Source organism: Petromyzon marinus, chromosome 37, assembly GCF_048934315.1.
Source record: "Petromyzon marinus isolate PM22_M1 ecotype Great Lakes invasive population chromosome 37, UKy_Petmar_22M1.pri1.0, whole genome shotgun sequence".
Taxonomy (NCBI): domain Eukaryota; kingdom Metazoa; phylum Chordata; class Hyperoartia; order Petromyzontiformes; family Petromyzontidae; genus Petromyzon; species Petromyzon marinus.
Window position 1 is genome coordinate 714,614 of NC_133703.1, and position 72,089 is coordinate 786,702.

At 45.0% G+C, this 72,089-nt stretch overlaps 1 protein-coding gene across 1 annotated transcript; it reads right to left on the reverse strand.

Annotated features, from left to right (window-relative positions):
* Positions 1 to 19,745: 19,745 nt before the first annotated feature.
* LOC142930105 (uncharacterized) lies at positions 19,746 to 57,783 on the reverse strand. Its single transcript, XM_076072168.1, has 3 exons — positions 57,778 to 57,783; positions 29,059 to 29,209; positions 19,746 to 22,207 (listed from the first exon to the last, which is right to left on the reverse strand). Exons 1-3 carry the CDS (start codon positions 57,781 to 57,783, stop codon positions 20,949 to 20,951), a joined length of 1,416 nt encoding a protein of 471 aa, XP_075928283.1. The 3' UTR covers positions 19,746 to 20,948.
* Positions 57,784 to 72,089: the final 14,306 nt, after the last annotated feature.

The window sequence follows — 72,089 nt, forward strand, 5'->3', positions numbered from 1 at the left end:
AAGGTGTCTGGAGACAAGCTGGTGGTGGCCGGACGGCGCGAGGTGAAGAGCGGAGAAGTCAGCAGCGGCAGCTACAGCCACAGCTGCCAGGAGTTCCACAGGGAGACGCAGCTGCCCAGGGACGTGGACCCGCAGAGCGTGAGCTGCTGCTTGACTGAAGACGGGAAGCTGAAGTTCAAGGCTCAGCGCCGCGCCCTCCCTGCAGCGGCCGAGGGGGTGGTGGTCATTGAGCAGCCAGCGACAGCGACTCCTGGCACGGCCTCTCAGTCCACTGGCACCACTCACTAGTAGAGTGGCGCCTGGAGCATCCATTCCAGCAGCCTACTTTATTGATGTTTCAATTGTATGGATATTTAGTTAAATCAGTTTCTTCTATCCACGCTATGTTCAGTAATATTTACGTGTTTCAGCGTTTACATTCAACTTCATTGGATTAAGTGTATCGCTGTAAAGGATTGTCAAATTGTATCGCATCGTTTTAATTTGCCATTACACGTTCATATATTGCAATAAGATAATGATAAATGTTATCTTCAAGTATTTTTCATCATTACACAGAACTATTTTCCACAGTCTAATTTTCGAACTACTATAATACTATACTGTTTGTGTGAATGGTAAACGATGTTTGTTTTTTGTAATAAAATACCTTTCAATTTCCTGCAACAGTTGCAACTGTTCTTTTTTCTACATTGTGTTTGTTTCATCGTTACTGTGGATCAGAGTTCTGGACACAGAATTCCCCAAAACTAAGACAACCGGTAACGCGGCCTCATTGCTCCCTGTCCGTGACAACTCCCAAGGTGCCAGGCTCACGCCGTCGGCCCTGCCGAGTCACTCCGCACTCAGAATCTGGGATTGGCTTGCAATGATCTAAGATCAATCTTACCACTTCACATTTCACTTGTATCATCCTTAAATTGGTAGTAAATCCTTCGCTAAGGAATTGGTACTCAAATCGTGGGGACAAGGGTACCACAGAAAAATTATTTGCCATTTAATGTTTGCGACACAGAGAATGTAAATAGTTACATGACAACATCGCTGCTGTAGCAGTGTAAGTCACGCTGCTATTAATATATTCTATGTCTCGAGTTTCCTGGCTGTCTGCTGGCTGTGCTTCTAACCACCCCAACAATAACTCCGTTGTTAGTGGGTGCAGGAGACAATAAGGACACCAACAAGGTGGGAATAACCAGAACAGTATTTGAAGACTGACACGGATCACTTTTAATGTATGCGCCAATTAACGTCATTGTTTTTGAAAAACAACTTGTATTATCCTAGAGAATTAGAAACTTAACCTTAAGACATTAAGCTAGTACAATTAAAATGTACGATTAGTTGTACAGTTAGCAAAATAAATAAATGATCCAATCCATATACTGTTGATTTATTCACTCCATCTCCGCAGTTGACACTGCCGGTTGTGTTCCCTCCTTAGCTCCCATTCCCACGTTAGTCTCGACCACCGGCCGTCATCACTTCAAGTTGTGTGTCCTGCCTCACCCCACCTTTCTAAACTTAAATTACGTCCTTAATTTGCATATGATGTCCAATTGACGTGTCCGTCTTCCAGTATCAGTGTAATTCTTAGGATGTGCATCATCTCTACGCTTCCTTGTGCATTTCTAAACATTGGTTCTATTTTCCGTTTGTGATGCATCTGTTTGAAAAAAAACATTCTGCTTAAGGCATATGGCTCAGTTATGTTTCATTATTAAGTCAAGATAACAATAAGCACTTTGCTCTGCCCTGATACGCCTCTCTTAATCATTTTCATTCCTCTTCCCTTCAACAACCGCCCTACGTGTAGATGCACTTCTGTGTTTTCAAGGCTGTGTCCCTGTTCTTTTTGCGTTCAGTTTGTTAGTCCCCCGCACCTCCAGTAAAGCATGGTTGGCTGCGTACGGTGCGAAAGAAGTTCACCATGCAAACATACGCTGCGTTGAAAAATGATTCTACTGACTGCAGACCAAACCTGGACAGATTTCTCAATACGAGTTCAATATCGAGGGTACAGATCAATACCACCTGAACACAGATGCTAATTCCCGGACGGATGGCAACTCTAGCCATGCCCATGCAAACATACACAACATCTTGACCATGAATCGCCTATGCGGCAGATTAAATGTCAAGCATTTAACATTGAATTCCGATCTACTTTTGTTCGTTTTGATTTATTTTGGTGCAGTTTCAAGTAAGTATTTTTGATATAATTATTGTATTGTCATTTACTGTATAATTATGATAATAGACCAAGCACTGAGACATTGCCCAGGGTTGGTCTACAATCGAAAAGGTGGCAACCCCATAGCACACCCTCATGTGTTCCAGTGTTAACACATCGTATGTTTGTAACTTGAACTTCTTTCGCACCGCACGTAGCCCACCGTGCTAATCGGAGGTATGAGATAAGGACAAGGAACTAAACACAATAAGCAATTACTTAAGAAGAGTTTTCAATTGAATATGGGATGGTTGCGAGTGCTGTCAATGTGGCGGTGTTGACAACAAGCATCCACTTGAAACGAACGCGCTTCCTTCAAATCCGCGATTTTATCATTTCATGCCGATACGTGGAGATGAGCGGGTTCACCGCGTGTCTTAAACAGCCCTTCCCCAGCCAACATGCACTGGGGGAAATTCCATCAATATTCTCATTAATCATCTGCTTTGGAAGACGAAGAAGAAAAAAACTAATCCTGCAGACATCGGGGTCCGATATTTGTGACGATGTGTGACGGGGGGTGGGGCTGAGAAATGCGACGTCACGTCAAAATACGCAACTATAAACAAATATAGACAACACGTTCTACTTAATAAATATACTTTTTAATAAATGTTTTCTCCTACAACATCAGAGTGCAGCGCCACATTAAATACGCACTACAATGACAATAGTTTAAAGCGATTTGAAGCATGTTTTATTTGGGGGGGGGGGCAGAGCTTTGTGACGTCATATTTGAGGGGGGGGTCTGACTTTTTGTGACGCCGTGTGACAATGGGGGGGGGGGTCAAAAATCGTCCAAAATCGCGTGACGTCATTTATGGACAGCCCCTGTGGCACCGTGCGTCGCCGAATCATTGCTCATCGGAGTGTCAGCTGTATGACAAAGCGACGTGGCACGCAGTGCCAACGCACACCTGTCACCCCCTAACCATTGCCTCTCTTATTACAGACCAATTCAGACCTTATTGGTCACCCCGTGCCCCTTACAAATCTCAACGTTCATCCTACAAAGTCCCATCAAACAAAACATTGGTTTGCCCGTTTTGAAACGGCTCTAGTAAGCCGTATGGACCTGAGAACTCAATCTCCCTGTACACGAATACGGGGTAACCCCGTACGGGTTGACACGGCATGCCAACGTGATACTGGATCGCGCCTTCGGCTCTAAGAGATTCGTTTGTGACTTAACTGGAGATTAATGAATGATAAACCAGGCAGGGCTTCCCTCGCTGTACGCGGGTTCGGTTTGTTGCGCTATTTCACGCTGTGGGGGCCGTCCATAAATGACGTCACGCGATTTTTGACCCCCCTCCCCCATCGTCACGCGGCGTCACAAAAAGTCAGACCCCCCCCAAATATGACGTCACAAAGCTCTGCCCCCCCCCAAATATAAAACATGCTTCAAATCGCTTTAAACTATCGTCATTGTAGTGCGTATTTAATGTGGCGCTGCACTCTGATGTTGTAGGAGAAAATATTTATTAAAAAGTCTATTTAATTAAGTAGAACGTGTTGTCTATATTTATTTAAAGTTGCACATTTTGAGGTGACGTCACTATTTATCAACCCCCCCCCCCCCATCGTCACACATCGTCACAAATGTCTGATCGCCCCCCGCCCCCCCAGGTGAGTGACGTCATTTATGGACGGCCCCAGTGCAATGCGGCTATCTCTGACCCAAAAGTCGCTCTCTGGAGTTGCTGTGCGCGTGTGTGGTGGGGGGAGCGGTGGCGCAGTGGTTAGCGCACTGCGCTACGAACTCCGACTACACGAGTTCGAATCCCGCTCACCTCATTCCTCCGATTAGCACGGTGGGCTACGTACGGTGCGAAAGAAGTTCAAGATACAAACATACGATGTGTTCATCTTCATTGTTTTTTTCGGTAAAGTCACGTCGAATGAGAAAAAATAATAAATTGATAAAATTAAATAACACAATAAAATTATCACAATGTTTCGGCCACAACACAAGCGGCCTTCATCAGGTGAACGGACGAGACTGTCTGGAGGACAGCGCTGGAGCGAATAAGCCACGCTCAGATCGCGACCTTTAAGCTGTGTGAGAAGAAAGAAAGCGCCTTGACAAAGGAATTAGCATAGAATTTAGCATTGAAATAGCTGAGTGAATAGCTTGTGACTGTTCACAGAAATAGCTATGTTAAAGTCAGAGCATACACATTCACAGAGGCACCTAGTACAAATCAAACAGGAGAATTTAGCATTGAAATAACTGAGTGATTAGCTTGTGACTGTTCACAGTAATGGCTATGTAGAAGTCAAAGCCTACATATCTGAGCTATTCATAGTAACTGGGTATACAGTACAATATATAATGAATACTACATAGTGAACCAATAAAAAACTAAAATATAAATTACCTCAATGTTATCAGTAAACTCTGTATATTCTCCAATCAGCTAAGCTACCAACAATACGTCGTTATATATCACAATGCTATATGGCGAAAAAATGGGTGGATTCTTACCCTCAACTTTAGCAACACGGATATCTACGGGCCCCGTTAAGACGGACGAGTTCATTCATGGTCGGAACAGAGGAGGGGGAGAGAGACAGCTGCGAGGCGCTGTGGCCGAAACGTCGTGAGAATTTTATTGTGTTATTTTATTTTATCAATTTATTTTTTTATTCTCATTCTACGTGACTTCACCGAAAGAACCAAAGAAGATGAATCCTTGCAGTCACGAAAGCTTTAAATCGAAATACGATGTGTTAACACTGGAACACATGAGGGTGTGCTATGGGGTTGCCACCTTTTTGATTGTAGACCAACCCTGGGCAATGTCTCAGTGCTTGGTCTATTATCATAATTATACAGTAAATGACAATACAATAATTATATTAAAAATACTTACTTGAAACTGCGCCAAAATAAATCAATGTTAAAAGCTTGATATTTAATCTGCCGCATAGGCGATTCATGGTCAAGATGTTGTGTATGTTTGCATGGGCATGGCTAGAGTTGCCACCCGTCCGGGAATTAGCATCTGTGTTCAGGTGGTATTGATCTGTACCCTCGATATTGCACTCGTATTGAGAAATCTGTCCAGGTTTGGTCTGCAGTCAATAGAATAATTTTTCAACGCAGCGTATGTTTGCATGGTGAACTTCTTTCGCACCGTACGCAGCCAACCATGCTTTAATGGAGGTGTGGGGTAATAACAAACTGAACGCAAAAAGAACAGGGACACAACTTGAAAACACAGAAGTGCATCTACACGTAGGGCGGTTGTTGAAGGGGAAGAGGGATGAAAATGATTAAGAGAAGCGTATCAGGGCAGAGCAAAGTGCTTATTATTATTATCTTAACTTAATAATGAAACGTAACTGAGCCATATGCCTTAAGCAGAACGTTTTTTTCAAACAGATGCATCACAAACGGAAAATAGAACCAATGTTTAGAAATGCACAAGGAAGCGTAGAGATGATGCACATCCTAAGAAAAACACTGATACTGGAAGACGGACACGTCAATTGCACATCATATGCAAATTAAGGACGTAATTTTAGTTTATAAAGGTGGGGTGAGGCAGGACACACAACTTGAAGTGATGACGGCCGGTGGTCGAGACTAACGTGGGAATGGGAGCTAAGGAGGGAACACAACCGGCAGTGTCAACTGCGGAGATGGAGTGAATAAATCAACAGTATCTGAATTTTGATTTGTGAGAATTTTATTGTTTTATATCTTTATTATTTTATTTTCTTTGGTTCTTTCGGTAAAGTCCCGTAGAATGAGAATAAAATAATAAAATAACACGATGAAATTCTCACGACGTTTTGGCCACAACGCAAGCGGCCGTCTTCAGGTGAAAGGTACAGAACTGTCGGGACGACAGAGCTTAAATGAACAATGTTAAGATTCGTAGCTACTTTTAAGCTGGTTGGGAGAAGTGAGGCACCTTGACAAAGGGGTTTACATATCAATAGCTGAGGGATTAGCTTGTGACTGGTCACGGAAATGGCTATGTTAAAGTCAAAACCTACACATCCACAGATGCAACTAGTAATTTAGCATTGAAATAGCTAAGGGATTAACTTGTCACTGGTCACAGGAATGGCTATGTTAAAGTCAAAACCTACACATCCACAGAGGCAACTAGTAATTTAGCATTGAAATAGCTAAGGGATTAGCTTGTGACTAGTCACAGAAATAGATGTTAAAGTAAAGGCCTACACATCCAAAGAGCTTCAATGAACGCTGTTAAGATTCGTAGCGACTTTTAAGCTGGTTGGGAGAAGTGAGGTAACTTGACAAAGGGGTTTACATATCAAATAGCTGAGGGATTATCTTGTGGCTGGTCACGGAAATGGCTATGTTAAAGTCAAAACCTACACTTCCACAGAGGCAACTAGTAATTTAGCATTGAAATAGCTAAGGGATAAGCTTGTGACTGGTCACAGAAATAGATGTTAAAGTCAAAGCCTACACATCCACAGAGGCACTTCGTACATGGACGCCAAAGGGGGCTGCAACAACTCAACTGTCATACAGTTAAGCGAAGTGCAAACCAACCGGCTACCATGAGAGATTCGTTCATGAGGCCATCCACATATACAAATAGAGACAATTTCAACCGAGAAGATGGATTCTGGCTTAGTAACCATTGGGAAGATGTTTAAACCATTTCGGTTCTTAATTAATCGTATTTTACGAGGACCTTCAGACCGTAGCTCTTTCGCTGGCACTGACTTTTAATACCTCTCACACCACGGTTAATGGTATGGTTTATAACATGGAGTATAACAGCGCCTCGCAGCTGTTTCTCCCCTCCTTCCTCCTCCGCTCCAACCATGGATGGACTCGTCCGTCTGAACGTAGCTGTCCGTGGTGAGGAAGGTAAGAATCCACCCGTTTTTTCACCATATAACATTGTGAAATAACATTGAGGTAGTTTATATTTTAGTTTGTATTGGTTTACTATATGATATTCATTATATAGTGTAGTGTATACCCAGTTAATGTTAATAGCTCAGCTTATTGAAGAATATATTGAGTACATTTATTATATTGATGTAATTTAGAATGAGGTTTTTCACATCGCTTTACTGTATGACAGTTGAGTTGTTGCAGCCCCCTTTGGCGTCCATGTACGAGGTCCCTCTGTGGATGTGTAGGCTTTGCCTTTAACATAGGTATTTCTATGACCAGTCACAAGCTTATCCCTTAGCTATTTCAATGCTAAATTCTCCTGTTTGATTTGTACTAGGTGCCTCTGTGGATGTGTAGGTTTTGACTTTAACATAGCCATTTCCGTGATCAGTCACAAGCTAACCCCTCAGCTATTTGATATGTAAACCCCTTTGTCAAGGTGCCTCACTTCTCCCAACCAGCTTAAAAGTCGCTACGAATCTTAACAGCGTTCATTGAAGCTCTGTGGATGTGTAGGCCTTTACTTTAACATCTATTTATGTGACCAGTCACAAGCTAATCCCTTAGCTATTTCAATGCTAACTTACTAGTTGCCTCTGTGGATGTGTAGGTTTTGACTTTAACATAGCCATTTCCGTGGCCAGTCACAAGCTAATCCCTCAGCTATTTGCACTAGCTAATCCCTTAGATATTTCAATGCTAAATTACTAGTTGCCTCTGTGGATGTGTAGGTTTTGACTTTAACATAGCCATTCCTGTGACCAGTCACAAGCTAATCCCTTAGCTATCTCAATGCTAAATTACTAGTTGCCTCTGTGAATGTGTAGGTTTTGACTTTAACATAGCTATTTCCGTGACCAATCACAAGCTAATCCCTCAGCTATTTGATATGTAAATCCCTTTGTCAAGGTGCCTCACTTCTCCCAACCAGCTTAATAGTCGCTACGAATTTTAACAGCGTTCATTGAAGCTCTGTGGATGTGTAGGCCTTTACTTTAACATCTATTTCTGTGACCAGTCACAAGCTAATCCCTTAGCTATTTCAATGCTAAATTACTAGTTGCCTCTGTTGATGTGTAGGTCTTTACTTTAACATAGCCATTTCTGTGACCAGTCACAAGCTAATCCCTCAGCTATTTGCACAAGCTAATCCCTTAGCTATTTCAATGCTAAATTACTAGTTGCCTCTGTGGATGTGTAGGTTTTGACTTTAACATAGCCATTCCTGTGACCAGTCCCAAGCTAATCCCTTAGCTATTTCAATGCTAAATTACTAGTTGCCTCTGTGGATGTGTAGGTTTTGACTTTAACATAGCCGTTTCCGTGACCATTCACAAGCTAATCCCTCAGCTATTTGCACAAGCTGATCCCTTAGCTATTTCAATGCTAAATTACTAGTTGCCTCTGTGGATGTGTAGATTTTGACTTTAACATAGCCATTTCCGTGACCAGTCACATGCTAATCCTTCAGCTATTGATATGTAAAACCCTTTGTCAAGGTGCCTCACTTCTCCCAACCAGCATAAAAGTCGCTACGAATCTTAACATCGTTCATTGAAGCTCTGTCGTCCCGACAGTTCTGTACCTTTCACCTGAAGACGGCCGCTTGCGTTGTGGCCGAAACGTCGTGATAATTTTATTGTGTTTTTTTATTATTTTATTCTCATTCTACGTGACTTTACCGAAAGAACCAAAGAAGATGAATCCTTGCAGTCACGAAAGCTTCAAATCGAAAAATATGATTTTATTGTTTCCCTTCTACGTGACTTCACCGAAAGAACCAAGAATATAGTATATGAATTAGATCATTTATTTATTTTGCTAACTTTACAATGAATCGTACATTTTAATTGTACTAGTTTAATGTCTTAAGGTTTAGTTTCTAATTGTCTAGGATACAACAAGTTATTTTGTCAAAATGAATGACGTTAATTGGCGCATACATTCAAAGTGCAATTTTAAATTAACCGTGTCAGTCTTCAAATACTGTTCCGGTTATTCCCACCTTGTTGGTGTCCCTATTGTCTCCTGCACCCACTAACAACGGAGTTATTGTTGGGGTGGAGAGAAGCACAGCCAGCAGCCAGCCAGGAAACTCGAGACATAGAATATGTTAATAGCAGCGTGACTTACACTGCTACAGCAGCGATTTTGTCATGTAACTATTTACATTCTCTGTGTCGCAAACATTAAATGGCAACTAATTTTTCTGTGGTACGCTTGTCCCCACGATTTGAGGACCAATTCCTTAGCGAAGGATTTACTACCAATTGAAGGATGATACAAGTGAAATGTGAAGTGGTAAGATTGATCTTTGATCATTGCAAGCCAATCCCAGATTCTGAGTGCCGAGTGACTCGGCAGGGCCGACGGCGTGAGCCTGGCACCTTGGGATTTGTCACGGACAGGGAGCAATGAGGCCGCGTTACCGGTTGTCTTAGTTTTGGGGAATTCTGTGTCCAGAACTCTGATCCACAGTAACGATGAAACAAACACAATGTAGAAAAAATAACAGTTGCAACTGTTGCAGGAAATTGAAAGGCATTTTATTACAAAAAACAAGCATCATTACCATTCACACAAACAGTATAGTATTATAGTAGTTCGAAAATTAGACTGTGGAAAATAGTCACGTGTAATGATGAAAAATACTTGAAGATAACATTTATCATTATCTTTTTGCAATATATGAACGTTTAATGGCAAATTAAAAGATGCGATACAATTTGACAATCCTTTACAGCGATACACTTAATCCAATGAAGTTGAATGTGAACGCTGAAACACGTAAATATTACTGAACATAGCGTGGATAGAAGAAACCGCTCTTTGGTTTTGTCGGTAAAGTCACGTAGAAATAAGAAATAATAAAATACAATTACAGAATAGCATACGACGTTTCGATTGCAACGCAAGCAATCATCATCAGGTATAGAATAGCTAAATTTAAGAGAGAGAGGAAACACAGAGGGATGAAGAAGCACGTCAAATTGAACAAGATTTAGTAAAGTTTGGAAACAATATAATGCAGCACAGAGGGTCGGTCAAACAAAATATCCACACAATTGAAACGTCAATAAAGCAGGTTGCTGGAACGGATGCTCCAGGCGCCACTCTACGCGTGAGTGGTGCCAGTGGACTGAGAGGCCGTGCCAGGAGTCGCTGTCGCTGGCTGCTCAATGACCACCACCCTCTCGGCTGCTGCAGGGAGGGCGCGGCGTTGAGCCTTGAACTTCAGCTTCCCGTCTTCAGTCAAGCAGCAGCTCACGCTCTGCGGGTCCACGTCCCTGGGCAGCTGCGTCTCCCTGTGGAACTCCTGGCAGCTGTGGCTGTAGCTGCCGCTGCTGACTTCTCCGCTCTTCACCTCGCGCCGTCCGGCCACCACCAGCTTGTCTCCAGACACCTTCACGGCCAGGTCCTGTGGGGAGAAGTCCTGCACGTCCAGGGACGCGACAAACCCGCCTCCCTGCTCCTGTGGATCTTCAATCTGGAACCCACTGCTCACGGCCGGCTGCTGCAGCAGTGCGTCTCCGAGGCTGCCCGGAGCCCGCGTGTGGCTGCTGAGCTGATCGACTCCACGGAAGATTCTCTCCATCCTCTCGATCTCGCTCCTCATGTCTCGCTGCAGCTGCTGGAAGAGACTTTCACCGCGGGGGTTCCAGACCGGCCAGCCTGGCCAGACGCTCCTCTCCATCACGTGCATCGCAGGGAAGTAAACACTCAGGGCCATGCTTGTTGATGTGCTTCACAGTGAGGCTCGCTTCAGCTGTGAGCGCTGCTCCCTCCTCCGCCGATGTTCTGCCAGTGCAGCTACAGGAGCTGCTTTTATAGCCCTGGCAGTAGCTACGAGCAGATGCCAGGGGCAGCCAGAAGCGTCCAGAATGATGCAGCTGCTCCCAGGGCTTCCTCCATCCGCACAGAATCAAGAGCGTGACTCGTGTCTCAGGCTGCAGTTTGTGAGCAGTTTACTGCCATGGAATTCACTCAGCACTGATAATGAATGTAAAACAGTGATGTGCTCTTCTATATTTAATTGAAATTACTACACTTTGAAGGGTGATACAAACCGAAACTTAAATTCTCGCTTACACAGCACAATGACATCATCAGCCTTATCAGGAAAGACTGAGTCACACAAAGACTACAAATGTCCCTTACATTTGACTTAATAAAAAACTATCAATTCTGTACCATGGTTATTTTTAAAATATACGTAATGCTATAATTTGATACTTACACATTGACAGGGTGAACTAAATGCTATTGTAGTGAACTTGTCACAAACTGCAGCCTGAGACACGAGTCACGCTCTTGATTCTGTGCGGATGATGTAAGCCGCTGGGAGCAGCTGCGTCATTCTGGAAGCTTCTGGCTCCCCCTGGCATCTGCTCGTAGCCACTGCCAGGGCTATAAAAGCAGCTCCTGTAGCTGCACTGGCAGAACATCGGCAGAGGAGGGAACAGCGCTCACAGCTGAAGCGAGCCTCACTGTGAAGCACATCAACAAGCATGGCCCTGAGTGTTTACTTCCCTGCGATGCACGTGATGGAGAGGAGCGTCTGGCCAGGCTGGCCGGTCTGGAACCCCCACGGTGAAAGTCTCTTCCAGCAGCTGCAGCGAGACATGAGGAGCGAGATCGAGAGGATGGAGAGAATCTTCCGTGGAGTCGATCAGCTCATCAGCCACACGCGGGCTCCGGGCAGCCTCGGAGACGCACTGCTGCAGCAGCCGGCCGTGAGCAGTGGGTTCCAGATTGAAGATCCACAGGAGCAGGGAGGCGGGTTTGTCGCGTCTCTTGACGTGCAGGACTTCTCCCCACAGGACCTGGCCGTGAAGGTGTCTGGAGACAAGCTGGTGGTGGCCGGACGGCGCGAGGTGAAGAGCGGAGAAGTCAGCAGCGGCAGCTACAGCCACAGCTGCCAGGAGTTCCACAGGGAGACGCAGCTGCCCAGGGACGTGGACCCGCAGAGCGTGAGCTGCTGCTTGACTGAAGACGGGAAGCTGAAGTTCAAGGCTCAGCGCCGCGCCCTCCCTGCAGCGGCCGAGAGGGTGGTGGTCATTGAGCAGCCAGCGAAAGCGACACCTGGCACGGCCTCTCAGTCCACTGGCACCACTCACGCGTAGAGTGGCGCCTGGAGCATCCATTCCAGCAACCTGCTTCATTGATGTTTTAATTGTGTGGATACTTTGTTAAATCAGTTTCTTCTATTCACGATATGTTCACTAATATGTACGTGTTTCAGCGTTTCCAGTTAACTTAATTTGATTATGTGTATCGCTGTACAGGATTGTTAAATTGTTTCACATCGTTTTAATTTGCCATGACACTTTCATATATTGCAATAAGATAATGGTAAATGTTATCTTCAAGATTTTTCATCAAATCTGCTATAGCAATGTAAGTCATACTGCTATTACAATAATGTATGCCTCGAGTTTCCTTACTGGCTGGGTTTCTCACCACCACAAAATTAACTCTGTTAGTGGGTTCCAGCTGTTTCCACCGAAACTAACTGGGTAACTGGCTACACGGATTTTTCCGTTTACAGTCACAAATAAACATTTCACATACATGCAGGCATCGACTTACGAACCACTCGACTTACGAATTTCCGCACTTAGGAACCAGCTTCCATGAAATGTGTTTTAACATTGAGAATTACAACGCGAACTCGCACTTGCAAACTGAACCGAGGATCTATTTTTTTTCAGCGGAGCGATCCTCCACGAGTTGTGTCATCCTCGCGCTTCCAGTGTTTGTGCTCGTGTGTGCGTGCACGCACGTGTGTACATTATTGTGTTCCCACTTACAAACCGTTTGACTCACGAACGGGTCCCAGGAACTAATTGAGTTCATAAGTCGAGGACTGTCGGGATCGTGTATGAAACATAAAATACATACAAATTTATAAAAACATTTTATGTTCAAATACCTTGCGTCCTGATGTTGGCTTGCTTGTCGTAAGGGGCGAAATGAGTCACTACAATTGCACACACACAGACAACAACCGCCACTAAGTGGCTGTGACGTTGCTACGGCACTTGTGCCAGGCTAAGTGCACTTTATGGCCACGTGATCACGGGTCAGATTCAGCTGCCATGGTTTGACAGAGATGAGTGGCAGATGTGTCAGCTGTGCCTCCCCTACTGTGCCAACTTGATGTGTTTTATCCGCCTAAGGCTCTGCTCCTTGTTGTGAGCGTCTCTCTGCTGCCCTCTGTTGTTGCTGGAGGGCGACTACCTCCAACTGCCCAGTATCGTACATCATGAGTCTCCTCCACATAGGCCGCGCTTTACACTGCTGGTACCAGTCATTCGCAAGTCAATTCAGTTCCACATCCTCTTGTACCACATCATTTAATCTCTTCTCTAGCCCGTGCCGCGCCTGTTTAGCCCCCTTTAATGCAGTGGTTAGGGAGTCGTGGTACATGACCCAGCCAATGTAGCATTACCTGCTGGAGGCGCTTACCGATGGGACTTTGTCCAGATCTGTCAAGGATTGTGAGCTCACACAATCCAGCCTGGTTAAACCCAGGATGGATCGTAGGAAGGCCATCCTGAATGTTTATAACCGGCGAAGATGTTCCATTAGGGGGGTCCACGTTTGGCAAGCATCGAGAAGGAAGGGCATGACCGTGGCCGAGAAGATCCGAAGACTGCTGTGGAGCGACAGATATCAGGTAGCTTCCACACAGCGTTATGCAACCGATGAAAAGATAATGCCGCTCGACTGATTCGGAGTGAGACCTCTTCTGTCAAACCGGAGTTGGTCATAAGCACACTATCCAGTTGTGGAAAACTATCCAATTTACAACTGCCCCATCACCAATGGGGAGTTAAGGGGTGGAGGGTTTAATGCAGACATGGGCTGGGCTTTTTAATCCGGCCCCCCGAACGTGTCCAAATATTATTAAATTAAATTTTACCTTTCACCTGTAATGCCCTCATTTCCCCATTAGATGGAGCACTTTGTCCGGGAATGTGGTAATTGGTTTGGGCGCAGGCCTCAGATGTTTTCATGATGTTTGATCAGTCACGTTACGACATGTTTTTGTATTGTTCATGTTCGTGCAATTTGTTAAATTGCCTTGCAAATAAATGCTTTGCTACCTGTTAAAGGCCAAATCCTTTCATGTAATGATTATTACATGTCATTTATATTAGTTCACACAAACACTCCATCCATCTGTTCCTTGCCCGGCCCCTCTGTCAAATTTTAGAACCCATTGTGGCCCGCGAGTAAAAAAAATTGCCCACGCCTTGTTTAATGGCACAACATAGCGAGGCAGGTGCTTAGTTTTGGTGGGGCTGATGGTTAAGGCCCCACCTCTTAGTGCAGGGGTGGGGAACCTTTTTTGTGCCAAGGGCCATTTGGATATTTATAACATCATTCGGGGGCCATACAAAATCATCAACTTAAAAATTAGCCTATTATATTTGGTCAAACATTTAATTAACTCACCCCTAATGCGATGGCTGGAACTGCTTCTCTTTGGTGAGGCGTGTGGAGATATTAGCTGGCATTGATGATGTTAGCTGGTATTGATGATGTTAGCTGGTATTGATGATGTTGCTACTCGCAACTGCTTTTCCAGGTTTGCTCCAAGATTGATTGAATTTCTAGTCCCGCCTGCGGTTGCCTTGACAGGGCCAGACCAAATGATTTCGCAGGCCTCATGGCCGGCCGGCCGGACGTTCCCCACCCCTGTCTAGTGGCACGCTCCAGGTCTAGATCATTCGCATACGTAACATGGATGACAAATCGGGAGCAAGCTCTCAAGCGCACCCGGGCATCAATCCGCCTCCCATTGTATCTATATCAGATATAGATTGCTCTGGTACGGACATGGAAGGTTTCTCGAACGACGTGGACCAAAAATATTTTAAACAGTGTACGGAGCCAGAGGACATTACTGTCGAACCCCAAGGTTAACGGGGAATAGCTTCGTCTTCCGGCAAAGTAGCTTTACTCGGCCCTGCTCAATATCATGGAAGTCATATTCTTAGTTTTTTCGGTAAAGTCACGTTGAAGAGAAACAACAAAATAACAAAATATATATAAAACAATAAAAAAATTCTCACGACGTTTCGACCATAACTCAAACGGTCATCATCAGGTGTTGAGTTATGGTCGAAACGTCGTGAGAATTTTTTATTGTTTTATATATATTTTGTTGTTTCTCTTCAACGTGACTTTACCGAAAAAACTAAGAATATGAATTACTGCAGTCACGAAAGCTTTAAATCAAAATTAAAAAATCATGGAAGTCCTTAATTATTGTGAGCAGAGAGTCAGAGACTCCGAAAGCATGAAGAACAACCCAGAGTCCAGACCTATTGATGGTATCATAGGCATTGACCAGGTCAATAAAGCAGAGATGTAAGTCCTGTCGGAATTCAACACTCCTCTGCTGTAGCAAACGGAAGGAAGATGTGGCATCTGTGGCTGCCCTGGCCTGAAACCACAATGGGGCTCCCCAATCCTCTTCTCAGCATGCCTGGCAAGGTGATGTTGAATAATCCTTGCCAGGACTTTTTCCGGCACTCTAACACAGGCACAGACTCTAACCAAAACTATCGAGTAATTACACGGTTAATTTAAAATTGCACTTTCAATTAATGTGCCTATTAATGTCATTATTTCGGCAAAAAATGTTTTTATCTTAAACTAGTGCAATGAAAAAAATACCCTTTATTGTAAAATTTGCAAAATAAAGACGATATAATTCCTGTACTGTTTTAGTTTATCTTTCTGAATACACATTTAATGAAAATGTGTTTTAGTGAATGGTTGTTTTTGAAGGTGATATCGTGTAAATGTTTTCCAAAGCTGCTTATGCAGCCGTCACCATCTCCAGCCGTGATTTCTCCACTTCTGTCCGAAGCCATCACCATCTCTTGCGGATTTGCAATGCAAAAATCTGTCTGGCTACTGCCCACCGGATGATGTATTCGATCCATCTTCGCAGTGGACGCTCTATTGGTTGTGTTCCCTCCTTTAGCTCCCATTCCCACGTTAGTCACGACCACCGGCCGTCATCTCTTCAAGTTGTGTGTCCTGCCTCACCCCACCTTTCTAAACTAAAATTATGCCTTTAATTTGCATATGATGCCCAATTGACGTGTCCGTCTTCCATTCTCAGTTTAATTCCTAGCATGTGCATCTCTATGCTTCCTTGTGCACTTCTCAACATTGGTTCCATTGTCTTCGTCAATGGCCATGTTTGTGATGCATCTGTTGTTGCAGGTCATATCCACTGATTAAAAAACGTTCTGCTTTAGGAAAATGGCTTTGTTACGTTTCATGATTTAAGTTCAGATTCCAATCAGCACTGTGCTCTGCCCTGATACGCCTCTCTTAATAATTTTCATCCCTCTCCCCCTTCAACAACCGCCCCACGTATAAATGCACTTCTATGTTTTCAAGTTGTGTCCCTGTTCTTTTTGTTCAATTTGTTATTCCCCCGCACCTCCAATAAGCATGGTTGCCTGCGTACGGTGCGAAAGAAGTTCAGCATGCAAACATACGCTGCGTTGAAAACTTACTCTACAGCATATTCACACTGGAGACGCAGGAGGGTGCTGCTATGAGATTGCCACATTTTTGACTGTAGACAAAGCCTGGACAGATTTCTCAGTCAGCACTCAGTCTAGAATTATCAGAACTACACAGTAAACGACACAATGCGGGTGCTATATCTCGTAAGAATGAATACCCACCACCTAAACACAAATGGTAATTCCTGGACAGGTGACAACTCTAGCCATGCCCATGAAAAAATATATAGTGACTAACTTGGAGACGTAACTTCTTCGAGGCAATTCTTTAATTACACACCGAGCATACTGTTACACACTCTCTGCTGTAATACAACGCTCTGTCCCTCGCTTAAACGCAACTCTGCACTGGTGGCTAGCCTACAACACAACGCTCGCCATCTGACACTGACGGCGCTGAACTAAGACAGGCAACTACTGCTAGCAGCACAATTATCAAGTGGATGACAACAGCGGCGAAGGCGACGATCTTCAACAGCAACGACGACGACGACGGCGATCCCACTCCAAACGATGGCCCTCATCCCCTGCTCGGGGTCCCCTTTAATCCTGTTAGCGTGGCCTCGCTCCACTCCGGCCACGCTCCCCTTCTAGAATCTACTAGCAGGCTCTCGACGTGTCCTACCCGAGATCCTTCTCAGGTCTATTACGTGGTCTGCTGTCAATCAGGGCTGCTTCACTCTGCAGATCCCCTTCCCTGCCAGCAGCCAGCGCTATGCTACGTAGTGACCAATTCTATGTGACTACACATACACAACATCCTGACCATCACTCGCCTATGCGGATGATAAAATATCAAGCATTGGAGATTTAATTCTGATCTACTGTTGTTCGTTTTGATTGATTTTGGCACAGTTTAAAATATATATTTTCATATCAGTACCAGCGGGAAGTACCCAGCGTTTCCCGGGGGAAAAATATATTTACAAACTTGTCTTCTCTTAAAAACATAACATATACATACACAAACACTAAGCTATTGTGCCCTTTGTCCATTTGTCCGTCAACAAAATTATAGGAGCGACACTGGAAAAACGGCGTATTCTATTATTTAATTTATTTTCTGTCAACGTGACTTTACCGAAAGAATCAAAGAGTAATTCCTGCAGTCACGAAAACTTTGAATCTAGTTTTAGCGTGTTAATGTTAAATAAACGTGTTGTCTCCTATAGAAGCCTGAGTCTCCATTTGAGCCCACTACAACTGGTGTTGGAAGTGGCCAAACGTTAGTTAATTAACTATAGATTATGGAGACTAGGCGAACAATACGTACCAGGTCTCCAAATGAAGAGGACGACGACCCACCGGCCCCGGGGATGTCGGCGCAATCCCCCAGCCCCCACTGGGGGCCTGGGGTGTCCACCTCCGGTTCCAAACCGCCCTCCAAATTGCCTTACCTACGAGTCCTACTTGGTACAGGCCGGACCCGCTATTGCCCCCTGTTGGGCCCTGACTGCAGCTACATATTTTCCAGTAGTGGTGGCGGCGTATTACGCCTGACAATTACCCACCACATTAAGAAGCACGATGGTAGCTTGCAGTTGTGTGTCGACTTTAGGAAGCTTCATAAGATATCGGTGGCTGACGCGTATCCTCTCCCTCGGATGGACGATTCCCTGGACGCTCTGGCGGGAGTACAGAACTTCTCCACCCTTGATCTCCTGTCCGGATTTTGGCATTTGCCACTAAATGAGGCCTCTAAACCCAAACGGCTTTTCGAACACCTCAAGGCCTGTTTGAATTAAATCAGCTTCCCATGGGACTCCACGCAGCACCGGCTACGTTCCAATGACTGATGGAGCTGGTGCTGGCTGCACTTCAATGGGACTCATGCTTACAATACCTCGACGATGTCATCGTCTTCAGCCGTACGTTCAAAGAACATCTTGATTGGTTACGCGCTGTCTTTCTTAAAATGCGAGCGGCCCATCTCAAATTCAAGCCGCAGAAGTGTTACCCCCTTCAGAAATCCGTGCGGTATCTCGGTCATATTGTCAGTAAATCGGGCATGGCGATAGATCCCGACAAAACCACGTGTGTTCGGACGTGGCCGACCCCCACGTTGATGATGCAGGTGCAGAGTTTTATTGGTTTTGCGTCTTATTATCGCCGGTTTGTCACTGGGTTCGCTACCTTCGCAAAACCTCTCCACGCCTTGACGGTTATGGGTCAGAGGTTTCATTGGGGGGAGGAGGAAGCCGCATTTGTTGCGCTTCGCAATTCCCCTCCGCTACTCTGACTTTGCCATGCCGTGTGTCCTTGATACTGACGCAACCAACACCAGCATTGGCGCGGTTCTGTCCCAGGTTGTCAACGGGGTGGAGTGTGTTGTTGCATACGGCAGCAGAGTGCTGTCGCCAGCCGAACAGCGTTACTGTGTCACGCGCCGGGAACTATTCAGGTCTCCCGCATTAACGAGTTGATTGCTCTGGACATCCCTGGTTCGGTTCCCGTCACCCCTCGTGGGAATAAATATTTGTTGGTTGGCGTCGAATATTTATCGCGCTGGCCGATGGCCTGGCAGCTATGGATGGGAGCCATCCGGTAGTGCCACCTAGGCACATGCCATGGTACAATGGTGAGCACACAGGACTTGTAATCAATACAGAGGTACTATGTACAGGGGCGGCAAGCAGCTAAAAAATGGTGCACGTTTATTATAAATACGACATTCTCAAATGGTTTCGAAATTAAGTGTCTTATCAGCAGAATCGTGCAGAGTTTCTGCCGAACATACACAGCATTAGTTCCTAACACACTTTGGCAGAGTTGGTGTCACTGCCTGGGAAAGGAACATTAATGGTGATTTTGTGGAAAGTCAGGTGAAATGGGTGGTTGGTCAGACTGACCAGCACCCTGTGCTGTGTGGATCGCTCGTGGTTCTGGCCACCAATCGCCAAGCAAATTGGTTGCAGAGACTTCCACGTGTAGAGTGACTTCAGTTGTGTGCAACCGAGTTGCGCAACTGCTTGCACCGGCTGTGGCCGTGTGCGGAAAGCTAACTCGGGTCAAACCTGGGTTTCGAAGCGCGGTGTAGCGTTAACCATGACACTACCGCTCCACACAATCACACACACGCGAAGATCGACACCAAATACGTGCTCTGTTGCACCGCACAGCAACTCACACGCACACTGCAGTGTCCAATAACAACACAAATGTATTAATCATGACAACCACCTGCTCTGCCACTCAAAGCAATGTCCATCACATGGCCATCAACGCGACACATATAGTTCATCACGGTCACCCGACCAGCAGGAGTCACGTGTGTGAGCAGTCCGTGAATGTCGCCGGGCTATGGTGATGCAGTGGTGTGGGTTGGACAAGGGGCGGATGATGATGTCTGTCGTGGAAATCTGTGGAGCGGCACGGAACAAAAGTGGGACGGGTGGCCCAGTGTGGAGCAGGAGCCGCTCGGCTGGGACGAAGGTGGGGAGGAATCCACTGATCCGGTGGAGGCGTGGGGAGGAGGGCGGGACGCCGCGTGAAGCGCGACTCGTGGGAGTGGTGCCAGGCAGAAGGGGCACCTGGGACTCCGTACGCGGGACCCCGGCCATTGCACCTGGGCTGGGGGGGGATCCGCTGCCCTGCAGGTGGAGCGAGGCCGGGGGGAAGGTGCTCTCGGTCCGGGTGGATGGGACGAATCAATGCGGATGGAGTTGAGGATTCGAGAGGAGGTTTGCGGAGGCGGGGAGGAAGGCGGCTGTTGCGGGACTTGCGGTAACGCTGCCGTGAAGAATAGGGAGCAAAAGACTCGTGTGCCGGGCCCGGTCTGGTATCACGGTGGCGTGGAGGAACCCAGGGCTCTGGTGGAGGTGGAGGCAGGTGGAAAGCAGGGAGCTCCCAATCCTGGGGTTTAGCTTGATTACTCATGGGTGGAGGTGATGGTGCGAGTGGCGGTGGTGGCGATAGTGGCAGTGGAAGCGATGGCAGAAGTGGAGGTTGAGGCAATGGCAGGAGTGAAGGTGGAGTCGATGTCAGCAGTGGGGGTAGAGTTGATATCAGTGGTGGAGGCAATGGCCTGAGTAGAGATGGAGGCGATGGCAGCAGTGGAGTTGAGGATTCGAGAGGAGGTTTGCGGAGGCGGGGAGGAAGGCGGCTGTTGCGGGACTTGCGGTAACGCTGCCGTGAAGAACAGGGAGCAAAAGACTCGTGTGCCGGGCCCGGTCTGGTATCACGGTGGGGTGGAGGAGCCCAGGGCTCTGGTGGAGGTGGAGGCAGGTGGAAAGCAGGGAGCTCCCAATCCTGGGGGTTAGCTTGATTACTCATGGGTGGAGGTGATGGTGCGAGTGGCGGTGGTGGCGATAGTGGCAGTGGAGGCGATGGCAGAAGTGAAGGTTGAGGCAGTGGCAGGAGTGAAGGTGGAGTCGATGTCTGCAGTGGGGGTAGAGTTGATATCAGTGGTGGAGGCAATGGCCTGAGTAGAGATGGAGGCGATGGCAGCAGTGGAGCCGATGGCCCGATTGGAGGTGTAGGCGATGGCAGCAGTGGGGGCGATGTCCTGAGTAGAGATGGAGGCGATGGCCTGAGTAGAGGTAGAGGCGATGGCCTGAGTTGAGGTGGAGACGATGGCATGAGTAGAGGTGGAGGCGATGGCCTGAGTAGAGATGGAGGCGATGGCCTGAGTAGAGGTGGAGGCGATGGCCTGAGTGGAGGTGGAGGCGATGGCCTGAGTTGAGGTGGAGACGATGGCATGAGTGGAGGTAGAGGCGATTGCCTGAGTGGAGGTGGAGGCGATGGCCTGAGTAGAGGTGGAGGCGATGGCCTGAGTGGAGGTGGAGGCGATGGCCTGAGTAGAGGTGGAGGCGATGGCCCGAGTGGAGGTGGAGAAGATGGCCCGAGTGGAGGTGGAGGCGATGGCCTGAGTGGAGGTGGAGGCGATGGAAGCAGTGGAGGTGGAGTTGATATCAGTGGGGGAGGCGATGGCCTGAGTAGAGATGGAGACGATGGCCTGAGTGGAGGTGGGGGCGATGGCCTGAGTAGAGGTGGAGGCGATGGCCTGAGTAGAGGTGGAGGCGATGGCCCGAGTGGAGGTGGAGGCGATGGCCCGAGTGGAGGTGGAGGCGATGGCCCGAGTGGAGGTGGAGGCGATGGCCCGAGTGGAGGTGGAGGCGATGGAAGCATTGGAGGTGGAGTTGATATCAGTGGGGGAGGCGATGGCCTGAGTAGAGATGGAGGCGATGGCCTGAGTGGAGGTGGAGGCGATGGCAGCGGGGGAGGCGATGGCAGCGGTGGAGGCGATGGCCCGAGTAGAGATGGAGGCAATGGCCCGAGTGGAGGTGGAGGCGATGGCCCCAGTGGGAGCGATGGCCTGAGTGGAGCTGGATTCTTCAGGTGAGGAGCACAGCTCTGCTTGGTGCCGGGGCTGTTTCCCCTCCCCTGCGCCCGCCGCTTTCGTCTCCGCGCCGCGGCCATACGAGCCCAGGGACTCGGTGCTCGGCCGAGACCTCCACCTTTCTTTCTCTGCAGCGCCCGGGAAATCTTCCTCCTTCCGGTCCTCATCCTCATTCTCATCGCTCTCTGCAAAAGTTACGAAAAACATCAACGGCGTCATTAGCTGAATCTCCCTGCTCCGTGTCTGTGAGTGCGTTGTGACCCTGGGGACAGACTTGCGAGTTTGTTTTTTACGTTTTTGAGCCAGGAGGCCAGGATTGGGAAAAACTTGGGCCACTTTTCATCCAGGCAACTGGAGAGCAGCACAGACTAAGTCTTACTTACCAAACATTTAAACTAACAACAGCATACTCTTTGGTATCTTTCGGTAAACTCACGTAGATAGAAAAATAACTAATAAAGTGAAACCTTGGATTGCGAGCATAATTCCTTCTGGAAACGTGCTCTTAATCCAAAGCACTCGTATATCAAAGCGAATTTCCCCCATAAGAAATAATGGAAACTCAGATGATTCGTTCCACAAACCAAAAATACCGTATTCATATAAAAAATATTAATACAAAATACCTTTTTATATTTTTATTATTTAATATAAAGTAATCAAATTTATTAATTACATTTAATCGTGGCTGGTGTGAGGGAGACGAGATAGAGGATGGTTATTGTGTAGGACGACTTTCACTTGCAGTACAGTTACTAAAGAACAGTCACTACACATGGACACAAAATAAAAAAATGCTTTACGCACACACACGTATTCACAACACTACAGTACTGTAGTAAACAGTATACACGTAGTCACAACACTATAGTACTGTAGTAAACAGTATACACGTAGTCACAACACTATAGTACTATAGTAAACAAGATAGGTTCGCACGGATGTTGACTATACGAGTGAGGCACACCGACTGAGACCGAGCATGGGAGACGATTACCCACAATCCCGCAGTATACACGTGGTCACAACACTATAGTACTATAGTAAACAGTATACACGTGGTCACAACACTATAGTACTGTAGTAAACAGTACACACGTGGTCACAACACTATAGTACTGTAGTAAACAGTATACACGTGGTCACAACACTATAGTACTATAGCAAATACAGTATACACGTGGTCACAACACTACAGTACTATAGTAAACAGTATACACGTGGTCACAACACTATAGTACTGTAGTAAACAGTACACACTTGGTCACAACACTATAGTACTGTAGTAAAGAGTATACACGTGGTCACAACACTATAGTACTGTAGTAAACAGTATACACGTGGTCACACTATAGTACTATAGTAAACAGTACACACGTGGTCACAACACTATAGTACTGTAGTAAACAGTATACACGTGGTCACAACACTATAGTACTGTAGTAAACATTACACACGTGATCACAACACTATAGTACTGTAGTAAACATTACACACGTGGTCACAACACTATAGTACTGTAGCAAACAGTGTACACGTGGTCACAACACTATAGTACTATAGTAAACAGTACACACGTGGTCACACCACTATAGTACTGTAGTAAACAGTATACACGTGGTCACAACATTATAGTACTATAGTAAACAGTATACACGTGGTCACAACACTATAGTACTATAGTAAACAGTATAGACGTGGTCACAACACTATAGTACTATAGTAAACAGTATACACGTGGTCACAACACTATAGTACTGTAGTAAAGAGTATACACGTGGTCCCAACACTATAGTACTATAGTAAACAGTATACACGTGGTCCCAACACTATAGTACTATAGTAAACAGTATACACGTGGTCACAACACTATAGTACTGTAGTAAACAGTATACACGTGGTCCCAACACTATAGTACTATAGTAAACAGTATACACGTGGTCACAACACTATAGTACTATAGTAAACAGTATACACGTGGTCACAACACTATAGTACTATAGTAAACAGTATACACGTGGTCACAACACTATAGTACTGTAGTAAACAGTATACACGTGGTCCCAACACTATACTACTATAGTAAACAGTATACACGTGGTCACAAGACTATAGTACTGTAGTATACAGTATACACGTGGTCACAACACTACAGTACTATAGTAAACAGTATGCACGTGGTCACAACACTATAGTACTGTAGTAAACAGTATAGACGTGGTCACAACACTATAGTACTATAGTAAACAGTATACACATGGTCACAACACTATAGTACTATAGGAAACAGTATACACGTGGTCACAACACTATAGTACTGTAGTAAACAGTATACACGTGGTCCCAACACTATAGTACTATAGTAAACAGTATACACGTGGTCACAACACTATAGTACTGTAGTATACAGTATACACGTGGTCACAACACTACAGTACTATAGTAAACAGTATGCACGTGGTCACAACACTATAGTACTGTAGTAAACAGTATAGACGTGGTCACAACACTATAGTACTATAGTAAACAGTATACACATGGTCACAACACTATAGTACTATAGTAAACAGTATACACGTGGTCACAACACTATAGTACTGTAGTAAACAGTATACACGTGGTCCCAACACTATAGTACTATAGTAAACAGTATACACGTGGTCACAACACTATAGTACTGTAGTATACAGTATACACGTGGTCACAACACTACAGTACTATAGTAAACAGTATGCACGTGGTCACAACACTATAGTACTGTAGTAAACAGTATAGACGTGGTCACAACACTATAGTACTATAGTAAACAGTATACACATGGTCACAACACTATAGTACTATAGTAAACAGTATACACGTGGTCACAACACTATAGTACTGTAGTAAACAGTATACACGTGGTCACAACACTATAGTACTATAGTAAACAGTATACACATGGTCACAACACTATAGTACTATAGGAAACAGTATACACGTGGTCACAACACTATAGTACTGTAGTAAACAGTATACACGTGGTCCCAACACTATAGTAATGTAGTAAACATTACACACGTGGTCACAACACTATAGTACTGTAGTAGACAGTGTACACGTGGTCACAACACTATAGTACTATAGTAAACAGTAAACACGTGGTCACAACACTATAGTACTATAGTAAACAGTATACACGTGGTCACAACACTATAGTACTGTAGTAAACAATATACACGTGGTCACAACACTATAGTACTATAGTAAACAGTATACACGTGGTCACAACACTATAGTACTGTAGTAAACAGTATAGACGTGGTCACAACACTATAGTACTGTAGTAAACAGTATACACGTGGTCACAACACTATAGTACTGTAGTAAACAGTATACACGTGGTCACAACACTATAGTACTGTAGTAAACAGTATACACGTGGTCACAACACTATAGTACTGTAGTAAACAGTATACACGTGGTCACAACACTATAGTACTGTAGTAAACAGTATACACGTGGTCACAACACTATAGTACTGTAGTAAACAGTATACACGTGGTCACAACACTATAGTACTGTAGTAAACATTACACACGTGATCACAACACTATAGTACTGTGGTAAACATTACACACGTGGTCACAACACTATAGTACTGTAGCAAACAGTGTACACGTGGTCACAACACTATAGTACTATAGTAAACAGTACACACGTGGTCACACCACTATAGAACTGTAGTAAACAGTATACACGTGGTCACAACATTATAGTACTATAGTAAACAGTATACACGTGGTCACAACACTATAGTACTATAGTAAACAGTATAGACGTGGTCACAAAACTATAGTACTATAGTAAACAGTATACACGTGGTCACAACACTATAGTACTGTAGTAAACAGTATACACGTGGTCCCAACACTATAGTACTATAGTAAACAGTATACACGTGGTCACAACACTATAGTACTGTAGTAAACAGTATACACGTGGTCCCAACACTATAGTACTATAGTAAACAGTATACACGTGGTCACAACTCTACAGTACTATAGTAAACAGTATACACTTGGTCTCAACACTATAGTACTGTAGTAAACAGTATACACGTGGTCACAACACTATAGTACCATAGTAAACAGTATACACATGGTCACAACACTATAGTACTATAGGAAACAGTATACACGTGGTCACAACACTATAGTACTGTAGTAAACAGTATACACGTGGTCCCAACACTATAGTACTATAGTAAACAGTATACACGTGGTCACAACACTATAGTACTATAGTAAACAGTATACACGTGGTCACAACACTATAGTACTATAGTAAACAGTATACACGTGGTCACAACACTATAGTACTGTAGTAAACAGTATACACGTGGTCCCAACACTATAGTACTATAGTAAACAGTATACACGTGGTCACAACACTATAGTACTGTAGTATACAGTATACACGTGGTCACAACACTACAGTACTATAGTAAACAGTATGCACGTGGTCACAACACTATAGTACTGTAGTAAACAGTATAGACGTGGTCACAACACTATAGTACTATAGTAAACAGTATACACATGGTCACAACACTATAGTACTATAGGAAACAGTATACACGTGGTCACAACACTATAGTACTGTAGTAAACAGTATACACGTGGTCCCAACACTATAGTACTATAGTAAACAGTATACACGTGGTCACAACACTATAGTACTGTAGTATACAGTATACACGTGGTCACAACACTACAGTACTATAGTAAACAGTATGCACGCGGTCACAACACTATAGTACTGTAGTAAACAGTATAGACGTGGTCACAACACTATAGTACTATAGTAAACAGTATACACATGGTCACAACACTATAGTACTATAGTAAACAGTATACACGTGGTCACAACACTATAGTACTGTAGTAAACAGTATACACGTGGTTCCAACACTATAGTACTATAGTAAACAGTATACACGTGGTCACAACACTATAGTACTGTAGTATACAGTATACACGTGGTCACACCACTACAGTACTATAGTAAACAGTATGCACGTGGTCACAACACTATAGTACTGTAGTAAACAGTATAGACGTGGTCACAACACTATAGTACTATAGTAAACAGTATACACATGGTCACAACACTATAGTACTATAGTAAACAGTATACACGTGGTCACAACACTATAGTACTGTAGTAAACAGTATATACGTGGTCCCAACACTATAGTACTATAGTAAACAGTATACACGTGGTCACAACACTATAGTACTGTAGTAAACAGTATACACGTGGTCCCAACACTATAGTACTATAGTAAACAGTATACACGTGGTCACAACACTATAGTACTGTAGTAAACAGTATACACGTGGTCCCAACACTATAGTACTATAGTAAACAGTATACACGTGGTCAAACACTATAGTACTATAGTAAACAGTATACACGTGGTCACAACACTATAGTACTATATTAAACAGTATACACGTGGTCACAACACCATAGTACTGTAGTAAACAGTATACACGTGGTCACAACACAAGCAATCGTCTTCAGGTGAAATAATACAGCAGGCGGACTGCTGAGACAGGAAGAAATGTAGCGAGAGAGCTACTGCAACCAAAGGTTACACTATATACGTTTGTGGTGGGATTTGCAAGTAAATGTAAGATCGCAGAGCAAGCATACCCCGGCTAATCCCTCGGCTACTCCGAGGGGGAGTGGGAGCGGAGGGGCTGCCGTAACGGGCGAGATAGTGGGGGTGAAATTTACAGAGGGTACAAGCTGATAGAAAGAGGATCAAACTCAGCAAACTTAGAAATGTAATGCAACTCATTGAGTCGGCCAACACAACAAATAATACTTTGCCTGGTTGATCACCGTCCTTCTCTGCTTGTGTGTCTCCCTGTGTGTGGGGAGCGGTGGTGCAGCTGTTAGCGCTACGCTGCGCTATGAACCTGGCGACCCGGGTTCGATTCCCGCTCACGGCCAACACCAGTGACGATTATCTGAACCGGTCCCGGGCCTCCCCTAGGTCGACTCAGCCTCAAATGAGTACCTGGTGCGGTGTGTAAACATCACCACTAGGGAGACAAAGGCGGTCGGGCGTGGTGCTGGCCACCCACCCCCTCGTGTACTGTCTCGGCCTTCACAGGTGCTCGCTAACAGCACTTGCCCCTACAGTCTGTTCAGGCTATACGGGGGATCTTTGTGTCTCCCTGTCTGTGTTTGGTCTCTCTCTCTCAAATTTAGTTTCACCTGATGACGACTGCTTGAGTTGCAATCGAAACGTCGTATTCTATTATTTTGTTTATTTTTTCTACGTGACTTTACCGAAAGACCATTGAGTAACAACAGTGTTTTTACGAATCACAGCTAAGAGACAAACAACATTATATTTTCTATTAAACATAACATTTTAATAACATGTTAAAAAATACTTTAAATCTCATCACTGCTCCTCATACTCAATCCGTGATCAGTGCCGGATTATCCTCGGAACAAAATAATCATTAGCTGTGGGCCCCGCACTTTCAAGCGCCCCGCGCTAAATTATCTCACCCTATAAATCCCCGTTCAGTGATTCTGTACTTGCTCTATTACTATAGTAAAATTACAATTACTTTACTATGCAAGTTAAAAACTTCGTGCTTTATAATTGTGTTTTTTTCATTTATTCTGGGCACCTTTATAATATAAGCTACAGGACCCGCACGAGCTTAATCCGGCACTGTCCGGGATACTGTTCCAGTGCCCAACCAGGCTGTTGAAGACACCGTGAGTGGAGTTGAGGGGGATCGGTGGAGGTGTGAAGGCGGCGAGTGATGCCGACGGGCTGCGAGGGGGTCATCCGAGAGGGTGCCCAGTGGGGAGATGAAGCAATGAAATCGCTCCACGTGCAGGTGCTGGGTGGATTACTGCACAGCGGCATCGTGGGAGGTGGCGACGGCTCGTGGAGGTCTCTACCCACTAGTGGATTGACCATGGCTGATGGTGGTGGTGATGATGATGGATGTTGCTCACTCACTTGGCGATGTATGAAACGCCAGAGATGCACGGCGATGTGCAGGGTGTTCAGCAGCACGGTGGAGCTGATGGCCTCCTTGCAGCCGCTGTACAGTTGACCCACAGCGTGGAGCAGAGAAGGGAGCGCGCTGTCCACTATGGCCTGGCAGCTGCTGCTCAGCTCACCCATAGCCTGCAGGAGGGCAGGGAGCACGCTGTCCACAATGTCCTCACTGTGGCTACTGAACATCGGTCCCCAGGTGGCGACCCCTGCTGATGCAGAGACGTTCTTCACGAGTCCCGAGTAGTTGATCGTGGTGGTGGTGGTGTTGGAGGCGTTAATGTCCGAACCCCCACGCCGAGATCCTCCGAGGAGCTCCACCATCGGCTGCGTGAGCAGCAGAACCACAGTGAGGACAGCCGTGAAGATCGCCATGGTGGTGGTGGTGGCGAAGGTCTCTGAAGAACTCGAAGTGGAGGAGCAGCGTGGGGTGAGGTGGTTTCCTCTCCAGGAGCCGACTCCACTCTGACCTCTGCCGTGACGTCACCGGGCCATGACGTCACCGTGACGTCAGAGGTTTCCACGGCTCTTACGTCATTATAGCATTTGGAACGTGGCTGTGCAATGGAACATCAACACGTGATGCACTACAACACTGTATTGTTTATAGAATTGTAATACAATACTAATTATTCACATCTGAGACAGAACATCGGCAGAGGAGGGAGCCTCACTCCTCACTTCTCCCAACCAGCTTAAAAGTCGCTACGAATCTTAACAGCGTTCATTGAAGCTCTGTGGATGTGTAGGCCTTACTTTAACATATATTTCTGTGACCAGTCACAAGCTAATCCCTTAGCTATTTCAATGCTAAATTCGTCTAGTTATTTCAATGCTAAATTCTCCTGTTTTGATTTGTACTAAGTGCCTCGGTGAATGTGTATGCTCTGACTTCAACGTAACTATTTCTGTAGCAGTTACAAGCGAGTCACTCAGCCATTTCAATGCTAAATTCTATGCTAATCCCATTGTCAAGGGGTGCCTCTGCGGATGTGTATGCCTTAACTTAGCTATTTCAATGCTAAATTCTATGCTAATTCCTTTTAACAATGGGGGCCTCTGCGGATGTGTATGCTTTAACTTTTAACATAGCTATTTCTGTGACCAGTCACAAGCTAATCATTCAGCCATTTCAATGCTAAATTTTATGCTTATTCCTTCGTCAAGGCTCTTTGTTCCTCTCACACAGCTTAAAAGCCGTGATCTGAACGTGGCTCTCTCACTCCAGCGCTGTCCTACCAGACAGTCTCGCCCCCTTCACCTGATGAAGGCCGCTTGTGTTGTGGCCGAAACGTCGTGAGAATATTATTGTGTTATTTTATTTTATAAATTTATTATTTTATTCTCATTCTACGTGACTTTACCGAAAGAACCAAAGAAGATGTAGGTTTTTACTTTAACATAGCCATTTCCGTGACCAGTCACAAGCTAATCCCTCAGCTATTTGCACAAGCTAATCCCTTAGCTATTTCAATGCTAAATTACTAGTTGCCTCTGTGGATGTGTAGGTTTTGACTTTAACATAGCCATTCCTGTGACCAGTCACAAGCTAATCCCTTAGCTATTTCAATGCTAAATTACTAGTTGCCTCTGTGGATGTGTCGGTTTTGACTTTAACATAGCCAATTCCGTGACCAGTCACAAGCTAATCCCTCAGCTATTGATATGTAAACCCCTTTGTCAAGGTGCCTTACTTCTCCCAACCAGCTTAAAAGTCGCTACGAATCTTAACATCGTTAATTGAAGCTCTGTCGTCCCGACAGTACTGTACCTTTCACCTAAAGACGGCCGCTTGCGTTGTGGCCAAAACGTCGTGAGAATTTTATTGTGTTTTTTTATTATTTTATTCTCATTCTACGTGACTTTACCGAAAGAACCAAAGAAAATAAAATAATAAAGATATAAAACAATAAAATTCCCCAAATCAAAATTCATATACTGTTGATTTATTCACTCCATCTCCGCAGTGGACACTGCCGGTTGTGTTCCTTCCTTAGCTCCCATTCCCACGTTAGTCTCGACCACCGGCCGTCATCACTTCAAGTTGTGTGTCCTGCCTCACCCCACCTTTCTAAACTAAAATTACGTCTTCTTAGTTTTTTCGGTAAAGTCACGTTGAAGAGAAACAACAAAATAACAAAATATATATAAAACAATAAAAATTATCACGACGTTTCGACCATAACTCAAACGGTCATCATCACACCTGATGATCATCATCACACCTGATGATGACCGTTTGAGTTATGGTCGAAACGTCGTGAGAATTTTTATTGTTTTATATATATTTTGTTATTTTGTTGTTTCTCTTCAACGTGACTTTACCGAAAAAACTAAGAATATGAATTACTGCAGTCACGAAAGCTTTAAATCAAAATTTAAAATTACGTCCTTAATTATATGAAGTCATATGAAGTCCAATTGACGTGTCCGTCTTCCAGTATCAGTGTAATTCTTAGGATGTGCATCATCTCTACGCTTCCTTGTGCATTTCTAAACATTGGTTCTATTTTCCGTTTGTGATGCATCTGTTTGAAAAAAAACGTTCTGCTTAAGGCATATGGCTCAGTTACGTTTCATTATTAAGTTAAGATAACAATAAGCACTTTGTTCTGCCCTGATACACCTCTCTTAATCATTTTCATCCGTCTTCCCCTTCAACAACCGCCCTACGTGTAGATGCACTTCTGTGTTTTCAAGGCTGTGTCCCTGTTCTTTTTGCGTTCAGTTTGTTATTCCCCCGCACCTCCAGTAAAGCATGGTTGGCTGCGTACGGTGCGAAAGAAGTTCACCATGCAAACATACGCTGCGTTGAAAAATGATTCTACTGACTGCAGACCAATCCTGGACAGATTTCTCAATACGAGTGCAATATCGAGGGTACAGATCAATACCAACTGAACACAGATGCTAATTCATGGACGGGTGGCAACTCTAGCCATGCCCATGCAAACATACACAACATCTTGACCATGAATCGCCTATGTGGCAGATTAAATGTCAAGCATTATACATTGAATTTCGATCTACTTTTGTTCGTTTTGATTTATTTTGGCGCAGTTTCAAGTAAGTATTTTTAATAGAATTATTGTATTGCCATTTACTGTATAATTGTGATAATAGACCAAGCACTGAGACATTGCCCAGGGTTGGTCTACAATCGAAAAGGTGGCAACCCCATAGCACACCCTCATGTGTTCCAGTGTTAACACATCGTATGTTTGTATCTTGAAATTCTTTCGCACCGTACGTAGCCCACCGCTCCCCCCACCACACACGTGCACAGCAGCTCCAGAGAGCGACTTTTGGGTCAGAGGTAGCCGCATTGTACTGGGGCCGTCCATAAATGAGGGGGGGGGGGTGAGAAATGTGACGTCACATCAAAATGTGCAACTTTAAATAAATATAGACAACACGTTCTACGTAATTAAATAGACTTTTTAATAAATATTTTCTCCTACAACATCAGAGTGCAGCGCCACATTAAATAAGCACCACGATGACAATAGTTTAAAGCGATATGAAGCATGCTTTATTTTGGGGGGGGGGGGCACAGCTTTGTACCGTCATATTTGAGGGGGGGCTCTGACTCTTTGTGACGCCGCGTGACGATGGGAGGGGGGGTCAAAAATCGTCTAAAATCGCGTGACGTCATTTATGGACGGCCCCCACAGCGTGAAATAGCGCAACAAACCGAACCCGCGTACAGCGAGGGAAGCCCTGGCTGGTTTATCATTCATTAATCTCCAGTTCAGTCACAAACGAATCTCTTAGAGCCGAAGGCGCGATTCAGTATCACGTTGGCATGCCGTGTCAACCCGTACGGGGTTACCCCGTATTGGTGTACAGGGAGATTGAGTTCTCAGGTCCATACGGCTTACTAGAGCCGTTTCAAAACGGGCAAAACAATGTTTTGTGTTTCTCCCCTTGTGATGGGATTTTGTAGGATGAACGTTGAGATTTGTAAGGGGCACGGGGTGACCAATAAGGTCTGAATTGGTCTGTAATAAGAGAGGCAATGGTTAGGGGGTGACAGGTGTGCGTTGGCACTGCGTGCCACGTCGCGTTGTCATACAGCTGACACTCCGATGAGCAATGATTCGGCGACGCACGGTGCCAAAGGGGCCGTCCATAAATGACGTCACGCGACTTCTGACGATTTTTGACCCCACCCCCCCATTGTCACACGGCGTCACAAAAAGTCAGACCCCCCCCTCAAATATGACGTCACAAAGCTCTGGCCCCCCTCCCACCAAATAAAACATGCTTCAAATCGCTTTAAACTATTGTCATTGTAGTGCGTATTTAATGTGGCGCTGCACTCTGATGTTGTAGGAGAAAACATTTATTAAAAAGTATATTTAATTAAGTAGAACGTGTCGTCTATATTTACTTAAAGTTGCGCATTTTGATGTGACGTCACATTTCTCACCCCCCCCCTCGTCACACATCGTCACAAATGTCTGATCGCCCCCCCCCCAGGTGCGTGACGTCATTTATGGACGGCCCCAAAGACGTTCAACATTCGTGCGTATCCGCCGTGATGTGGGGCGAAGTAATATTCTAATCTTATTATCCGCGATGCCTGCAGGATTAGCTTTTTTCTTCTTCGTCTTCCAAAGCAGATTATTAATGAGAATATTGATGGAATTTCCCCCAGTGCATGTTGGCTGGGGAAGGGCTGTTTAAGACCCGCGGTGAACCCGCTCATCTCCACGTATCGGCATGAAATGATAAAATCGCAGATTTTCGGAAGCGCGTTCGTTTCAAGTGGATGCTTGTTGTCAACACCGCCATATTGACAGCACTCGCAATCATCCCATACTCAATTGAAACTCTTCTTAAGTAATTGCTTATTGTGTTTAGTTCCTTGTCCTTATCTCATACCTCCGATTAGCACGGTGGGCTACGTACGGTGCGAAAGAATTTCAAGATACAAACATACGATGTGTTAACACTGGAACACATGAGGGTGTGCTATGGGGTTGCCACCTTTTCGATTGTAGACCAACCCTGGGCAATGTCTCAGTGCTTGGTCTATTATCATAATTATACAGTAAATGACAATACAATAATTGTATAAAAAATACTTACTTGAAACTGCTCCAAAATCAAACAAAACGAACAAAAGTAGATCGGAATTCAATGTAAAATGCTTGACATTTAATCTGCCGCATAGGCGATTCATGGTCAAGATGTTGTGTATGTTTGTATGGGCATGGCTAGAGTTGCCAACCGTCCGAGAAATAGCATCTGTGTTCAGGTCGTATTGATCTGTACCCTCGATATTGCACTCGTATTGAGAAATCTGTCCAGGTTTGGTCTGCTATCAGTAGAATCATTTTTCAACGCAGCGTATGTTTGCATGGTGAACTTCTTTCGCACCGTACGCTGCCAACCATGCTTTAATGGAGGTGCGGGGGAATGACAAACTGAACGCAAAAAGAACAGGGACACAGCCTTGAAAACACAGAAGTGCATTTGCACGTAGGGCGGTTGTTGAAGGGGAAGAGGGATGAAAATGATTAAGAGAGGCGTATCAGGGCAGAGCAAAGTGCTTATTATTATCTTAACTTAATAATGAAACGTAACTGAGCCATATGCCTTAAGCAGAACGTTTTTTTCAAACAGATGCATCACAAACAGAAAATATAACCAATGTTTAGAAATGCACAAGGAAGCGTAGAGATGATGCACATCCTAAGAACAACACTGATACTGGAAGACGGACACGTCAATTGGACTTCATATGCAAATTAAGGACGTAATTTTAGTTTAGAAAGGTGGGGTGAGGCAGGACACACAACTTGAAGTGATGACGGCCGGTGGTCGAGACTAACGTGGGAATGGGAGCTAAGGAAGGAACACAACCGGCAGTGTCCACTGCGGATATGGAGTGAATAAATCAACAGTATATGAATTTTGATTTGGATAATTTTATTGTTTTATATCTTTATTATTTTATTTTCTTTGGTTCTTTCGGTAAAGTCACGTAGAATGAGAATAAAATAATAAAATGACACGATAAAATTCTCACGACGTTTTGGCCACAACGCAAGCGGCCGTCTTTAGGTGAAAGGTAACTGTCGGGACGACAGAGCTTCAATTAACGATGTTCAGATTCGTAGAGACTTTTAAGCTGGTTGGGATAAGTGAAGCACCTTGACAAAGGGGTTTACATATCAATAGCTGAGGGATTAGCTTGTGACTGGTCACAGAATTGGCTATGTTAAAGTCAAAACCTACACATCCACAGAGGCAACTAGTAATTTAGCATTGAAATAGCTAAGGGATTAGCTTGTGACTGGTCACAGGAATGGCTATGTTAAAGTCAAAACCTACACATCCACAGAGGCAACTAGTAATTTAGCATTGAAATAGCTAAGGGATTGGTTTGTGCAAATAGCTGAGGGATTATCTTTATTATTTTATTGTTTCCCTTCTACGTGACTTTACCGAAAGAACCAAGAATATAGTATATGAATTAGATCATTTATTTATTTTGCTAACTTTACAATTAATCGTACATTTTAATTGTACTAGTTTAATGTCTTCAGGTTTAGTTTCTAATTCTCTAGGATAAAACAAGTTATTTTGTCAAAAAGAATGACGTTAATTGGCGCATACATTGAAAGTGCAATTTTAAATGAACCGTGTCAGTCTTCAAATACTGTTCTGGTTATTCCCACCTTGTTGGTGTCCCTATTGTCTCCTGCACCCACTAACAACGGAGTTATTGTTGGGATGGAGAGAAGCACAGCCAGCAGCCAGCCAGGAAACTCGAGACATAGAATATATTAATAGCAGCATGACTTACACTGCTACAGCAGCGAGGTGGTCATGTAACTATTTACATTCTCTGTGTCGCAAACATTAAATGGCAACTAATCTTTCCGTTGTACGCTTGTCCCCACGATTTGAGGACCAATTCCTTAGCGAAGGATTTACTACCAATTGAAGGATGATACAAGTGAAATGTGAAGTTGTAAGATTGATCTTAGATCATTGCAAGCCAATCCCAGATTCTGAGTGCGGAGTGACTCGGCAGGGCCGACGGCGTGAGCCTGGCACCTTGGGAGTTGTCATGGACAGGGAGCAATGAGGCCGCGTTACCGGTTGTCTTAGTTTTGGGGAATTCTGTGTCCAGAACTCTGGTCCACAGTAACGATGAAACAAACACAATGTAGAAAAAAAGAACAGTTGCAACTCTTGCAGGAAAATGAAAGGTATTTTATTACAAAAAACAAACATCATTTACCATTCACACAAACAGTATAGTATTATAGTAGTTCGAAAATTAGACTGTGGAAAAGTCATATGTAATGATGAAAAATAATTAAAGATAACATTTATCATTATCTTATTGCAATATATGAACGTGTAATGGCAAATTAAAACGATGCGATACAATTTGACACTCCTTTACAGCGATACACTTAATCCAATGAAGTTGAATGTGAACGCTGAAACACGTAAATATTACTGAACATAGCGTGGATAAAAGAAACTGCTCTTTGGTTTTTTCGGTAAAGTCACGTAGAAATAAGAAATAATAAAATACAATTACAGAATAGCATATTCCCTGGCAGTAGCTACGAGCAGATGCCAGGGGCAGCCAGAAGCGTCCAGATTGACGCAGCTGCTCCCAGGGGCTTACATCATCCGCCCAGAATCAAGAGCGTGACTCGTGTCTCAGGCTGCAGTTTGTGACAAGTTCACTACAATAGCATTTAGTTCACCCTGCCAATGTGTAAGTATCAAACCATAACATTACGTATATTTTAAAAATAACCATTGTACAGAATTGATAGTTTTTTATTAATTAAGTTAAATGTAAGGGACATTCGTTGTTTTTGTGTGACTCAGTCTTTCCTGATAAGGCTGATGATGTCATTGTGCTGTGTAAGCGAAAATTTAAGTTTCGGTTTGTATCACCCTTCAAAGTGTAGTAATTTCAGTTAAATATAGAAGAGCACATCACTCTGTTTTACATTCATTATGAGTGCTGAGTGAATTCCATGGCAGTAAACTGCTCACAAACTGCACCCTGAGACACGAGTCACGCTCTAGATTCTGTGCGGATGGAGGAAGCCCCTGGGAGCAGCTGCGTCATTCTGGACGCTTCTGGCTCCCCCTGGCATCTGCTCGTAGCTACTGCCAGGGCTATAAAAGCAGCTCCTGTAGCTGCACTGGCAGAACATCGGCGGAGGAGGGAGCAGCGCTCACAGCTGAAGCGAGCCTCACTGTGAAGCACATCAACAAGCATGGCCCTGAGTGTTTACTTCCCTGCGATGCACGTGATGGAGAGGAGCGTCTGGCCAGGCTGGCCGGTCTGGAACCCCCGCGGTGAAAGTCTCTTCCAGCAGCTGCAGCGAGACATGAGGAGCGAGATCGAGAGGATGGAGAGAATCTTCCGTGGAGTCGATCAGCTCAGCAGCCACACGCGGGCTCCGGGCAGCCTCGGAGACGCACTGCTGCAGCAGCCGGCCGTGAGCATGTGGGTTCCAGATTGAAGATCCACAGGAGCAAGGAGGCGGGTTTGTCGCGTCCCTGGACGTGCAGGACTTCTCCCCACAGGACCTGGCCGTGAAGGTGTCTGGAGACAAGCTGGTGGTGGCCGGACGGCGCGAGGTGAAGAGCGGAGAAGTCAGCAGCGGCAGCTACAGCCACAGCTGCCAGGAGTTCCACAGGGAGACGCAGCTGCCCAGGGACGTGGACCCGCAGAGCGTGAGCTGCTGCTTGACTGAAGACGGGAAGCTGAAGTTCAAGGCTCAGCGCCGCGCCCTCCCTGCAGCGGCCGAGAGGGTGGTGGTCATTGAGCAGCCAGCGACAGCGACTCCTGGCACGGCCTCTCAGTCCACTGGCACCACTCACGCGTAGAGTGGCGCCTGGAGCATCCATTCCAGCAGCCTGCTTTATTGATGTTTCAATTGTATGGATATTTAGATAAATCAGTTTCTTCTATCCACGCTATGTTCAGTAATATTTACGTGTTTCAGCGTTCACATTCAACTTCATTGGATTAAGTGTATCGCTGTAAAGGATTGTGAAATCGTATCGCTTCGTTTTAATTTGCCATTACACGTTCATATATTGCAATAAGATAATGATGAATGTTATCTTCAATTATTTTTCATCATTACACATGACTATTTTGCACAGTCTAATTTTCGAACTACTATAATACTATAGTGTTTGTGTGAATGGTAAATGATGTTTTTTTTTGTAATAAAATGCCTTTCAATTTCCTGCAACAGTTGCAACTGTTCTTTTTTCTACATTGTGTTTGTTTCATCGTTACTGTGGATCAGAGTTCTGGACACAGAATTCCCCAAAACTAAGACAACCGGTAACGCGGCCTCATTGCTCCCTGTCCGTGACAACTCCGAAGGTGCCAGGCTCACGCCGTCGGCCCTGCCGAGTCACTCCGCACTCAGAATTTGGGATTGGCTTGCAATTGTCTATGATCAATCTTACCACTTCACATTTCACTTGTATCATCCTTCAATTGGTAGTAAATCCTTCGCTGAGGAATTGGTCCTCAAATCGTGGGGTCAAGCGTACCACGGAAAAATTAGTTGCCGTTTAATGTTTGCGACACAGAGAATGTAAATAGTTACATGACAACATCGCTGCTGTAGCAGTGTAAGTCACGCTGCTATTAAAATATTCTATGTCTCGAGTTTCCTGGCTGGCTGCTGGCTGTGCTTCTCTCCACCCCAACAATAACTCCGTTGTTAGTGGGTGCAGGAGACAATAGGGACACCAACAAGGTGGGAATTACCAGAACAGAATTTGAAGACTGACACGGCTAATTTAAAATTGCACTTTCAATGTATACGCCAATTAACGTCATTCTTTTTGAAAAAATAACTTGTTCTATCCTAGAGATTTAGAAACTAAACCTTAGGACATTAAACTAGTACAATTAAAATGTACGATTGATTGTAAAGTTAGCAAAATAAATAAATAATCTGATTCATATACTATATTCTTGGTTCTTTCGGTAAAGTCACGTAGAAGGGAAACAATAAAATAATAAAGATATAAAACAATAAAATTCTCACAAGTCAAAATTCATATACTGTTGATTTATTCTCTCCATCTCCGCAGTTGACACTGCCGGTTGTGTTCCCTCCTTAGCTCCCATTCCCACGTTAGTCTCGACCACCGGCCTTCATCACTTCAAGTTGCGTGTCCTGCCTCACCCCACCATTCTAAACTAAAATTACGTCCTTAATTTGCATATGATGTCCAATTGACGTGTCCGTCTTCCAGTATCAGTGTAATTCTTAGGATGTGCATCATCTCTACGCTTCCTTGTGCATTTCTAAACATTGGTTCTATTTTCCGTTTGTGATGCATCTGTTTGAAAAAAAACGTTCTGCCTAAGGCATATGGCTCAGTTACGTTTCATTTCGATTTAAAGCTTTCGTGATTCCAAGGATTAATATTCTTTGGTTCTTTCGGTAAAGTAACGTAGAATGAGAATACAATAATAAATTGATAAAATAAAATAACAATAAAATTCTCACGACGTTTCGGCCACAACACAAGCGGCCTTCATCAGGTGACGGGACGAGACTGTCTGGAGGACAGCGCTGGAGCGAAAAAGCCACGCTCATATCGCGACCTTTAAGCTGTGTGAGAAGCAACAGAGAGCCTTGACAAAGGAATTAGCATAGAATTTAGCATTGCAACAGCTGAGTGATTAGCGTTTCATTATTAACGTGTCATTATTAAGTCAAGATAACAATAAGCACTTTGCTCTGCCCTGATACGCCTCTCTTAATCATTTTCATCCCTCTTCCCCTTCAACAACCGCCCTACGTGTAAATGCACTTCTATGTTTTCAAGGCTGTGTCCCTGTTCTTTTTGCGTTCAGTTTGTTATTCCCCCGCACCTCCAATTAAAGCATGGTTGGCTGCGTACGGTGCGAAAGAAGTTCACCATGCAAACATACGCTGCGTTGAAAAATGATTCTACTGACTGCAGACCAAACCTGGACAGATTTCTCAATACGAGTGCAATATCGAGGGTACAGATCAATACCACCTGAACACAGATGCTAATTCCCGGACGGGTGGCAACTCTAGCCATGCCCATGAAAACATACACAACATCTTGACCATGAATCGCCTATGCGGCAGATTAAATGTCAAACATTTAACATTGAATTCCGATCTACTATTGTTCGTTTTGATTTATTTTGGCGCAGTTTCAAGTAAGTCTTTTTGATATAATTATTGTATTGTCATTTACTGTATAATTATGATAATAGACCAAGCACTGAGACATTGCCCAGGGTTGGTCTACAATCGAAAAGGTGGCAACCCCATAGCACACCCTAACGTGTTCCAGTGTTAACACATCGTATGTTTGTATCTTGAACTTCTTTCGCACCGTACGTAGCCCACCGTGCTAATCGGAGGTATGAGGTGAGCGGGAATCGAACTCGTGTAGTCGGGGTTCGTAGCGCAGCGTGCTAAACGCTAAACGCTGCGCCACTGCTCCCCCCCACAACACACGCGCACAGCAGCTCCAGAGAGCAGCTTTTGGGTCAGAGGTAGCCACATTGCACTGGGGCCGTCCATAAATGACGTCACGCACCGAGGGGGGGGGGAGGTCAGACATTTGTGACGATGTGTGACGAGGGGGGGGGGGGTTTGAGAAATGTGACGTCACCTCAAAATGCGCAACTTTAATTAAATATAGACAACACGTTCTACATAATTAAATAGGCTTTTTAACAAATCTTTTCTCCTACAACATCAGAGTGCAGCGCCACATTAAATACGCACTACAATGACGATAGTTTAAAGCGATGTGAAACATGTATTTTTGGGGAGGGGCGGCGCACAGCTTTGTGACGTCATATTTGAGGGGGGGGGTCTGACTTTTTGTGACGCCGTGTGACGATGGAGGGGGGGTCAAAAATCGTCCAAAATCGCGTGACGTCATTTATGGACGCCTCCACAGCGAGAAATAGCGCAACAAACCGAACCCACGTACAGCGAGGGTAGCCCTGCCTGGTTTATCATTAATTAATCTCCAGTTAAGTCACAAACGACTCTCTTAGAGCCGAAGGCGCGATCCAGTATCACGTTGGCATGCCGTGTCAACCCGTACGGGGTTACCCCGTATTCGTGTACAGGGAGATTGAGTTTTCAGGTTCATACGGCTTACTACAGCCGTTTCAAAACGGGCAAACCAATGTTTTGTTTGATGGGACTTTGTAGGATGAACGTTGAGATTTGTAAGGGGCACGGGGTGACCAATAAGGTCTGAATTGGTCTGTAATAAGAGAGGCAATGGTTAGGGGTTGACAGGTGTGCGTTGGCACTGCGTGCCACGTCGCGTTGTCATACAGCTGACACTCCGATGAGCAATGATTCGGCGACGCACGGTGCCAATGGGGCCGTCCATAAATGACGTCACGAGATTTCTGACGATTTTTCACCCCCCCCCCCCCATCGTCACGCGGCGTCACAAAAAGTCAGACCCCCCATCAAATGTGACGTCACAAAGTTTTGCCCACCCCCTAAAAAAAATAAAACATGTTTCAAATCGCTTTAAACTATTGTCATTGTAGTGCGTATTTAACGTGGCGCTGCACTCTGATGTTGTAGGAGAAAACATTTATTAAAAAGTATATTTAATTAAGTAGAACGTGTTGTCTATATTCATTTAAAATTGCGCATTATGATGTGACGTCACATTTCTCAAACCCCCCCCCCTCGTCACACATCGTCACAAATGTCTGAACTCTCCCCCCCCCCAGGTGCGTGACGTCATTTATGAACGGCCCCAAAAAGTTCAACATTCGTGCGTATCCGCCGTGATGTGGGGCGAAGTTTAATTCTAATCTTATTATCCGCGATGCCTGCAGGATTAGCTTTTTCATTCTTCGTCTGCCAAAGCAGATGATTAATGAGAATATTGATGAGATTTCCCCCAGCGCATGTTGGCTGTGGAAGGGCTGTTTAAGACCCGCGGTGAACCCGCTCATCTCCACGTATCGGCATGAAATGAAAAATCGCGGATTTTAGGAAGCGCTTTCGTTTCAAGTGGATGCTTGTTGTCAACACCGCCACATTGACAGCACTCGCAACCATCCCATACTCAATTGAAAACTCTTCTTAAGTAATTGCTTATTGTGTTTAGTTTCTTGTCCTTACCTCATACCTCCGATTAGCACGGTGGGCTACGTACGGTGCGAAAGAAGTTCAAGATACAAATATACGATGTGTTAACACTGGAACACGAGGGTGTGCTATGGGGTTGCCACCTTTTCGATTGTAGACCAATCCTGGGCAATGTCTCAGTGCTTGGTCTATTATCATAATTATACAGTAAATGACAATACAATAATTATATCAAAAAGACTTACTTGAAACTGCGCCAAAATAAATCAAAACGAACAAAAGTAGATCGGAATTCAATGTTAAATGCTTGACATTTAATCTGCCGCATAGGCGATTCATGGTCAAGATGTTGTGTATGTTTGCATGGGCATGGCTAGAGTTGCCACCCATCCGGGAATTAGCATCTGTGTTCAGGTGGTATTGATCTGTACCCTCGATATTGCACTCGTATTGAGAAATCTGTCCAGGATTGGTCTGCAGTCAGTAGAATAATTTTTCAAACGCAGCGTATGTTTGCATGGTGAACTTCTTTCGCACCGTACACAGCCAACCATGCTTTAATTGGAGGTGCGGGGGAATGACAAACTGAACGCAAAAAGAACAGGGACACAGCCTTGAAAACACAGAAGTGCATTGACACGTAGGGCGGTTGTTGAATGGGAAGAGGAATGAAAATGATTAAGAGAGGCGTATCAGGGCAGAGCAAAGTGCTTATTGTTATCTTAACTTAATAATGAAACATAGCTGAGCCATATGCCTTAAGCAGAACGTTTTTTTTTCAAACAGATGCATCAAAAACGGAAAATAGAACCAATGTTTAGAAATGCAGAAGGAAGCGTAGAGATGATGCACATCCAAAGAATTACACTGATACTGGAAGACGGACACGTCAATTGGACATCATATGCAAATTAAGGACGTAATTTTAGTTTACAAAGGTGGGGTGAGGCAGGACACACAACTTGAAGTGATGACGGCCGGTGGTCGAGACTAACGTGGGAATGGGAGCTAAGGAGGGAACACAACCGGCAGTGTCAAGTGCGGAGACGGAGGGAATAAATCAACGTTATATGAATTTTGATTTGTGAGAATTTTATTGTGTTATATCTTTGTTATTTTATTGTTTCCCTTCTACGTGATTTTACCGAAAGAACCAAGTATATAGTATATGAATTAGATCATTTATTTTGCTAACCTTACAATTAATCGTACATTTTAATTGTACTAGTTTAATGTCCTAAGGTTTAGTTTCTAAATCTCTAGGTTAAAACAAGTTATTTTTTCAAAAAGAATGACGTTAATTGGCGCATACATTGAAAGTGCATTTTTAAATTAACCGTGTCAGTCTTCAAATACTGTTCTGGTAATTCCCACCTTGTTGGTGTCCCTATTGTCTCCTGCACCCACTAACAACGGAGTTATTGTTGGGGTGGAGAGAAGCACAGCCAGCAGCCAGCCAGGAAACTCGAGACATAGAATATTTTAATAGCAGCGTGACTTACACTGCTACAGCAGCGATGTTGTCATGTAACTATTTGCATTCTCTGTGTCGCAAACATTAAACGGCAACTAATTTTTCTGTGGTAGGCTTGTCCCCACGATTTGAGGACAAATTCCTTAGCGAAGGATTAACTACTAATTGAAGGATAATACAAGTGAAATGTGAAGTGGTAAGATTGATCATAGACAATTGCAAGCCAATCCCAAAGTATCAGTGTAATTCTTAGGATGTGCATCATCTCTACGCTTCCTTGTGCATTTCTAAACATTGATTCTATTTTCCGTTTGTGATGCATCTGTTTGAAAAAAAACGTTCTGCCTAAGGCATATGGCTCAGTTACGTTTCATTTCGATTTAAAGCTTTCGTGACTGCAAGGATTAATATTCTTTGGTTCTTTCGGTAAAGTCACGTAGAATGAGAATAAAATAATAAATTGATAAAATAAAATAACACAATAAAATTCTCACGACGTTTCGGCCACAACACAAGCGGTCTTCATCAGGTGACGGGACGAGACTGTCTGGAGGACAGCGCTGGAGCGAAAAAGCCACGCTCATATCGCGACCTTTAAGCTGTGTGAGAAGAAACAGAGCGCCTTGACAAAGGAATTAGCATAGAATTTAGCATTGAAACAGCTGAGTGATTAGCGTTTCATTATTAACGTTTCATTATTAAGTCAAGATAACAATAAGCACTTTGCTCTGCCCTGATATGTCTCGTTAATCATTTTCATCCCTCTTCCCCTTCAACAACTGCCCTACGTGTAGATGCACTTCTGTGTTTTCAAGGCTGTGTCCCTGTTCTTTTTGCGTTCAGTTTGTTATTCCCCCGCACCTCCATTAAAGCATGGTTGGCTGCGTACGGTGCGAAAGAAGTTCACCCTGCAAACATACGCTGCGTTGAAAAATGATTCTACTGACTGCAGACCAATCCTGGACAGATTTCTCAATACGAGTGCAATATCGAGGGTACAGATCAATACCACCTGAACACAGATGCTAATTCCCGGACGGGTGGCAACTCTAGCCATGCCCATGAAAACATACAAAACATCTTGACCATGAATCGCCTATGCGGCAGATTAAATGTCAAGCATTTAACATTGAATTCCGATCTACTTTTGTTCGTTTTGATTTATTTTGGCGCAGTTTCAAGTAAGTATTTTTGATGTAATTATTGCATTGTCATTTTCTGTATAATTATGATAATAGACCAAGCACTGAGACATTGCCCAGGGTTGGTCTACAATCGAAAAGGTGGCAACCCCATAGCACACCCTAACGTGTTCCAGTGTTAACACATCGTATGTTTGTATCTTGAACTTCTTTCGCACCGTACGTAGCCCACCGTGCTAATCGGAGGTATGAGGTGAGCGGGAATCGAACTCGTGTAGTCGGGGTTCGTAGCGCAGTGCGCTAAACGCTGCGCCACCGCTCCCCCCACCACACACGCGCACAGCAGCTCCAGAGAGCAACTTTTGGGTCAGAGGTAGCCGCATTGCACTGGGGCCGTCCATAAATGACGTCACGCACCTAGGGGGGGGGGGGAGGTCAGACATTTGTGACGATGTGTGACGAGGGGGGGGGGGGTTTGAGAAATGTGACGTCACCTCAAAATGCGCAACTTTAAATGAATATAGACAACACGTTCTACTTAATTAAATAGACTTTTTAATAAATGTTTTCTCCTACAACATCAGAGTGCAGCGCCACATTAAATACGCACTACAATGACGATAGTTTAAAGCGATATGAAACATGTTTTATATTTTTGGGGAGGGGCGGGGCACAGCTTTGTGACGTCATATTTGAGGGGGGGGTCTGACTTTTTGTGACGCCGTGTGACGATGGAGGGGGGGTCAAAAATCGTCCAAAATCGCGTGACGTCATTTATGGACGCCTCCACAGCGTGAAATAGCGCAACAAACCGAACCCGCGTACAGCGAGGGAAGCCCTGGCTGGTTTATCATTCATTAATCTCCAGTTCAGTCACAAACGAATCTCTTAGAGCCGAAGGCGCGATCCAGTATCACGTTGGCATGCTGTGTCAACCCGTACCGGGTTACCCCGTATTCGTGTACAGGGAGATTGAGTTTTCAGGTCCATACGGCTTACTACAGCCGTTTCAAAACGGGCAAACCAATGTTTTGTTTGATGGGACTTTGTAGGATGAACGTTGAGATTTGTAAAGGGCACGGGGTGACCAATAAGGTCTGAATTGGTCTGTAATAAGAGAGGCAATGGTTAGGGGGTGACAGGTGTGCGTTGGCACTGCGTGCCACGTCGCGTTGTCATACAGCTGACACTCCGATGAGCAATGATTCGGCGACGCACGGTGCCAATGGGGCCGTCCATAAATGACGTCACGCGATTTCTGACTATTTTTGACCCCCCCCCCCATCGTCACGCGGCGTCACAAAAAGTCAGACCCCCCATCAAATGTGACGTCACAAAGTTCTGCCCACCCCCTAAAAAAATAAAACATGCTTCAAATCGCTTTAAACTATTGTCATTGTAGTGCGTATTTAACGTGGCGCTGCACTCTGATGTTGTAGGAGAAAACATTTATTAAAAAGTCTATTTAATTAAGTAGAACGTGTTGTTTATATTCATTTAAAATTGTGCATTATGATGTGACGTCACATTTCTCAAACCCCCCCCCCTCGTCACACGTCACAAATGTCTGAACCCTCCCCCCCCAGGTGCGTGACGTCATTTATGAACGGCCCCAAAAAGTTCAACATTCGTGCGTATCCGCCGTGATGTGGGGCGAAGTTTAAATCTAATCTTATTATCCGCGATGCCTGCAGGATTAGCTTTTTTTATTCTTCGTCTTCCAAAGCAGATAATTAATGAGAATATTGATGGAATTTCCCCCAGTGCATGTTGGCTGGGGAAGGGCTGTTTAAGACCCGCGGTGAACCCGCTCATCTCCACGTATCGGCATGAAATGAAAAATCGCGGATTTTAGGAAGCGCGTTCGTTTCAAGTGGATGCTTGTTGTCAACACCGCCACATTGACAGCACTCGCAACCATCCCATACTCAATTGAAAACTCTTCTTAAGTAATTGCTTATTGTGTTTAGTTTCTTGTCCTTACCTCATACCTCCGATTAGCACGGTGGGCTACGTACGGTGCGAAAGAAGTTCAAGATACAAATATACGATGTGTTAACACTGGAACACGTTAGGGTGTGCTATGGGGTTGCCACCTTTTCGATTGTAGACCATTCCTGGGCAATGTCTCAGTGCGTGGTCTATTATCATAATTATACAGTAAATGACATTACAATAATTTTATCAAACATACTTACTTGAAACTGCGCCAAAATAAATCAAAACGAACAAAAGTAGATCGGAATTCAATGTTAAATGCTTGACATTTAATCTGCCGCATAGGCGATTCATGGTCAAGATGTTGTGTATGTTTGCATGGGCATGGCTAGAGTTGCCACCCGTCCGGGAATTTGCATCTGTGTTCAGGTGGCATTGATCTGTACCCTCGATATTGCACTCGTATTGAGAAATCTGTCCAGGATTGGTCTGCAGTCAGTAGAATAATTTTTCAACGCAGCGTATGTTTGCATGGTGAACTTCTTTCGCACCGTACGCAGCCAACCATGCTTTAATTGGAGGTGCGGGGGAATGACAAACTGAACGCAAAAAGAACAGGGACACAGCCTTGAAAACCCAGAAGTGCATCTACACGTAGGGCGGTTGTTGAAGGGAAGAGGAATGAAAATGATTAAGAGAGGCGTATCAGGGCAGAGCAAAGTGCTTATAATGTTAATGCTCACCCCGAGCCCTCAATACTCTGATAGTGCGCTGTTTTTGAGTTGTACGCCTTTTGGCGTCTTCTGGTCCAACACCAATGGAGACTAAGCTCTAAAAAAAGCTGTTTCGGGTGTGGACCAATCAAATTCAAGGACAGTGCATATTATTATCAGAGTTGTCTTTTTTGTTTGCATTTTGACTGCTTGTGTTGTGGTCATTGCAAACATGATGCCTTGAATAAAGGTGTCAGTTTTTGTGCCAGTTAAAAGGGTAAAACCTATTCCTATATCTTGTTTCTGGCAAAGGAGGTCTCATAATGTTAATACTCACCCCGAGCCCTCAATACTCTGATCGTGCGCTGTTTTTGAGTTGTACGCAGTGGTTCTTAACCTGGGTTCGATCGAACCCCAGGGGTTCGGTGAGTCGATCTCAGGGGTTCGGCAGAGCCCCCGCCACGGAGGTCCGGACACACTTGAATTATTGTGTAAATTTGTGATGACACACACGGCCCGCTTGGCCATCACTGGCTGCAGATGATCATGCTACACTGCTTGGCCAATCAGCGCTGCGGGGAATTTAGTGCGTACTCAGTACTCAACGTGTGACTGTTGTTGTCGTACGTCGTGTGATTTCTTTAATATTTTATCCATACTATGTCGGGCAAAAGAAGAAAGTGGTCGGACGAATATGTACAACATGGATTCTCATGTATCACGGAACGTGATGGGAGTGAGCGTCCTATCTGCATGATTTGCAACGCCAAGTTGAGCAACTCTAGTCTTGCACTGGCAAAACTAAAGGAACACTTCTTGAAGCTGCATGGAGACGGGGAATACAAGAACACAACACTTGCTGAATTCAGGGTGAAGAGAGCCAGATTCGATGAAAGGGCCACTCTGCCTGCTCTTGGATTTGTACCTGTTAACAAACCGATCCTGACAGCATCGTACGAAGTTGCTTACCTGATCGCAAAGCAGGGCAAGCCACACACCATTGGTGAAACACTTGTGAAACCAGCTGCATTAAAGATGGCGAATCTGATACTCGGAACAGCGGCCGAAGGTAAATTATCCCAAATTCCCCTTTCAAATGACACCGTCAGTGACAGAATAGAAGACATGAGTAAAGACATCTTGGCTCAAGTAGTCGCGAATCTGATTTCAAGCCCGGCAAAATTCAGCCTTCAACTCGACGAAACCACAGACGTTTCTGATCTAAGCCAGCTTGCTGTTTTTGTACGCTATGTGAAAGACGACATGATAAAAGAAGAGTTTTTATTTTGTAAGCCTCTTACAACAACGAAGGCAGCCGATGTGAAGAAGCTTGTGGATGACTTCTTCAGAGACAACAATCTTTCATGGGATATGGTTTCTGCAGTTTGTACGGACGGAGCTCCAGTCATGCTGGGAAGAAAGTCTGGTTTTGGTGCGCTAGTAAAGGCCGATGCACCACACATCATTGTGACGCATTGTATTCTGCACAGGCATGCGTTGGCAACAAAAACCTTACCTCCAAAAATGGCAGAAGTATTAAAAACTGTGGTGGAATGTGTGAACTATGTGCGAAAAAGTGCTCTGAGGCACCGCATCTTCAGTGAGCTGTGTAAAGAAATGGGCTCTGAATTTGAGGTACTTCTGCTCCATTCTAATATTCGGTGGTTATCCCGGGGACAGGTGCTGAATCGTGTTTTTGCCATGCGTGTGGAATTAGCCCTGTTTTTGCAAGAGCACCAACACTGCCATGCAGATTGCTTCAAAAATCCTGAGTTCATTCTCATTTTAGCGTACATGGCTGATATATTCGCAGCTCTCAATCATCTCAATCAGCAGATACAGGGTGGTGGAGTCAATATCATGGAAGCGGAAGAACACCTGAAGGCTTTTCAAAAAAAGCTACCGTTATGGAAACGACGAACAGAGAACAATAACTTCGCAAACTTCCCGCTTCTGGACGACTGTGCAAGTAAGATCGAAGATGTGTCTGGAATCGGAGATATTTCTGTATCCACGGAACTGAAGCAAACAATTGCCACGCACTTAGATGAGCTTGCAAAGTCTCTCGACGGATATTTCCCTACAAGAGAGTCATATCCAGCATGGGTGAGACAGCCGTTCACGTTTGCTGTTGAAACAGCAGATGTCAATGATGAATTCCTCGACGAAATAATTGAAATTCAGCAGAGCCAGGTTCAACAGCAACTCTTCAGAACAACAACGCTCTCAACGTTTTGGTGTCGACAAATGAACAAGTATCCAGTTATTGCTAAGAAAGCCCTGGATTTTTTTATACCATTTGTTACAACATATCTTTGTGAGCAATCCTTTTCGAGGATGCTGGACATAAAAACGAAGAAAAGGAACAGACTTTGCTGTGAAAATGACATGAGAGTGGCACTTGCCAAGGTGAAGCCACGCATATCTGAACTGATCTCTCAAAGGCAACAGCAGAAGTCACATTGATTTCCAGGTATGTAATTTGTTGTGAGTTTATGCATTGTGTTGGTTTTATTCTTTGAACAAGGTAATGTTCATGCACGGCTCATTTTGTGTACCAGTAAAAAACATATCTATGTCTTGAATTTGAAAAAAATCACATTTTATTTTTCACTAAAGAGGGGTTCGGTGAATGCGCATATGAAACTGGTGGGGTTCGGTACCTCCAACAAGGTTAAGAACCACTGCACTAGAGTGAGAAAACGAATCTCTTGCGACGTCTGCAGGAAAACATTCCAACTGGCATGGTGCCTAGAGTCCCACATGAGAATGCACAAGACCGGTGGTCAAAGCTGCAACATCTGCGATAAAAGCTTTGATCGGCCCTACAAACTCAGAAGGCATATGGAGTAACCCACGGAAAGAACTCAAGGGGCGCACGTGGCATGGTGAATGACGGCAATTTTGCCAATGCGGTGTTGAAGGTGTGTCAGACATACTCGGCCGCGAGTCATGGTGCTGGAAGAATTGCCTTTGCCATGGATGGCACCAGCAGCTCCAGCAGCAGCTTGTCGAGTCCTGGTGGTGAGGAGGCAGAGTTGCAGACAATGCCACCTTCTGCAAAGGGCGCACCGTGCAACGAAGTTATTGCTATCACAGCGACCGCGCATGGAACGAAGGCGCCTGCTGGGAAACGCCACGCCTGACCAGCGCCCGTCTCGACTCCACCTCACTCCCATAGTCACTAGAGTGAGAAAACAAATGTCTTGCCAAGTCTGTGGGAAAGCATTCCAACTGCCATCATGCCTAGAGTCCCACATGAGAACGGACAAAGAGACCCCTGACCAATGGCATCTGCGGTCGAAACTTTGATCAGCCAGGCAAATTCAGAAGGCATATGGAAACCTATGAAAAGGACTATTGGATATTTCTTTGCTGTTCTATTACTGAAGTTATCAACAGAAGTTGTGTACCAGATTAATTGCACTTGTGGCAAATGCTATGTTGGGCAAACAGGATGAATGATCAGCACGAGACTAAAAGAACACCACAGAAATATGAAATGCTCACAAATACAACTGTCAGCAGTAGCAGAACACGCGTGCCCACAAGGACACTCAATTGATTTTGATAATGTTGAAGTTCTGTGCAAAACTTGTTACTACTAGCCAAGACTAATTACATAATCTATCGAAATTTAAATAAATAAAAATAATTGTAATCGTTTGGATAGCTACCGACTTAGTGCTGCATGGAAGAGAATAATCAAATTACCGTTTGTACGGCTATTTTAGTACACACAATGGACACTAAGTACAAGATCAATGGGCTAGCATAATGTGCATGTATAATGTACGTTGATTCATTAATCCCCCCCCCCCCACTTTGCGCTCAAAGAGCGCACAAGTGTTGTCATCACATCTACGCCTCTATACAAGGAATTAAACAGGTGGACTTCTCCCAAATCTTGCTGTTGCCTGATGAAGCTAGTTGTAATTACTGAAACGTCGTACTCCGATGGTAAATGTTGTGGCTTGGCTCTCCAATACACCACACACCGGTGTGCTGTACTAGTGATGAATTGGCATGTTCTGTTTACGTGACAACCCTTACTAGTTGGCTGTCGGGTGGTGGCGGGTTTAACGGCACATTTATATAGTAATAGGTTTTTACCCTTTTATCTGGCACCAAAACTGACACCTGTATGTAGACATGATCCCTTGTATAAATGTGTCAGTTTAGGTGCCAGATAAAAGGGTAAAAACATATTACTATATCTTGCTACTGGCAAAGGAGGTCTCATAATGAAAATTCATACCCCGAGCTCTCAATACTCTGATAGTGCGCTGTTATTGAGTTGTATGCCTTTTGGCGTCATCTGGTCCAACACCAGTGGAGACTAGGCTCTAAGAAAAGCTGTCTCGGGTGTGGACCAATCAACTTCAAGGACAGTGTATATCATTATCAGAGTTGTCTCTTTTTGTTTGCATTTTGACTGCTTGTGTTGTGGTTATTGCAAACATGATCTCTTGTATAACGGTGTCAGTTTTGGTGCCAGATAAAAGGGTAAAAACCTATTACTATATCTTGCGACTGGCAAAGGAGGTCTCATAATGACACATTTATATATTTACGCGATCCAACCCATAAAACCTGTATTATGGATATTTGTCGCAAAAGCCTACGTGTTAAACTGCCATGTATTTTTACGTCTATTGCTGTATTTTCTTACGTGCAATATATTTAATAAACCATCTTAATTTATTCATATTTTTGTTCGTAGTTATATCATTGTTGCGCGTGCGGTGTGGTCAGTGGATATTGTTCAGTGGATCAAACCGAGACAAATATTTTTGCAGCAGCTGTGGCTGCACATTGCAACAGCGCATTCCGAATGGTGTAGAACGCATCGCCCATAATCTGTATCTGTGTGCAAACACCAGGTATGGTTGGTAAGAAACACGTTTGGTTTTAAATGAATAGAACTCGAGCTTCAGCCATATTGTTCATTATAGACGCCACTTTGTAAGAATTAATCACGCAAACCTTGCGCCTGATTCATTTGAGTCGCTGTGCTCATGAGCAACAGGGCATTTGTGGCAAGGTGTTAATGTACCACAGATTAGCACGGTTGGCTACGTACACTGCGAAAGAAGTTCAACACATTATTTGGGTCTTTCCGTAAAGTCACGTAGATAGAACAATAAAATAATAAAAATAAAGTAAATAAAAAAGTAAAATATATCACGACGTTTCGATCGCAACACAAGCAATCGTCATCAGGAGAAAAATGATAACGATTGCTTGTGTTGTGATCAAAACGTCGTGATATTTTTATTATTATTTTGTATTCACTTTATTTTTATTATTTTATTGTTCTATCTACGTGACTTTACCGAAAGACCCAAAAAATATTAATTCCTGCAGTCACGAAAGCTTTAAGTCAAGATTCAAGCACAACACACTTTCATACATTGTGGAAAGCGAGTATCCTTGCACGTACAATGCACTGGACCGCATGTTCGTGTTAAGTGAGTCGGGGGCTTTGTCACTGCCTACCCCATGATATAAATAATCTCAGGGAATTCAATTGCAAGTGTGCAATCTCCCTTCCGGTGGACATCGAGGATGAGTCATACCCTGGCTTGCCAGGAGGCAGTGGATCACAACTGTGGAATCCTTTCCATCTGCACGGGATAGAACGTTGCCCCCTTGCTCACATTTGTTCGTTTTCTGCGAGTGTACTGGTTTCCCCCCACATGTAAACACTCAGTAAGTGGCTGCAAATATCGGAATGTTAAGAGAACCGCAGAGCTTGGGCGATTGTTGGGAGTGCCGGCTCACCGCCTGGCTGCTGTCTCCCCACTCGTCTGTGGGAGACATATAGAGGTACTGAATTAGATTTATATTCTCTACATAACATGATTCCTATCTACACAAAGCACTCACAGCGTAGAGTACAGCAAGTGATATTCCACGAAATAAAAAATAAACGTACATGACCACAACAGAAGCCAATGGGTACAGCTGTGCATACACGTACACAACATATACACGATTCCTACTGGTGGTTGGAACGATTCACCACTGCCGGAGAGTCAAGGAATTGTAATGATTCAGGATCATTAATGCAAACTGTCCCCGTTCTCAAACCTGTGTACGATTTAAAAGGTCATAGAACGCCATTGTCGGAAGCAATTACTTCCCCATGTCACTGCGATGGGCAGATTCATGCCGTTGCAGTCGGCTTACACATTGTCAGTAGACCCCCCATACGCAAGCGTACACATTTGGTTAACCCCTCCTCCCCCCTCCATGCATACATACTAAATGGATGCCCCCTAACAGCTACACCACCACTCCCCACACGAGACAAGCATGTGACTCTCGGTGTAAATGGAGACGGAGTGCGAATACACGTGCCGATGCCCCAAGTACAGTTGCCACCATTTCCACGACAGAGCAAACCCAGGCACATTTCTCAGCGAGCCCAGGTCTATTGTTAAAACTGTGCAGTTCATGGTGATAAAATCAACCATAGCCATACCCGGGGTACCAGATCTCGACACAAATCAATTCCTGCTGCCACCCGAACACTGTCCGGGGGTCAAACGCGGACAGGTGGCAGCCCCAGTCGCGAGGCCACATCTGCACCGACTCACGGTAAATGTGTGCAGGGCCAGCAGGAAGAGCCCCGGGATCTCGGAGCGCAGCCACTGGTTCCACGCGCTGTCTCGGTCCACGTCCTCGCGTGACGACAACGATACTTCAAAATCACCTGACCGGAAGGAGGGGGGAGGGAGAGTAAGAAGGTACGAAGGGGAACCTTCTAACTCTTTCACAGGGACGCGTTCTTCGCATGCGTCACCCTGCAGCCAACCTCTCTGCTCTCGTGTGTGAACGTGGGTCAGTTTGGTTTAATCGTTCAGAATGAATGGGGCATGACCCTGGCCCTTGTGCAACTTATTATTTTCCATGAGATAATACCAAACACATCATTCATGTGTGAGTGTGTCTGTGGCCTGCAAGCAAAACCTACATTCTCTCGAGTCATATATCGGGAGCAGTCACAGGTGGGAAAGCATTGCCGAATTCCTTGAAAGGCTCAACTCTCTCCAACTTATGTTGAAAGCATTTACAGTGAGGGAAAAAGTATTTGATCCCCTGCTGATTTTGTACGTTTGCCCACTGACAAAGAAATGATCAGTCTATAATTTTAATGGTAGGTATATTTGAACAGTAAGAGAGACAGAATAACAACAAAATCCAGAAAAATGCATGTAAAAAATGTTCTAAATTGATTTGCATTTTCATTAGGGGAATAAGCACTTGACCCCTCTGCAAAACATGACTTAGTACTTGGTGAAAAAACCCTTGTTGGCAATCACAGAGGTCAAACGTTTTTTTGTAGTTGGCTACCAGGTTTGCACACATCTCAGGAGGGATTTTGTCCCACTCTTCTTTGCAGATCTTCTCCAAGTCATTAAGGTGTGGAGGCTGACGTTTGGCAACTCGAACCTTCAGCTCCCTCCACAGATTTTCTATGGGATTAAAGTCTGGAGACTGGCTAGGCCACTCTAGGACCTTAATGTGCTTCTTCTTGAGCCACTCCTTTGTTGCCTTGGCCGTGTGTTTTGGGTCATTGTCATGCTGGAATACCCATCCACGACCCATTTTCAATGCCCTGGCTGAGGGAAGGAGGTTATCACCCAAGATTTGACGGTACATGGCCCCGTCCATCGTCCCTTTGATGCGGTGAAGTTGTCCTGTCCCCTTAGCAGAAAAACACCCCCAAAGCATAATGTTTCCAACTCCATGTTTGACGGTGGGGATGGTGTTCTTGGGGTCATAGGCAGCATTCCTCCTCCTCCAAACACGACGAGTTGAGTTTATGCCAAAGAGCTCCATTTTGGTCTCATCTGACCACAACACTTTCACCCAGTTGTCCTCTGATTCATTCAGATGTTCATTGGCAAACTTCAGACGGGCATGTATATGTGCTTTCTTGAGCAGGGAGACCTTGCGGGTGCTGCAGGATTTCAGTCCTTCAAGGTGTAGTGTGTCACCAATTGTTTTCTTGGTATGGTGCCAGCTGCCTTGAGATCATTGACAAGATCCTCCCGTATAGTTCTGGGCTGATTCCTCACCGTTCTCATGATCATTGCAACTCCACGAGGTGAGATCTTGCATGGAGCCCCAGGCAGAGGGAGATTGACAGTTATTTTGTGTTTCTTCCATTTGCGAATAATCGCACCAACTGTTGTCACCTTCTCCGCAAGCTGCTTGGCAATGGTCTTGTAGCCCATTCCAGCCTTGTGTAGATCTACAATCTTCTCCCTGACATCCTTGGAGAGCTCTTTGGTCTTGGCCATGGTGGAGAGTTTGGAATCTGATTGATTGATTGCTTCTGTGGACAGGTGTCTTTTATACAGGTAACAAGCTGAGATTAGGAGCACTCCCTTTAAGAGTGTGCTCCTAATCTCAGCTCGTTAGCTGTATAAAAGACACATGGGAGCCAGAAATCTTTCTGATTGAGAGGGGGTCAAATACTTATTTCCCTCATTAAAATGCAAATCAATTTTTTACATTTTTGACATGCGTTTTTCTGGATTTTTTTGTTGTTATTCTGCCTCTCACTGTTCAAATAAACCTGCCATTAAAATTATAGACTAGTAATTTCTTTGTCAGTGGGCAAACGTACAAAATCAGCAGGGGATCAAATACTTTTTTCCCTCACTGTATGCATTAGTTCTGCCCGTACCTCTTTGTGCCTGTGTAGTGGGCAGGCAAGTGTGGTGGAGCAGCAGGTCCAGCACACGGGGTGTCCAGCAGAGGAGAGGAACTCCCCGTGGCCGTGGCCGGGGAAGCAGAGGTCGGCGGCGCTGGGAGCGGCGTCAGTTGCGCGGCGTCTGTGGGAGAAGGCACAGGCCTCTTCTGAAGATTATCATCCGCAGACACATCATACGGCTTGCCGGACACATCACACACTCGGCCCTGTGATTGTGGAGGTGAGACAGGTTCGCGCGTGGCAACAAATGGCTTGTCGCTGGACAAACATCGACGGCAACATCGGGAGAACGCGGCACGAACTCGTGCAGAGTTTCTGGCACCATATGAATTTACACTCCTTGTAGGTATGTACGTTGAACCTCGTTCGCGCCATACGTCAGCCAGCCGTGCTAATCGTAGGTGCAGATGGATGCAATTGAAGGACGTGGAGCAGAGGTGTCAAAATGAAAAAAATAATTGATACAGAAATTACACAAGTCCAGGGGACTTCACCAAGGCCGTGTTATCCCAGACTCTGACAGAGCACAAAGGAAGATTGGCAATGACAAAAAATGGCTTCATAACTTTCATTGTCAGATGGCACACTTGCATCTTCAGTCTTCAGTCGGCGTCAGTAATTTAAGAATGCACGCATGCGTGACACCAACTAAAATGGCATCGATGCTGACTAATCACATCCTCTCCAAGATGTGGAACTCAAGAGACGAGGATAGCCTCTTCCAAACAGGACTACCCTTGACAATTGAGTTGTCGCCTGGGTAAAAATAAAATGAACTAGGAGATTTCAACTTGAAAATCCAAACCATCGCACCAACAGTAATGGACGGAATCCTATATGAGGCGCACACTGCAGTAGCTTCAGGTGGACTCTGGTACCTGCTTTAACGTCTGTGTGAGAAGCATCTTCTCCCACTGAAATTCAAACAAAGTTGACAGTTAGACAGGACATGTTTTAAAACATCCACAGTAAAATTCAAGTATGTATACCATTAAAGTAAACTATTTTTTATTTACCAGGTTAGGCCCATTGAGAGCTATTAAGCTCTTTTTCAGAAGCGACCTGGCCACAAATTATAGCTTAACGAAGTAGCTTATCACGTGGAAATTTATAGCAGCCAAATACTCTAAACGCATTACTTACAAATAGCTCACAAAGCGGTTATCCTCCCACTACCCTTGGGTTACCTCCTGTCCCGGTCCAGCCGAGACAGTCTGTGAATTGGCATCTGTATTTGGGTGGCATGAATTAATTTGTACCGAGATCTGGTACCGGTACTGTGCTGAACTTTACTACTGCATGGTTGTTGACAGACCTAGACCGACTGAAACATAGGTCTGGGTTTGATCTCCATAGTGGAAAAGGTGGTAACCCGAAAACTAACCCAAAGCCTTCCACATTCAACGATAAACACTTTCAAACCGAGTTCGCTCGGAAATGACCCCACTAAACCGCACGTATGTAAACGTTTGACTTCAGTGGTTCCTCCGCCGCGTGCGAACGATGAAGTGCACGGCCTCTCGTGATGATGACCTCACACCCACATGGCTGCATGAAAGGCGGTGCTGACGAGCATGAGGCAGGTGGAAGAGGCAAAACGAGGAGGCAAGATTAGAGTGCTGTAGTTGGTGGGGTATAGTGGGGCCTATTTCCGAATGATTGATTTATGTAGAAATGAAATTGGTCAAGAGTCCGTTACTTTGTAAACATTAGCATGTATCTACTTTAAAACCAAGTCTGCAGGGGTGGGGAAGATGAGGTCTGTTCATTCTGGTGGGCAAAGAGAATTTAGACACTCCAAGTTAAGTCTGGTGGCATACGAATGAAATGCACCTTACAAATGTAAATAATAATGATTATTAATCCATCTTCTTCTTCACTCCCACGGTGTTTCCAACCAGGGTTAGGCCATGTAATGATCTGACGTGCTGTACACTTGTACAGTGTTACTGAATTATTGTATCATTATGAATTCAGTGCCCCTTCTGCGACCTTTCCCTAGATCCCCCTCTGGTGTATAACCTGGCCTGCTGACGTCAGGGCTGTAAGCCGCAGATCCCTTTCCCTGCCAGCAGCCAGCGCAATACTGTTACATTACCATTCTATGCCACTACACAGGGACTCCTCTACTTACGAACATTCGACTTACGAACATACAGAGATATGATCAAACCTGTCCGTATGTCCAGTTTCCTGTTTGGACCGAGAGTCGCAAGTTCATGGTGGCATCTACATCTGCAGAACGTGAAGAACCAGAGGCAACTTTTAAAGCCATTCCCCGTGTTTAGTGTACAAGCCGTAAAACGTGTTTGAAATCGACGGGAGAAAAGTTGGACTCACGAACAAATCGACTTACGAACAGACCTCTGGAACCGAACTCGTTTGTACGTACAAGAGTCTGTATAAGGTGGTCACTCTGAACAACACAGACCCAGCCTCCTTTTTACTTTTTTTGGTCCATTAGGACATTACCAGACGCATCTTTCTGTGCTAACGACCACACAATACACATTAGACGAGTCATAACAGGTCACGTTTAATAGTCTAAACTTGTCTGGAGTAAGTCGCATACGGAAGACATTTCTGCACATTTGCAGAATTACATGTCTATGATAAAGGAACCATGTGTATTGCATTACACAGGGGTGCTTGATCATGTGTGGATGCAGATTCCCGCAGCAATACAGGGAATAGGTTGTTCGCAGCGCCACTGATTAATCAGAATCAGAATCTTCTTTATATCCTGGAGGAATACGATGAGCTATGAAGATCTTTTTCACATATGTCCAGTAGGGGCGGGTCAGCGAGCTATTTCCAAAACCGATGAGAGGCAAGATGGAGAAAATGTAAGCAAATTGCTAAAAATACAAAGTACATACATTCCTGCCAATTTGTCAACAAATGCAAGCTTGGGCAAGGTAGCAACACAACAACCACAGCTCCCGCCCACAACAAGACTCCACAAAATTCTTCAATTGCATTGCATTAAAATTGAACGTTTAATGAGCGATATTTGAAATAGCGTTACCAAATGACAATATTTCCTTTGAATACCTGACTAATGAATGAGGCTAAGACGCTTGCAGTAATGTTCAAATATGCATCACAAGCCATTCAGAAGTGGTAGGCCTCACGTGACCACAGGGCACCACAGTGGCAATATGTTAACTACCTCACCTGGTACGCAGGAGGCCATGGATTCAATCCGGACCCTGTCGCCTGCTGTATATTTTGAGGTTGCATGTCTCTCTCACTACATTTAGAATAAACATCACGCGTTTAGAGTATTTGGCCTCTATACATTTCCACGGGATAAGCCACTTCGTTGAAGATAACATTTGTGATAGCCAGGTTGCTTCTGAAAAATAGCTCCATAGCTCAGTGGGGCCTCAAACTGGTAAAATAAAAAATATTGTTCATATTCTTGGTTCTTTCGGTAAAGTCACGTAGAAGGGAAACAATAAAATAATAAAAATATAAAACAATACAATTCTCACGACGTTTCGACTGCAACACAAGCAATCATCATCACCTGATGATCATTGCCTTCAACAGCCCCCTGAGCAGCATGGTGAGGTATGGCCATACAACCCCCTTGATTAACACGGCATGGGGTAGGGAGATCTTCAAGCATGATTACATTTACAAAGGGCATTAAGTGTTCAACAAAAATGAGTACATGAAATCTTTGAGTAAACCGCCATGAACCAATTCAACAAGACGCAATCTCACCGACACACCACGAGTTTCACTGACAACCACCGTCTTTTTTGCAGGCAAACATCTTGGTCAAAGGCCACATCAGTGGCAATATCAGGCTCACGGATTTTGGCCTGAGCATCAGCGAGACCTGCCCAAGTGAGTGATCTAGCTGCCCTGTGAATGTGTGTACGTGTGTAGCAGCATGTGTGTGTGCGTGTCACAGTGTTTGTGGGGAGCGGTGGTGTTAACGGTTAGCACGCTGCGCTACAAGCCTGTTTAAGCTATATGGGGGGGGGGGGTCTTTGTCTTCGTGCTGTGGTGGCGTGGTGGTTAGCACCGCTTAAACAAAGTGTGGTAGTGACACTGATACCCTTCAAACGTTACATTTCGTCAATCATTTGGCCAGGATTTCAACTCTCAACCTCCCAGGTTTGAGGAGGGTAGTTGTCAAACAGTAACCAGTAAACCGCTAACAGTTTTCATAATCGATTGCTGGTATTGAAAGTCTGGAGCCAGTAGACAATCCCATTGGAATTTTCGTCGCGGATGGCTGATTTACGTGTGATTTACATGTGATTTACGATTGCAAATGTACAGATCTCATGGCAGCCCTAAGTACCTTTGTCCTCATTCCTCACTTAACCTTTTCCCGTTCCGAGACGTCTGCACGTTACAGGGTGGTGGTAGGCGTCCCCGGTTCATCACTGAATCTTGAAACGCGCAAAGCGGCTCGGCGTTCATTTTATTCAGAGAGGCGTCGCAGCGCCGTTGCTTTTAAAGAAGTTGTTACTCACCGCAGAGAACTCTCGCGACACGACAGCTGCACTCTATGATAGCTGGCACCAGTGTAATGAAAATAATTTACATTTCTAAGTGCTACCCAGCTGATACACGCATTTACGTGGGCGATCTTTGTCATTGTGCGTATTTTGAGTGCCATACGTGACTGCGTGTGCATACCCTCATCTATTCTGCACTTCACAAGTACAGATGAATAATGTGCAAGTGCCACCTTGTTTGGTCACCTGTCTGTCCGTGTGCTGCTAGGAGCTTGGTGTCTTGGCTCGATATGATACATGGCCCCCGAAATGTACTTTGGGCTCCCGGTCACATGCAGCGCGGACATGTGGTCACTCGGATGTGTGGTGGCCGAGATGCTCCTCGGGAACCTGCTCTTCAAGACAAGCTCGGAAGACCACATCGGCTATCTCATCCAGGTATCTGACGCGTAGGAAAACACCATTGCATATATATCCAGTTGGTTATAAGGTCCTGCTGTTGAGCTACAAGGCTGTCAGTGGGTTAGCCCCACAATACTTACAGGAGCTGATCCACTCATGTACACCAATGAGGTCCTTGAGATCTTCTGATCTCCTACTCAGTTTTCTGAGGTCAAGTCTCAATTCCTGGGGGCGATCAGGCTTTTTGCCAGTGCAGCTCCAAGACTATGGAACGCGTTGGCCTCTGAAAACAAGACAGAATTTTTAAAGCTATTTAAATCTCGCCATGAAAACTCACCTCGGTAAAATGGCCTATTCCCCATAGTTTTGGTCGTCTCATTTCCCTGCTTTCCATACACGGGGTGCATTGGGATCATCGGATTAAATGCGCCTTACAAATATTAATTATTATAATATATACATACTGATGAATTCTATAATTTTTATTGTAACAAACCTCGAGCCCGATACGGCACCACCAAACCGGGCGTCATATTTCCCATGGGACCGTTCCAACTGCGCCATATAAAGGAGGAGGGAGGGTTTAATTCGAATTTGAACCAACGATGGAGTCCACGATAAACAACAGCAGCAGCAGCAGGGGGTTGGTTATGACTGATGGCGCACGACGATCCACCAGCGTACAGACCCGCTGTGCGATGGCTCATGCGACAAAGCTGGTTACGTGCAGGGCTGTCGTCATCCTCTGGGCCTTTCACTGGTCAAAAAATGTCGCTCAGCTGCCGGTACACGGGAGAGGAGTGGACGTGTTCATTGCGTGATCACGCACCATTTGCATGAGTAAAGAAGTAAAGAGAGATTTCGGGTTCATCAGTAATACCAGAGAATCAGAGCGTCAGGCTGATGTCCTTCGGAATGATTACTATTGTTATGATTATTGTGGTTTGTTGTTAATCCCCGAGGCTTTCAGAGCCTGTGTTGGAGAGCAACGAAGCCGCACGTAGTAACCACGTCATCAATTAAAGACCAAATATGTATGCTTCGCCTGATGATAGAGATAAATATCTGCAAACAGTATGTACAAGAGCAGGCAAAGTTCATTGTACATCGACGTTTCAATGAGACAAAGAGCAGCGTATGTACGCTCTGTTCACTCGAGCGACAGACCTCATCCAACTCATCCCTCTTGTGATCTTGGTTTCAGATGTTGGGGCTCCCACCCAAAGCCATGATTGACGCCTCGACCCACAACATTATCTCCTTTGGTGAGTGGACAGGGGGGGTGGTGAGGTGGTGGTGTTGGAGTTCGTAGCTGTTGCTGCTGCTGCTGTCACTGCCCGGAGAGTCGTGGCCGTGCAGCCGCGTGTCTCGTGCTCTGTGCTTGAATAGAAAGGCATGGAAACTGCTTCGTGTAATTTAAAAATGAACTGTGCTTTATTTGGGTTTAAAAGTCACAACGGTCTTGGCAACGTACTTGTCAGTACGTGTGTGAATTAGTGCGACAGTAAGGAGTCTTATGAAAAAAATACTTTAAAAGGAATGTTTAGGTAGCACAGTATATTTGGAAAACCCATAGGTATTTGCAATCCAACAGAGGACGTGTGTATTAATTACATGCAATTCTGGCCATCACATTTTTGATAAAGATGAGTGGCCATTTTTTTATATTTCAGCATCACTTAGCACAATTTTTAAAAATTGTGTGGCAGATGCGACGGTATCCTAAATCAGCATAGAGCAGTTCTACCATAGTATAAAACAACCATAGAGAACAACCCTCCACACAAACTGTAGGTCCTTGATTGAGAAATATATTATGCTTAAAAGCACGCTTGTACAACAAAATACCATCCTCTCCAAGTGATGCAAATAATAATAATATAATACTAAAATAAACATCAAAGTGTCTCCTTGCTCAAACAAGTATCAGGAGGTTCTCGTCTCCTCTGGTGGCCCAGAGTTGAGAGTGGGACTTTCACTTTCACGCTTAGGAGCCATCCTTTCCACACGACTACTGCAAACGTCTCACAAACGGTTACAAATTTTATCGACCCTGGAGGGATGACAGGCTGTAGTCGACCGCCAACATGGAATCATATTTGCAAACATCGCAATTGGAGGGTTAAGGACCGCCGCCGCATTGTACTGATCGCCACAACTAATTCAGTGTTTCTCTCTTTTTCTCTCTCCGATAAACAGACAAAAAGAATCGCCCCGTCGTCAATGGGAAACGGATCGTCCCGTGCTCCGTGTCTTTGAAGGCGGTTCTGGGAACCCGCAATCAAAAGTTCATCAATTTTCTCCACGGGTGCCTTCAGTAAGAGACTTGTTACTCTTGTCTACATTTCACCTCGTACAATTAATTAAATATAAATCACTTTGCGTCTTCCATCAACATTACTGGAAACGATCTTAGACCTCACGTGTCGTTTGGGCTAGGACTGCAAAGTTTTGTGTCACACCGGGGCATCGTTTCTTCATCTCGTCGCTTTTTTAAATAAATATCGTTTCTGACAAAAGTGTTGAGGATGGAATTGCTCATTTCACTCCAGACCACGATTCAATGAAGCGATTTTAGAATGCAACAGGCACCTGACTCCCTCCGTTTGCCTCCTTGGCAGGTGGGATCCCCAACTTCGCCTCACACCCACGGAGGCCCTCAACCACCCATTATTGTGGGGCTGCAGGGCCGTGCCACCGCAAGCGAACTTCCCGCCTTGCCCAGCCATGGACACGGAGCCGGTGGCGGCCTGCAGCCTCTCGGCAGTCCTCCGTCTCAGCCAGGGAGATTGCCAAGTCCCTGCTGCAAGGAGGCAGACTTCGGAGTCCACTTGGTCAAATCAGAATACTGCAGGCTCAGCTTCTGGGAGCGAGTGGGCTTCGAACTCGGATTGGGGAATGGAGTCGGAGCGGGGAGTGGAGTCGGCGGGTGACTGTGCGGTAACACGCCTGTCTGAAAAATTCCCCAATCAAAGTGGTGGCACCAATGACGTCATCGCGGAGGAAGAGGAGATGGAGTCGGCCACGAGACAAGAGTGAGTCTCCACGCAGAAGTGCACCTTGAGAAAAATGTGTATTGGGGAGGTCATTCAGACAAAGTGTCTCCTGATATAAATTAACATAAAGCAAACACCATCGATCATCATAAATTAGTTATTTGAGTAAATCACACATTCCTATAGCAAGGGCAAGTCTTTTCATATTACAACCACTGTTGATTCCCACAATGTGGTATTCACGATTGAAAGGAAGTAAAAAATACTGAGGACACATGAGATTTGGGTTCTGTATCAGATGAGACAAGTTCTGTATTGTAAGAACGGGGAATCTGTTTCATGAGGAGTTGTGAAATGAGGATTCTGTAATGGCATTCACCTCTTTAGTTCATCTCACTTGAAGATGTAAATATCCCAGGGCTCCACAGGATGTAATATCTTATCCCTAACCTCATCTCCACCAATCTGCAGCTAAATGCATTCCTAGTAAAAATATATATCTTAATTATAAATATATGAATTGCACTGCATCCCACTTGGAGGTGCTGCGGTTAGAGCACTCCACGATCACTGTACGCTTGCGAGTTCAAAATCTAGGTCAAGAAAGTTAACAGCTTATTTATCAACCCGAGCTATAGTCAAATAATGAATTCTGCGATTCATTCGGGAGCACTGTTTCTGTTACCGTGACGATAGCGCTGAATAAATCCTGTCATGCGGCTGGGCCCTCCCTGCCCTGTGTACATATTTTTCAATGTTACTGTCGTTTTTGTCTCACTTCTTTCTGGTCTAATGACTCCAAGACTCACGGTTTAAACTGAAGATCCCAGTGGTCCTCAAAAATATTTACGGGGACTCCTTCACTTAAAAAAACATTCAACTTAGAAAGTCTCAGAGATACGAAGAAACCTGTCCATATGTCCAGTTGCCTGTTTGTAGCGAGATTCATAAGTTTAACCGCCACGCAATAGATGGTGGTGGTGGCATCTACATCTACACAACGTGAAGAACCAGTGGCGTCTACGTCTACAGGAGATTATACAACTCTTAAAGCCATTCCCTGTGTTTAGTGTACACGCCGTACAACATGTTTGGAATCGACAAGAGTAAAGTTGGACTTACGAACAGACTTCTGGAACCTAACTCGTCCGTAAGTAGAAGAGTCCCTGTATATGGTGGTCACTCTGAACAACGCAGACCCAGCCTCCTTTTTACGATGTTTGGTCCATTAGGACGTTACCAGACGCATCTTTCTGTGCTAACGACCACGCGATACACATTAGACGAGTCACAACAGGTTACGTTTACTACTCTAAACTTGTCTGGAGTAATTCGTATACGGCAGATATTTCTGAAAATTTGCAGAATTACATGTCTATGGGAAAGAAACCATGTGTATGGCATTACAAGGGGTGCTTAGTCGTGTGTGGATGCAGGTTGTTGGCAGTGCCACTGATTAATTAGAATCTTTTTTTCATCCTGGAGGAATCCAATGAGCTATGAAGCTCTTTTCACATATGTCCAGTAGGGGCGGGTCAGCGAGGTATGTTCAAAAACGATATGAGAGGCAAGACGGAGAAAATGTAAGCATGTTGCTAAAAATACAAAGTACATAGATTCCTGCCGATTTGTCAACAAATGCAAGTTTGGGCAATTCAGCAACACAACAACAGCACCAGACCACGACAAGACAACGCACAGTCCCTCAATTACATTGCAAATTAAAATCGAAAGTTCAATGCGGATTATTTGAAACAAAGTTACTAAATAGCAAAATTCCCCTCGAATACCGAATGAACGAGGCTAAGACGCTTGCAGTAATGTTCAAATATGCATCACAAGCCATTCAGAAGTGGAAGGCCTCACGTGACCACAGGGCACCACGGTGGCTGGGAGATGTTAACTACCTCCCCTGGTACGCAGGAGGTCGTGGGTTCCATCCCAACCCTGACGCATGCTGTATATTTGTCTGCTATAAATGTCCACGTGACGATAAGCCACTTCGTTGAGCTATCATTTGCGATGGCCAGGTCGCTTCTGAAAAACTGCTATATATGCTCAGTAGGCCTTACCTGGAAAAATAAAAAAAATCTTTTGTCAATTAGTAAATAAATGAAGTATATAAGTTCCAATTTCATTCATGCATACATTTCCAAGCTTGGGAAAGGCAGTAAAACAATATCAAAAACAGCCACAGTCCACACCAAGACAACATACAGTGCTTCGGTAAAATTGTACTTAAAAACTGAACAGTGGATACATTGTTAAGAATACAAAAAATTGTTTAGGTAAAAATAATTTGGTTGATAAAGACCTGGGTAGTGATCTGCGATTATTGAGTGGGGGTTTGGGAGTCGCTGACTGGGAGGAGTGGGAACGGGTGAAGCCGGATCTGCCACGCGTTGCGCTCACCAACTCGAGCTTCGCCGGGACAGCAACAAACGAAGAGACGGAGAGAGGAGCTACCCCGGGTTTACATCGCCACGACTCACGACGCACACAACACACACGGCACATGCCCAGGGGGAGGAGGGCGATGACCACCCCACAGTGCGATAGCTACGACTCCCCTTTCAATTAGTGAGCCATCCTCACACAACGCTGCACGGAGTGTGCAGCGTTATCAATGAACACGGCACTACCACTGCACGGAGTGTGCAGTGTTATCAATGAACACGGCATTACCACTGCACGGAGTGTGCAGTGTTATCAATGAACACGGCATTACCACTGCACGGAGTGTACAGTGTTATCAATGAACACGGCACTGCCACTGCACGGAGTGTGCAGCGTTATCAATGAACACGGCACTACCACTGCACAGAGTGTGCAGTGTTATCAATGAACACGGCACTACCACTGCACGCGAGCAATCGGCTGCTTAGTGAGTTACACAGCACGGTACGGAGCTATTAACGCGACACGAACCACAGCGTGTTCCCGGGGTACTCAACTACCTTAGTTTCTCAACTACCGGGATTACTCAACTCAATATTTCAAGAGGCGCAATGCACTGTGGTGAATACGAGACAGTGGTCCTTCATAAACAACATCACCAAACAGTCTTTAAAGAGCAGCATGCGGCACCGGGAGACGCAGATTGCCAACCCCTGAGCTATTCTATTCCTGCGCATGAGGGCAACATGTTCAGGAGCCATAAGCCAATGTCCGAGGTCTGCTGGTCACGACGAGAGGGCTTCAGGAGAAACTTCGTGTAGGGTTACTATTCCTACTCCGTTGAAGGAGCACAGACGACTGTGGTTCACAATATTGTGCATAGTTTGGGTTGCATGGTCACAATCGCACTGTGGCTTGACTTTAATTTTCTATTGCGTCGTTTCACGTTGTACGATCTGTTCTGGATGACCACAGTCAAACACTGGAGAGTTTAAAATTTTCCATTTGTGCATCAGGTATCCGCATCTGCCATGTTTTGTGCAGATGCGGTTTAGGGGGACCATGATCTTCGTGGAATATCAAGCCCAGGGATCTTCTGCGTTGGGTTTTTCACAAGGTGTGTCAGTTCATTTGAACTTACACTGATCATGTCGACTATCTGCAGTGGCAATGTGAAACTATTAAAATAAAAAGGGATACAATTTTTTAGAAGTTGATTCTTACACGTGCAATTCAATATGTGAATTGTCAGCTGAATAATAAATATTAATCGATTTAACCGATGTATCGCGCTGTTACTACTAACTAGCACAACTCTTTATTACGATCACAGCATGTATAAAGTAAAATTTTAAGTAAAAAGATATGTCCTGAAGTAATGATGGTTTATTCAAACTGTGTGCAATATCAAGCAACTTCGGAATGATTTCTGAAGCACTGCTGCAATGTTTGGTGCACTGCGATACTAACGCGGCGATCCGAGTTGGATTCCTAGCCATGGCTAACGTCAGTGGTGACTGATATCTGAACAAGTCCTGAACCTAATCCCCGCCCCCTTCACCAAGCGTGGTAACGTTTTGTGCAACAACCCCCATGACCAAAGCAACGTTGTGAGGCCTTCATCAGGCAGTGGACTGCCAGAGGAGTGTAACACACACAATCATCAGTTTGTCTCGACAATCACTTGCCTTGAACATTGAATCCTTAAGTTACATTACCAATGGCATATTGGTGTGGCTCACTGACCGTTTGATGCGAAAAATTAAAGAACCCCAAGTGTCTGTCGCCAACTCCCAACAATTTTGAGGAGCGACCCGTGGCGGTCAGGCAGATCACGAGGTGAGCAGAGGTGTGAGGAGAAGGGCACTTTGGAGGGGGCTGCCAAACCTCGAGTCGCGAGCACACAGCGCCGTCTCGTACAAGACGGCGCACCGATGGGCACCGCCGCTGCTGCCACCGGGCTTGGCCTTCTGCGCCAGTTTTACCAGGTTGGCCATGGGGCCGTGCCCATGGTTGCGGCAGGAATGCACGCCGTAGTGCTGCCCCACAGCGCAGTCCACGGCCGGCAGCTGCAGAAGACACAGCCAACAACAGAGACCTGGAACCCTCTCTCTTTCGTTTGGAGGCGGCCAAGTTGCTAGCAGCCTTTTCCACTGGCGCATCCGATCCGTGCCAGCGCGTAGCACCCCCACGGAATGGGTGGTTTTCCATTGGCTATTTGCTGTGCCGATATAAAATCAAACTGTAATATGCCGCCCTTACAAGACCTCTCAAAATGGACCAGGGGCCAAACAGGTCCAGAGGTGGTGCTAATAATAAAGTGTTCATTGCGTACGACGTGAACAGCGTTAATGTGACTGCACAAATTTATGGAAACATGGTCGAGTGGTGGTTCTCGGTTCAAGCCCAGCATCCGCCCTGGTTAATGTTGCCAGTTTATTCACCATAAACAAAGAGATCTGTTTCACAATGTATGATAATAATCCTGTGACGCTGTATTAAAAAAAAAGAATTGGCCACGTGTAACCGCATCATGTTGCAAATTTGCTAAATCAGATAAAATACTTGCAAATTACTTTATCGGGGAAAACCCATGTAGGAAACTCAAACATCGCTCCCAAATGGCAGACATGTCCATTCACAGGCCGGTAGTGCGTGCACCACGTGCCAAATAGGAACAGCTGCCATTGAGGGGGGGGGGGTCCCCTCGAGTAGCCTGCCGCAGAGCAATGGAATGGTTGAGATGAGACGTTGCTGTAAGGCGCTTTGAGTTGAAGAGTTTATTTCCGCGAGCACCCTATATCTCCAAATCCTTATCCCCATCTCTGAGCCGCCCCTGTGGCCCCTACTGGGGCCCGTGTCTCACCGCTGCGGTGTCGAGGCTGCCGCACTGGTGGATGAACTCCATGCAGCTCGTCGCGCTTTGGGCAGAAGCTTCCCGCTGTGGCTCCAGATCCACCCAGGATAGAGATCACAACCCCAGTCTCCTCCAACAGCTACCACAGACACAACAAATCCGTCAACATCAGTTGGATGACAATGAGGCGACCGCAAGGCAAACACCGGCTTAAAGCTAAACGATACGCATGGAGCTGCATCTCACAATGCAGTGCACGAAAACTGATTAAATATTACAGATTTAAGTTTGCAAATTAACACAAAATTCGTTCTCAATTTTAGTTTTCCAAATGCGCTATCGGCGTAATGTCAAGAGACAAATAAATCATCCATTCGTAAATCTCGCATAGCCGTGCAGGCCCTGTGTCATAAAATGCGGTGGGTGGCCTTTTATCTTGTACACAATAGGAGCCAACACTTTCACATGAGCTGTGTTATGAGATTGTGCGGCGCACGAGAGTTAAGCTGAAATTGTTATTCTCAGAGATGGAATTAGGAAAATGAAGTGCAAAACCAAAGTTTAATGAGACTAATTTTGTGCAGTCGCTGGTGACGGGGCTCGGACGATCGACTTGATAAGACTTGAGACCTCGGTTTCAACCCAAGCGGTCAAAATCCAGATTCAAGCCCAGAATCTCATTATTGCCAACGCACCACTTTGATCTCTGAGCCACCCGTCCACTTTGCATATATAATGTTATCATATATGCTATCTGAATGTCACCGCTGTAAACTCAATTTTAACGGTGATTTTCAATATCTACCTTTGGGATGTTTGCCAAATTCACAGATATTTTGTAAGAGTGACAAGAGAAAACCCATGCATCTTACGTGACACTTTGTTGTGCTCTGAATTGGCAGTGATTACATAACGCTTAAACGTATTCGAGTTATCGACAAATGAGTTTTAAGTTCGTAAAAATAAACTAATATTACCGCGCACAATTTTGGAAACAAACTTAACATTGAGCGCCACTCGGAGGCGGTAAGTACACTCAAACTTTGCACGGGCAGTGTCGTACACCTACTTGCTGTACTGCCTCTTACCAGCTGGAGGCGGGTGGACTCACGCACGCCACGTACGCACCTGGGCGTTGCGATGGAGGATGTCCAAGAAGGAGCCGAGGCCCAGGCTGTGGAGGTCGCGCGAGTCAAAAGCTCGGCAAGCTGCTTCTCCACGCGTGACAGCGCGGGTAGGCCCAGGGGCTCTGCCATCTTACTTGCGTGGCTCAGCAGACGGACCAGATGCTCGGCTACCGCCTCTGCGAAGGAGAGAAGCAATGCCATTGTAGGAGAGGACAACGATGCTGTAACTCGCTCCAATAGGCTCAACAACTGCAACTCTCTCTCTGCCCCCCCCACCCCGACGTCTCATCTACGGCCTCCCGATACGTTTCATCATCACTCTCCAGATGACTCAAAAAACAAGTTTAACACGAAGGCCTTCGCGACCAATATTATCCATAATAGAGATTTTTGGGTTAGGTCACGTAAATAGTGCATATTAACGCGTATTATTGAGTGCATGTTTACATGATCTAACCCAAAAATCTAGATGATGGACTCAAAAAACCACTGGCAGACTTCTCACTCACACCCGTATGCAAGACGATATCGCCCCAATATTCGAATTGTTCAACTATCCCCCGAACCAGTCCAGGATCAATTTCAAGATCACACTCAACATTCTGAAGGTCCTCCGTGGTCTGACCCCTTATGTACAATACAAGAAACTACATTTTATTCAGATTGTGCTTTCGATATCGTGTCATGAGACGGAGTATCCACTCGGATCTCTCACGGAGCAGCGGGACCCGTCCTATTGGAGAATGGCCCACAGAAGAGAACATCACAAAGCTACCTCTGACATCGCTTCTAGTGACCTCTGGTCCACAAAGTAAAGGGAAGCACATTCTAACCCACTCTGAACGTGAGAGTAATGTCCGTCACATGAAAGTTGGGCCGATATTGGACTTGGTCAAATTAGCAGGAAAGTGTTATCACCCAGCACGTGCATCGATCGGTTGATCGTTAGTTTGTGGCATAGAGATCTGCAAAAAATAGATATCTTTGGATCATCCGACATTTTTAATTATCCGCAGCCATCCTCCACGTCATTAGCGCGGATAATCGAGAGTCTACTGTATATGCAAATTTGTCTCCTTAATCCCCGGAGGAGGCGGCGGTCTGGTGTCGGGAGTGCTGATGTTGCCGAGAAACGCGGCCGGTTTCTCCTTGACCACGAGGTCGTGAGGAGTCTCGAGGGAGCCACAGCACAGGGCCAACTGAAACAGCTTCCGGGCCAGCGTGTCCCCTTTCACCTGCCCCAGGAAGTCCTGCACACACTGTTGGTGGAAACAACAAAGGACCCAAACCAAATGCAGCCATATCACTCTGTTGGGACAAATAGAGGGTGACACATGCATAGATGTCCTACCGATTTCAATGCCCCCCCTTACTTTTGTCTCAACGTGTGACTGAATTTTGTGAAAACGATGGCCCTAAATATTATAGAGGAGAGTTAATTCAGTGGTAGAGCAAGTCTTTTGATACTGGTGGAAGTATCGACAGACTTGAAACGTATGGCGATTATCACTCATTACATAATTCCGAGAACAAATGTATTTTGGAAAATCTTTGACAAATCTAAGCAGATGCATGATTTTTCTCGCGCGGTA

What these genes read in the sequence shown, in the direction of transcription:
- LOC142930105 (XM_076072168.1), bottom strand. An exon ending in GGCGTTTCATACATCGCCAA is followed by an intron (nt 22,208 to 29,058) that starts GTGAGTGAGCAA and finishes TAACTTTTGCAG; the next exon opens with AGAGCGATGAGAATGAGGAT.